This window comes from Gastrolobium bilobum, unplaced genomic scaffold (assembly GCF_033153095.1).
Source record: "Gastrolobium bilobum isolate Gb01-03AN ecotype WA unplaced genomic scaffold, APGP_CSIRO_Gbil_v1 utg122427, whole genome shotgun sequence".
NCBI classification, from domain to species: domain Eukaryota; kingdom Viridiplantae; phylum Streptophyta; class Magnoliopsida; order Fabales; family Fabaceae; genus Gastrolobium; species Gastrolobium bilobum.
In genome coordinates, this window is record NW_026899109.1 from 128 (window position 1) to 72216 (window position 72089).

Here is a 72089-nt window from a genome sequence, read left to right on the forward strand (position 1 = left end):
ATTTTGTTGTGGAGTGTGGGGACAAGTAGTCTGGTGTATCGTCCCATGTGTATCCAAAAATTTAGAAAATTCAAGAGACACATACTCTTTTGCATTATTACTGCGCAAGATTTGAATAGAAGCACCAAATTGAGTTTTTATTTCTGCACAAAACTTTTGATAAATTGAAAATAACTCAGAACGATTTTTCATTAAATAAACCCAAGTGCAACGGGAGAAATCATCAATAAAGGTTACAAAATACTGAAAACCCAAAACTGACATAGTCCGACTCGGACCCCAAATATCAGAATGAACAATAGAAAAGGGAGCAGCAGCTCTTTTATTGACTCTACTAGCAAAGGAAGAACGAGTATGCTTTCCCTGCTGACAAGACTGACAAGACTGACAATTCAAAGACTTAAGACCTGACAAAAAAGGAACCATATGCTGAAGCTTCGAGAGACTTGGATGACCCAGACGGCTATGGAGAAGCTCAGGAGACTCTGTGAGAGAGCATGCAACTGGAGCAGAGGGTGCATGCAGATAGTAGAGACCTCGTGACTCACCGCCCGCTCCAATCGTCTTCCCCGTACTCGGATCCTGCATAGAAAAAGACTGTTTAGAAAAGGTGATAGAGCAAGAAAGAGAATGGGTCAATTGACTAACAGAAATTAAATTAAAAGGAATGCCAGGGATGTAATAAACAGAGGTTAAAGTCAATAAGGGAGTTGGTTTGGCTTGCCCAATGCCACGAGCAGGAGCCTTGGTGCCATCAGCAAGAGTAACAGAGGGAAGATTATTAGAAAAGGTAAGGGAAGTAAAAAGATCCTTATTACCACAAAGATGATCAGTAGCACCTGAGTCTATTATCCAGGGTCCAAGAGACGATTGAGAAAAACAAGCAACAAGATTACCAGTATCTGGAGCAGGTGGCTGAGAAGAACTCTTCTGGAGAAGGGCCTTATAGTCTGCAGCGGAAATAGTCACTGATCCGGTAGAGGGCGGCACAACATCTGTTTGAGCAAAGTTCATATGTGGTGGCTTCAAGTGAGGGTACTTTCTATAACAACGTTCTTCGATGTGGCCCAGATATTGGCAATAATTACACCGAGGCCTTTGTCCTCGGCCACCCTGTCCATACGACATCGTCTGTCCGCGCCCGCCTGGGCCATATGAAGTCATGGGCCCGCGACCGCCTTGTCCGCGGCCACGACCACGACCGCGTCCACCATTGTTCCAATTACCACGAGAGACTAAAGCAGCAGAATCAGACAAGAGCGCAGTAGAGTCAGTAGCTGTGACGTGTGCGGGAGCCACCTTATCTTGAAGATTCAGAAGGCGCTGAAAGGTCTGGGATATGCTGGGAATCGCAGTACTGGTTAGAATGTTCTCACGAACACTTTCTAATCCGTCAGGGAGACCAGAGAGAGTCACAACCGTAAAGAGACGCTCCACTTGCGTCCTGTACACTGTAGCATCCGCAGCATGAGGTAACATAGCCAAAAATTCCTGCATCAAAGAACGAATCTTACCAACATAAACTTCCATACGAGCTTCGGGTGATTTGCGCAAATCCATCATCTGGGAGACAATGGAATAAAGTTGTTGAATATCATTGGTGTAGAGGTTTTTGGCTTCCGTCCACACATCATAGCAGGTCTCAAAAGGAATGAAAATATTGAGAAGAGATGAATCAATGGATTGCCAAAGAATACTGAGGAGCTGAGCATCAACTTTCTCCCATTCAGTCTCTGATCTTGGGAAATATCAGTCTTCTTAGTGGTGAGATGTTTGTCATGGCCTTGACCGGTAAACCAGATCTTAACGGAGGTAGACCAGGTCTTGTAAGTGGCAGATCCGGTCAATTTCAGAGTTGTGATAGATGGAATAGCACTTGAAATGATGCCGGAAGAATGTTTACTGGTTCCTTCCATCAGGAACAGCGATCAGACAACCAAAAAACTGTAAAAATTACGCGAAAAAGGAACAAAGTAGCGACTTTTGCACTAGAAACCCTCGAACGGAAGAGACCCACAACGATCGGTCACTGGATCTGGAAGGAGGAGGCAGAGGCGAGCCTGTCTGCCTTGGTTTGGTCGGAAAAGGTGGCCGGAACAGTGCACACGCGCCGGAGAGAGGTGGCGCGTGAGGCCCACGCGCAGACAGCTGTGGTGGCGCGTGGAGGCGCGTGCGGCGGCCGTTTGGGACGGGTCTTGGACAGAAATGGTCGCCGGCGTGAGGGGATCCTGATCGCGTGGTTTCTCGCCGGAAAGGTGGCCGGAACAGTGATGAACAGTGACGGAACAGTGTTTCTTGCGATGTGAGCAGTGTTTTCTGGTCAAATAATGAAGGAGGATGACGATCTGAGATCGAAAAAGGGTCTAACAATGTTCGGAGGGTTGAAAAAGGTTGCCGGTATGATGCACGGCGGTAAAAAGGTTTGCCGGTATGATGCACGGCAGTACAACGAAAGGAAAAAAATATATATGCGGAAGCAGAGCCCTCAGATCGAGAGCTCTGATACCAAATTGAATCTGAAATATATTGTATATTCAAGTGTGTAAGTCTGTACAAGGAGGCTCTCTATTTATAGAGACTAAAAAGACCTAATGGGATGACCGAATGGGCCAAACCCACAATCTAGACTATTCTAGACTATTCTAATAATAATAAAATAATATTATTTCTAACAATCATCAACTTTCTTTGTTGCACCTACAAGAACTTCTCCACCTAAGCAATTCACCCCATTGGGTTACTATTATAAAAATTGGGTAATTGCCACATCAAGGATTCATCAGAAATGGACTCAGAATTACCATCATGTTGTGTCTCAGTTTTCTCCTTTGTCAGTCATGAACTTGACATATCGTGAAAGGTTTGGTCATCATCTTCCTCCTCAAGAATAATGCCCTATCTCTTCATCCACCTATCCAGCAAATTTCAAATGTCCTCTACACCGTATATTCTTCCAAATCTCAGTGACATGAGCATCCAAAGAGCATAATATCACCCCATGCTTGTTGGTCCTCTTCTTCAAGAACTCCACCAAATTCTCCAGCACTTATATTCTCAATTCCATGTCATCCCCAGAAAACGAGACCCAGCAGGTCAAACCAATTTGTTAAGAACCCACAAGCAAGAGAACTAAGAAATAGAGAGAACAAATCTGCAGAGGTTTATTCAATCTCAATAGAAAGTGGAGAGAATTCTCCTTCCAACGGTTTCCCCTTCAACAAAGGGTTTCCACTTTTACATCAGAACTAATGCTATGTTTTCCAATGCTAACAATTTAGAATGAATCTTCTTCTACTCCCTCCAACTATTTAAGCAAAACACCTAACCAGTTCTGTAACTATCTACTCTTAACAAACACTTACTAAATCTATAACTACTATGACTACATTGTCTTATTTTCTTTCATTCTGTCCTGGGTCCTATCAAAGCCCAAACCTCGGCCCCATCAAATAATGGCCAAATCTTTTATAAAGTGGCAGAGATAGAATCGGATCTCCAAGTATCATGAAATAACAGGATCATAACTACACAATATATTTACAAGCACTACAGAGGCTTCAAGATTACAAAGTTGAAAGCAATTCTTGGATTCTATCCTATATTTCTCAACTAGTATTAGTTGGATTCAACATTAAAAAAAAGGTATGCATATTACACTAAAGGCAAACACATGCATAAACACCAAGACACAAGAAAACATCAGAGCTGCATATGGGTACTTGCGCAAAGAGAGAAACGAACATGAAGGAAGGGTGGTAATATCCTCTTTTTGCAGGTTAGAACAACTTGTAATTTAATAATTCTAATAACAAAAAATAAGATGATTCCATCCCATATCCCCCAAATTGGAGGGAAACAAAAATGGATGTAATGGATGGGTGGGACGGAATATATACCAATTCCATTCCACCCTATTTCCAAAAAACCTAAGCAATAGCAACTAATGTCATTTCATTCCATTCTTATCCATCTCATTGCTTACTATGAATCCAAATCCAAGCAAATAGAATTTCCACCTCCATGGCTACCACTTGAGCAAGCATCCCCCACTATATAAATAACGCCAAGACCTCAAGTAAGGGATCTCCTCCCTCACAAACTTGTATGGTAGTAATAGTACCACCTCTAACTTGAGTGTTGAATTTCCTTTTGCGTGTACACCCCCAACCTATGAAGCACCGACACTTTAAAAATTTGACATGTCGTGTCCGATACTTTTCGACATTCTCCGACACTCCGATACTCCTCGACACTCCAGCATTCATTGTAGAGACTCAAAAAAAGGTTTAAAGGTTGCGTTGCGTTGTATTTTTAGTTCCAATTATTAGATTCGTTGGATTACGATTACTATTTTATTGAGTTTAATATAAATATTTGAGATATCTTATGTTTCTTTGCAAAATTAATGGGTATTATAAGTTTAATCTCATTTTTTTGTTAAATTATTGAGTATTAAATATAATATACATTACATAAATTAAAAATAATATTTAATATCAAAACGTGTCCTAACGTGTCGAAATCTAACATTTTTTAGGATTAACGTGTCGGAGTATCGTGTCGTATCGTGTCTCGTGTCCCGTGTCGGTATCGGTGCTACATAGCCCCCAACACTCTAAATACAGGATCACAAGCACCTCCGGACTTTCTTCCTAGAGTTAGGTATGCATCTATCTCTGATTCTTGGACAAGACATTGGTGTTGTTAGTGGGAAGTCAAAAATCTTCAATTCCCTATACCACTACCACGACCATGGCTCAAATACAGAGGCGATCCTAGACATGACAAGAGAATTGAAGGTCTTCACTTCATTTCAAGGCTATATATCTAAAACAGACTAGGCAGGAGAAATACTCCAATACCTGAAAAACCAATCTCTTTCCTGTTCACTCTCTCCCTTAAACACATTCTTTAATTAGGATTGCTAACCTGCATCACTCAAAATGAATATTAAGGAGAACCTCCATCTTCTTTTTCTTAAAGAAGAAAGAAATTGCACGCATGGTTGAAAAGATGAAGTGGGTAACTATAAAGTAAATTGTTATGATTCAACTCCAATGTTTAATATCTCAATTGAAGAGAGAAAAGAAAAGAAAAATATTCAAAGCCCGAGTTTGTGTGAGTAGAACTTGCAATAGAATCCAATCTACATACCATTAGAAGAAGAATTGCCATTGAAGACAGTAATAGGCCTAGATAAGGTCAACTCCTTAATCTCTTGTGCTAGCTGCCGAATCTGAAGTTAAATACACACATTTTTTGTTATGCATTAGATAATAAGTTTTGTGTGAATAAATAGCTTTACCATCAACATCAAGTACTATACAATCAATGAATTGGACCCAAAATAGCTGAATAATATAGTATTAGTACTGAAATGCCACTGCTGATATCAGTATGAAATCAATAAGAGTGGTAGGTTTGTACAAAAAAAGTAGAGATCTCGGTGTACTGCACATAATAGATTAGCTCAAGCAAATTTGAGAGGCCTGGTTATCTCCCACATTGTCGCAACTTCCTCTCCGCTCCTTTTTTTCTCTGTCCTTCCACTAACTAACCAAATCCTTTCCTTCCCTGCCACACTAACAGGAGGTTATTTTCTCATTCCACTAAATATCTGAATCCTTTCCTGCCCTCCCACATTATCATAACTACTGTGGGTCAAATTCTCGACATTCCTCTCTTTCCTCCTTCGATACACTGTAGCAATTATGTATGTAGCAGTGGGCTTACAAACATACAATTTCACAATTTTCAAATTAATACTTCATGAATGAATGATAGACTCCCTAAAACATTTTACCTTTCCACAAATCATTTCTTATCTCAGCTCTGTCTTTCTGTATTCGGGTTCCTAGTTGTATCCCCACTCATATCCACTCGAAAACATTCAATGTCATACTGATACAAACCCTCTAAAGATGCTAGTGTACCATAGAAAGCATTTTAGAGGATCTCAACTGACGGTTGACTCAGCAAATGGAAGTGAGTGTGTTATGGAAAACGGTGAGGAGGAGCATGGGGTGTGTGGTATTTTGGGAGAGAACCAGAGCTCTCTAATCCTCCGGGTTGTTTCCTTGTATCTTGAAGTTTCTAGGTTTTCCTTGTAATTTTCCCAATTAGTGTACTGAAGTTCAGCAGATTTCGTTTAATCAATACAATTCAGTGTTTCTTTTCCAATTATTGTGTGAATTTACATTGAGTTGTTACAAATACACCACTGCCTCAAAATCACACAAAAAGAAATACCTGAGCAGAAATAACCGAGGCATCATATCCACCTGGCAAAATCTCAACTTGATCAACACCCTTCAGCACTTCCTGAAGCTTTGCAATAACATCAGCCAATTGCCCGCTCCTCAAAACAACAGAACCAGTCAAACCTAAAATAAAATGCACCAAAACAACACAATAACTTAATAGTTGATCACATGATAAACATCATTACAACAACTACAAGGATACACTTTCCAATCACAGTGATAAAAAACCAAAAAAAAATTAATTAAAAAAATGCCCTTAGTGTGTCAAATCAGCTATGCCAAACAATATGGAGCAGTAAATAATTTGGATTCAAAACGGATAAAGTTGTAAGCTCTTTCTCAAATCTGTTAAAGATTAAAAACAAGAAAAAAAGAGGTCTTGGTCTATCAAAACCTAATACAAAATTTACAGAGTTGTTTTATTATTAAAAAAATTCAACAATATAAATCAAAGAGAAAATTCTTGAGAATAGGAACAAAACGATATCGTTTATATACCAGCTCCAACAAGGATGAGAACCTTGGAGGTGTTCACGCCAGTTTGTAATGCCATGGCTCTTCTCTAATCTCCTCGTCGTAACAGGACTGAACAAAAGTGATAGATAGAATTACCTTCTTGGTACCCACACGTAGGGGTGGGTGGTAAACGAAAATTCCAGGCTTATAAAAATCCCCCGGGAACGGCGCAGTTGACGTGAGCTGTTGAATTTACAGGTATAAATAGGTTACTGCTTTATAGCACAGTCCTGAGTAAAAAAAACTTGGATCTCCTGGTCAGATAGCATCTGTAGAACTCAATTATAAATCAAATCTGAGATATATCTAAAATATAATAATTTTGGTAAAAAATAATTAAAATAATATTATTTTATGCGAAAGGTTATACTTACAATTTTTTTTTTACAATCATATCTTAACACCGTTTTTCCGTCAATCAACGGTTATCATTTATTGTGAATTAATAATCAATTAATGAGTTTAATTTGCGAAAATCATAACCGTTGATTGGCGAAAATCAACGGTGCTAAGATATGGTTGAAAGAGGTTGTAAAGAAAAAAGATTATAAGTATAACCTTCCTCTTATTATATTATTCAAAATTATTAAAATAATAATTTTATTTATTTTATTTAAAATAAATAATATAATATAAGTCGACTTATAGATTTATTGATTCGACATGTAAAAAAAAACGTATAGTCTACTTTTTAAATAATTTTTTTTTTAAAGTCTAAGCAAGTTTTATTTGATTATTTACAATAGGCTAAGTCTTAGGTTCATGTAGTGCCGGTTTAGTCTATTTACATCCCTAATCTAACTTGAACAAATTAAAATACCAAATTTTTAAAAAATTTGTAATATAATGTCAACCTAGATCGTTTCTCAAAGAAATAACATGGGTTTAAAGATCAATTGTAAGAAAATAAAACGGGTATTTTATTTGATTTAATTAAAATAAAGCATGTCGTAAAAATTGGGATTAAAATCAAGAGTAAAAACAATCAGCCCAGAATTAGGATTATATGAATATCCGTTATTGGACAATTGTTGGCCAATTTCATGATTACAAAATATATATTATTTAACCCCTTGTGCTTTTAAAGTATCATGATTATAAAAATATATCATTTAAACTCTTTATGATCTTTCACACACACATATATATATAGGGATAGGATATTGTGACACCTAAGTTATGTTACACCCATGTGACATCTAGTCAATCTCACCGTTAGATCGCTTATGTTGATCCAACGGTTATATTTATTTCCATCTTTGTATGGTCATGATTTCCCAAATTTAATATTTTATATTTATTTCTACCTTTGTATGGTTATGATTTCCCATATTTAATGTTTTCACTTTAAATTTGGAAAATCATTACCATACAAAGATGGAAATAAATATAACCGTTGGATCAACATAAGCGATCTAACAGTGAGATTGACTGGGTGTCATATGGGTGTAACATAACTTGGGTGTCACAATATCCTATCCCATATATATAATACATTTATTTAAATGTATCATGTAGGCGTTTGATTCATGATAAAACTAGATAATTTATTTTATTTATTTGAATTAAATTCATTAGATGATACACATTTAAATCTTGTGGTTTTATATTTTTATCGTAAAAATAAATTTAAGTCAAATATTATTTTATTTTATTTGATACTGTTATAATATTTTAAAAACTTAAAATAAATAATTCATTTAAGTAATACGTCTTTAATTTATCTTGAATGATATTCTTAATTTCAAATATAATTTTTTACGTAAATAAAAAAATTTCAGATGATTTTTAAAATAATTTCAAACTAAATAAATTTAAATATCTTTTATATTTAATCATTAATAATCAATTTTATTAAAATTTTATTTGATAATATCATAATTATATAAAATAAAAGTTAGAAAAAATAAAGAATTTTATATTTATATGACCACCGGGGTGTGAGTGATATATTTTTGTTACCATGGGCGTAAGTGAATGTTTGAAATCAAAGGCGATTAAATGATAAACTTATTTAACCATAATGTTTATGAATGATAACTTTGAAACCATAAGGAATTAAGTGATAATCATTAAACCACAAGGGATAAAAATGAAGTTTTCCCTTATTTTAATGGTGCTTTGGATAGAGTTATTTTATTTTTAAGGAAAAAGTTAAAAAAAATTCATACTTTTGCTTTGAATTACTTATACTCTTATATATTTTTTTAATTACTTATCCTTTATGGTATTTATATTCAAATTTATCCTTAACACCATTAGAAATTAAGGGGGATGTATTGGATTAGAATTTTAAAAGACTTTTTTGAGATAAAAAATGTTATAGATTTTAAAAGACTATTTAGAATTGGAGGAACTTTAAAGACTTTTTTTACAATCAAGATTTCATAAGATTGAATTTTAAAGAATTTTAAAAGAATTTATAAGATTTGAAACGACAACATGGATTTATAAGATTTTAAAAAATCATATGAATTTTTAATAAATATTCAAAATTACAAGAGTCAATAAAAAAACAAAGAAATGCAAAGAAATTAATAAAAAAATAAAACCTAATATAATTTTCTCAATCAGTAACGCATAATATAATTTTTAACAAACATTCAAAATTATTAGGCAACAACTTTCTACATATCTAAAGTTGTTGTAGTCCTCCACACATTAGCATTTTCTCGTTCTTTCATGTTCTTGGATTTTATCAATGGGTTGAAAATATCTTCTTCATTTGGTATTAGAGCTATGCATATATGATTATAAGACCCAAGTTTTTTAATTACTAAAATAATTCTAAATTTGCATATAGAACCTAAAGTTCATGATAAAATTTCGTTTAGAATTTTTTTAATTGATCTTGAAAACCTTGGAGTTTTTGTTTTACGTGATGAGAGTTTTCTAACCATATATCATATCCGTGTTTTCGTTGAATATTCTACGAAAATTTTGAATCTAAATTTCTGAATTTTATTACATGAAAGTTTAAAAAAAAAATTCAAATTTTTTTCAATCGATATATTGAAACCTTCAATTGCTTTGGAGTTTTTGAAAAACAAGTTTTTAGTTATCTATTGAAACAAAAATTATTTGAATTGTTTTTCTATAGTGAATTAATTTCGTTCATGAACGTATTGTTACGAAATGTAGGGTACATATTATGATTTTTTTTTTTTTTGGAAAACATATTATGAAAATTTCAATATTTCTTTAAATGGATATTGTTTCATTAATTTAAAACAAAAATTGGTTTGAGGGTTTTAGTTCCCCTGTTATTTTTTTTTACTGTTTTATGTTCTTTTTAATACAAAAACAATACCTTTTATTGCCAATAGATGTAAGATAAAAAAAGAAAAAAATAGAAGAAAAAATAAAATCAAATACATTGGAAATCTACAATAGTGATTTCTTTTTCTTTTATTTCTTTTTTGATTTATTGTCTTAGTTTTCCTTTTTCTTTTTTTGTCTTCATTCTATTTTTCTTTTTTTGATTTAGACTATTTTAATTTTTTAAATTTCCATCTTTTCTGTCAATATTGTAAATTTTCAACATATTTGCACTCTTTTTTACTTCTATTTATTTTTGACCTCTCTCTATTTTCTTTATTTAGACATATTTCATCTTATTTGTTTTTCTATTTTTTTTGTCTTCAGCTTATTTTTTCTTTTGATTGGGACTTTTTTTTAATTTTAGTCTTTTCTATTACTGTTGTATATTTTTAACATATTTGGTCTTATTTTTCTTCTAATTTTGGACTTTTGGTCGTTGATATGTTTTCTTCATTTTGATTTAGATATATTTGATATTTTTTATTTTTAGTCTTTTCCATAAGTATTATAAGTTTCTAACATATTTGGTCTTATTTCATTTTTTTTAATTTTTATTTTTGTCCTCAATCTGTTCTCTTCTTCTTATAAGGGTGAAATATGCAGATTAATATAGTTTCTAAGATTTTAAGGATGGGTTTGGATGGAAAAAATCATAGAGGTAAGTGACAAAAAAAAATTATGAGTGTATGATTCAAAGCAAAACCAAAGGGTATTTTTGAACTTTTTTTCTATTTTTAAATATACTTAAATATCCAACAAAATGTTTCCAAAAGATAGTAATGGTAGTAGCTCAAATCACCTTTGGTCACTATTGTGATAATAACTCAAAATACTTTGAGTTTAGACTTCAAAACTTTATTCATATTGAAATAAACTTAATGATATTTCGAACTAGTGATATTTGTTTTGTTTTGTTTTTTAACTCAAAATAGTTTTGCTTAAAATGGATAAGGAATATGTGATCATTTCTCCCTCAGATATCTCATAAGCTTCAACTCCTTGAGATGGCTATGAGATTAATATCGAGTTAGGCCTTAGTCATAGTTAAAGCTCTTTGCCCCATCCCAAAGATGTATTTGGTGAGAATTGAACTCAAGTTCTCTCCCCACTCTACTTAGCTTGTATTGCCAACTGAGTTATACGCATTTGGTAAGTTAGTTGTTTAAAAATAGTGTAATATCCATTATTTTGATAAATAAATTATTATTTATTTCAAATAGAAATTAAGTTTCAAAATGATTTATTATTAATTAAGAAAAGAAATAATTTCTTTTATTCCTCACAGAACCAAAATAAAAAATAAAATAAAATTATTAAGGAAAAAGTCCAAAAATCCCCTGTGATTTACTCTTTTATCACTTATCCCCTATATTTTTTTTTATCACTTAACACTGTTAGTAATCAAACTAACTTGCCCATGTTACCTACATAGGGCTCGTTTGGATGGCTTTTAAAAAAATGAGCTTTTTATGAGTTACTTTTTTTAAAAGAACTTTTTTTAAAAGTTAAAATTATTTTATGTTTGGATATAATATTTAAAAAGTGCTTTCAAATAAAATTATTGTTTGGATATTAAAATAAAAAAGCACTTTTCTAATAATAAAATTACCGGCTACCTATCACCAAGAACACTGCTCTGAAACTTATCATCAAAAAACACTGCTCTGAAACTTATCACCGAAGAACACTGCTTCCCTGTGAAGATCTCCGTCTTGAAATCCTGCGCAAACTCTCTCACTGACGCTGAAATGGAAGCTTTCGTATCAACAACTCCATGCTCTTCTGGTATTTCCTTATCTCCCTCAAAGCCACCGTCCCTGGCCTGAAACCGATGTGGCTTTTTCACACCTCTGGTCGTCGGAGCTGATTCTCTGGCAGCTTTTCACTAACAGCTTCCTCGGCGCTTTCCCTCCGGTGGACTTGCGTACAGTTTGCTTGGTACATGCTATTGTAATCGAAGGAAGGTGATAGGTTAGAGTGACTTTTGCTTCTCCTTTTCTCAGAAGCAAGAAATTTTAACTTTTAGAAAAAGGAGAATTTTAGTTTTTTCTTGACTTCTACTTATTTTTTAGAGTAAACACCATTTTTAGTCCCTGACAATATCTACGAAGTCCTTTTCAGTCCCTAGCAATAAAAAAGGACCAAATTGGTCCCTGAAAGTACAAGAAAATGGCCACTCTACATATTTGGGAGTTGACATAAGGACTAACATGGCCCTTTTTTTGTAATTTCAGGGACCAATTTGGTCCTTTTTTATTGTCAGGGACTAAAAAGGACTTCGTAGATATTGACATGGACTAAAAAGGGTGTTTACTCTATTTTTTAAGTTAACATTCAAACATTAAAAAAGATTTTAGAAGCACTTTTATTTAAAAAAAGCAGCTTTTGGGAGGGCAAAAGCGCATCCAAACATCCTCATAAAAGATTATTAATTAATTTGATATAAAAATTTTGGTCACCAATAATAAATTGCCTTTTATTAATTATTAGTTATTTAATTACGTAGATATCTTTGAATCTTTTAATTATTTAGTTCACCGATAGAAACGTAATTAAAAACTAAAAATTAGAAAGATTTAGAGCTAGCTTGAGCTATACAAATCCTCCGAGCATGAAATAAGTAACAAATACTTCCTAGCATCAGCCCCTCATACTAGGGGTGGCAATATGGGTTGAGTCCGGCGGGTCAACCCGCCAAAACGGGGTGGGTTGGGTTGAGATTTTCAACCCACCAACCCACCTCAATCCGCCCCGCCTAGTAGTAGGTCAAAACGGGTTCAACCCGTCGGGTTATAATTTATTTTATTTTTTTTACAATTAGGTAGTATTTCATTAGACCTTAAAATTTTTGTGATATCTAATTTTTTTTATCTTAGTACTTCCTAGAAAAAATAAAGAATAACACTTTTATTTATGACAAATGTTATCTATATATAAGTTCTTCAAGAATGTTTGACAAATATTAGTATGCATTTAAGATTGAGACTAAAAAAATATAGAGAAGTGTGAAATAAAATAAAATAATATTAGAAAAATTCATAAAATATAATTTAGTTTTGAATTTTAATTAATTTTTTTAATTGGCGGGTTGGTGGGTTGACCCGTCAACCCACCATAAAACGGGGTGGATTCATTTTTCCAACCCATATTTTTTTGCGGGTCAACCTGTCCCGCCCCGTTTTTGGCAGGTTGGTGGCGGGGCGGAACGGGTCAACCCAAATTGCCACCCATACCTCATACATCATCATGCATACTCTTCCCAACAAGCATACAACATGAAATAAAGCATACTCATCAAGCAACTAAAAATAACAATGACATAACATAGTTTAGGCATCAAAACTTAATTACAGCATGGGTACTCTATCACTAACCCACAAAACATCTAGCTCATGCAAGTTAAAAATAGTAAAAAGAACTACAAGAGATGAAGAAATCATAAGGGAAACACTAGAAGAACTATAAAATAGTGCTGCTTTGCAAAAGCCGTGCGCCAATTATGCTTTCTGCCCTATTTAGAAAAATGAGATGTTTCCTTCATTCTTCACACCTGAGTGAAATCTTCTCCAACTTCCTTTGTCTTGCTTGCACCTTCACGCACTCTTTGTTGTGAGAAAGCATATTTCTGAAGCAGGCTTGGGTGTTCTTATATAGGCCTTGCTTGAGTTTAAATCCAAGTAGGAATTGTTACTTGAATCATAGAGTTTAAAATTGAATTTTTGTTTTCATAGCTTTATATACTATTTTGCGCCTTCCCTCTCTTTAATTTGTGTTTGAATTGCTTTTAGAAGTTATCTTGATTGGCACCCTTGAATTTTGGATTTGGTTGAGATATTTTTCCTCTTAAACAACCTTATCTTCGACTAAGAAGACATATCTTATGATCCTGCATCTTTTGAATTTGAATTCCAAGCTTGATCCTTATTTTCAAGTTAGTTATCCTCGCTGCACACTGTTTCACGTAAGTTCCTTATGCTACAACATTGACATGGTATTGTTCAGACTTTTCTACGACATAATCATGCAAAATAGCAACTCAACAAGTTACCTGTTCTAACCAAAAAATTCAACCAAAATCATCTAATTAACACTTAAACCTCTCAAAACACTTAGAAATATATATTAAGCAATATCACATCAATACAATCATGCTTTAAGGTATTTATAACCAATTTAGGCTATATTTTCACTCATTTAGACCCAAAACTAACTCTCACTTGGAGAGTTAACATGTGTTCATATTTGAGTTCCTAACTTGACTTAATATGTCTTACACAATCATTGCATCTAGATCACATATAATGACTATAACTAACTAGTTTTTGATGAAATCTCTATATATACCCTTATAACAACTCTTAAACATGTGGGGCATCATTGGTACACATTCTAAGAGTATTTTGAGAGTAGAAAAAGCTTCATGAACATCCATTGAAAACATATACACAAATCCATCAATCTTGAACTCATTTTTGCAAATTCATCATACCGACTTAGAGCTTCAACTTGTTTGCTTTCTCTTTGAGAGAGTTTTCATTTGATCATGATTCTCCTACTATAAAATCATATTGTACGGTAGTCAAGCACCCAATAACCTTGGTAGTTGAAAGGTTTCTAAACACCTGTGAATCTTAGAGATTATAAGGTTGCTAAGCATCTTTGAAGCTTAGTAGATTGTAAGGTTTCCAAGCACCCAGAAGTTTGGAAGTTGTAGAGGTTTGTCAAGTACTCGTGAAACTTGACCTATAGTGGAAGAATTCTTAAACTACTTGCAATTTGGACGTAGGTTGCAAGTAGTGTGACCGAACTGGGATAAATCTTAGTTTGCAATCTTTATATCTCTTAACTCTTTTATTTCTAGCACTTTAACAACTTATTTAAATATAGGGTTTGGTGTTTGTCATTTTAAATGACATAAGTTATGTCATTTTAAGAGAGAGATAGACACAGAAAAACGGAAATCATGGGAGAGAGAAAGTGGGTGGTTTTTTTTAATTTAATGTAAAAAACTAATTCAACCCAAAAGCTTAAGCTTTCGGGTGAGGCTACATTAATGGTTTATATATCTCACAACACGCCCCCTCACACGAGAGCCCACTGGGCTTGAAGGGTGGACAATGCACAGGCCTACCTACCTGTGCGAAGAAAGAAATTCCACTAGAAATAAAGTGGGGGACGGCGAGGTTCGAACCCGGGACACGAGGCTCTGATACCATGTAAAGAACCAATTCAACCCAAAAGCTTAAGCTTTCGGGTGAGGCTACATTAATGGTTTCATATATCTCAAACTTGAAAAGAGTGATCAGAAAAATATTATTAATTGTGTGTAAATAATTTGTACAAAGGTTCTCTATTTATAGAAAATACAAGACCTAGAATACTTGACCTAATGGGCTAAGCCCAATACAACAAAAAATAAATAAATAATATTAATATTTACAACACTCCCCGTCAAGCTGAGAAATAGATATTTATCATTCCCAGCTTGCTAGTAAGCTCTTGAAATCTATCTGAAGGAAGTCCCTTTATCAATGCATCAGCTAATTGACGCCTGGTGGGAATGTAGGGTGTGGTAATCAACCCGCTATCAAGTTTCTCTTTGATGAAATGGCGGTCGACCTCAATATGTTTAGTCCGATCATGTTGAACCAGATTATGAGCTATACAAGTAGCTGACTTATTATCACATAGCAGCTTCATTGGTCCCTCACATTTTATTTTGAGATCATCGAGTATAATTTTCAGCCATAGTAACTCACAAATGCCTTGAGCCATGGCTCGAAATTCAGCCTCTACACTTGATCTGGCAACCACATCTTGTTTCTTACTTTTCCATGTCACCAAGTTACCACAAAGAAACATACAATAACCAGTGGTAGAACGACGGTCCGTCACAGATCCAGCATAATCAGCATCAGTGTAGACTTCTAAAGAGAGATTACCATCTCGCAGGAATAACAGTCCTTTACCAGGAGTAGCTTTAAGATACTGAAGAATTCTCTCCACTGCCTGCATGTGTTTCTCCTTTGGATCATGCATAAACTGACTGACAATGCTAACAGCATAAGCTAAGTCTGGTCTAGTATGGGCCAGATATATCAATTTTCCAACTAGCCGTTGATATTGTCCTTTATCAACTGGAGGACTCTCCTCTTCAAAGCCTATCTTGTGATTCTGCTCAATAGGAGTATTAGAGGGTTTACACCCGAGCTTTCCTGCTTCTTTGAGAAGATCCAAAACATATTTCCTCTGACTGATAAAAATTCCTTTGCTTGAATGAGCTACTTCTATCCCTAAGAAATATCTCAATTTCCCACGGTTTTTGACTTCGAACTCAGAGGCAAGTTGTGTCTGCAGAATTTGTCTCTCCACAAAATCATCACATGTGATAATAATATCATCAACATATACAAGGAGCACAGTAAGCTTCCCATTTTGGGAGTGCTTGAAGAAAAGAGTGTGATCTCCTTGACTCTGTCTGTATCCTAAGGTCATCATAACCTTAGTAAACCTTCCAAACCAAGCACGAGGTGACTGCTTCAATCCATACAAGGCCTTTTTTAATCTACAAACTTTATTTTTCCCCTTCACAGAATCAAAACCAGGCGGGATTTCCATGTAAACTTCTTCTTCTAACTCACCATTGAGGAAAGTATTTTTCACATCAAATTGATTTATATCCCAATTGTAATGGGCAGCAAGGGATAACAAGATTCTCACCGTATTCATCTTTGCAACTGGAGCAAAGGTTTCTTCATAATCAATGTCATAGGTTTGAGTGTAACCTTTGGCGACTAATCGAGCCTTGTATCTCTCAAGAGTGCCATCAGAATTATATTTCAGGGCATAAACCCATCTGCACCCTATTGCTTTCTTTCCGTTGGGTCTATCAATAACCTCCAATGTTTTATTTTTCTCCAACGCATTCATCTCCTCTTGCATGGATTGAGCCCAATTCCCATCTTTCAAGGCTTCATGTACTGATTTTGGGATTGCAATAGAATCTAGTGTTGAAACAAAGCTTTTGTGCTGCACAGAAAGATTAGCAGAGGAAACAAAGTGGGAGATAGGGTATTGAGTACAAGAGGGACATGAGGAACAAGTTTTCTTGTGACAAGATCTTTTTCCTTTTCTAAGAGCAATGGGCAAATCATCAGAATCAACATTAATGGGTAACTCATCAGAAGTATTAACATCATGATCAGAAATATGAGATTCAGGAGAAACAGTAGACTCAGAAGAAACATGAGATTCAGGACTTACCAGTGGTTCAGACGATTGAGGTTGCTGGTGAGACAGTATGGGTTGTTTCCTCCTCTGATATACCAATTTAGGTGTCAAAATTTTCCGTATCTCAAGTGTATTTGAAGGTTCTGACACACCACGAGCAGATACACTAGGACGAGTCTTCTGAAGAACTGTTCTCCCCCTGACGATGAGGACCCAGGAAATAAGATTCAGATTCTTGAAAGGTGACATCCATGGAAACAAATTTTTTTTGACTTGGTGGATGATAACACTTGTACCCTTTTTTATAAGGGGTATAACCAAGGAAGATACACTTAAGAGCCCTAGGATCCAACTTACTCTGATGTTGTTTATGAACATGGACAAAGGCAACACATCCAAACACTCTTGGTGGAAGGCTCTGCAATATGGGAACAAAAGGAAAGAAGGAAGTCATGGAATGAATAGGACTGATATTGTTAAGGACCCGTGAAGGTAAACGGTTGATCAAAAAAGTTGCAGCTAACACTGCTTCTCCCCAATAAGAACTAGGAACAGATGTCTGGAAAAGTAGTGCTCTAGCAACTTCAAGGAGGTGACGATTTTTCCTTTTAGCAACCCCGTTTTGTTGAGGGGTATCAACACATGTGAGCTCATGAATCATACCTCTGTCTGAAATGAATTGTGACAGGCGTTGATTGACGTACTCAGTACCATTATCAGATCTGAGTCTTTTAATACCCTTACCAAACTGAGTCTCAACATGTGATGAAACCGAATAAATATCTCTGGTACTTCAGACTTGTCTTTCACCAAGTATATCCATGTTACCCGAGTACAATCGTCAATAAAAGAAACAAACCACCTTGCACCTGAAACACTGTGCACTTTAGAAGGCCCCCAAACATCAGAATGGATAAGAGAAAAAGGTTCCCTGCTTTTAATAGTGCTAGAAGGAAATGACACTCGATGGTATTTTGCAAATTCACAAACATCACAATGAAAGGTCTCAACCGACTTATTGAAAAACAGAGAGGGGAACATAGACTTCAAAAGACTAAATGATGGATGCCTCAGACGCTTGTGATGGAGCCAAATCATAGACTCTGCAGTAGAAGGATGACGTGTCATTAATAACTGATTTTTGCTAGCATTGTCTGGAAGGAGATGATACAACCCATCCTGTTCATTAGCAACTCCAATTGTCTTCTTCGTGGTAAGATCCTGAATAACACAATGAGAAGGAAAAAATGTGATAGAATAATTCAAATCAGTTGTAAGTTTTTGAGTGGAGATAAGATTAGTAGAAAGCTGAGGAACATAAATAACATTTTTAAGAAACAAGGAAGGTTGAATTTGAATGTTACCAGAACCAATAACTGATTTATAGGATCCATCAGCTATGAATATAGTATGACTACCAACAGTAGGATGATAAGAACAAAACAACTCAGTACGACAAGCCATATGTTCAGTTGCACCAGAATCCAAAATCCATGAGGTTTTAAAATCAGTGCAAGAAGCAAGAAGAGATATAGAACGTGTGCTCTTACCAGATAAGATCAAAGAACTGTCATTCTCGGCCATTCTTCAAGACAAAAGTTAACAACCAGCGATAAAATCAACCAAACAAATTATCAAATGAAGTCCGATCAGTGAAACAATCACAGATCCAGACAGAGAACAAGGAGACGAGAAGAATGGCGGTGGTCCGATCTGGAAAAATGGTCTCACGCGCCTCCACGCGCCGGTGAGACTGGCTGCGCGTGGGCTTCACTCGCGGATGAAGAGGAGGCGCGTGTGGGCGCGTGCAGTGGCCGTCCGGGCTGAGACTTCTGGAGCAACGTCGTCCGGCGAGCGCGGTGCTATCAGGGTCTGGTCGGAGTTGAAAATCCACTGGAAAAGTGTCCAAACGTGATGAACAGGAATCTGAGTTCAACGTCTGTGAGTTTGCTTGGCAGGTTCTGTACAAGACCAAGAATAAGGAAGAGGAACAGTGGATCAATGATGAGGAACAGTAAAACAGTGATCTTCTCTGTCCAAAAGGTCCCTGGAAAAATATTTCTGGTGGCGGCTGATGGCAGCGAGAGACGAAAAAAGAAAGAATAAAAGGTTTGGTAGGCGCGGAAGCAGAGCCCTCAGGATCGAGAGCTCTGATACCAACTTGAAAAGAGTGATCAGAAAAATATTATTAATTGTGTGTAAATAATTTGTACAAAGGTTCTCTATTTATAGAGAATACAAGACCTAGAATACTTGACCTAATGGGCTAAGCCCAATAAAACAAATAATAAATAAATAATATTAATATTTACAACATTTAAAATTTAAATAATTTTTTTCTGTGTCTGTCTCTGTCTTAAAAGGACAGAGTGTTATGTCATTTAAAATGACAAACACTTTTCCGTTAAATATAATATGTGCTACCATTAATTATACCATTATAGTAAATTATATAGTATGGATTATTAGAATGTATTAATAAGCTTCTCACATATCAAAATTTGTACAAAATGTTAATTTAAAAATAAAAATAGGATTTTGGCAAAAAATTTATAATATTCAATTATGAAATTAACACTCATATTAGTCTTCTCTCTTTATTTTCGCTGCTGCTTAATATGTTTCTCGGATAACCTTTTGCTTTTTCTTTTTCTTTATTTATTCCCACAAACCTTTGTCGTGTCGTTTTTAAAATAGCTCCATAAATCAAATGGTTGAGAGTTCTTTAATTTTTCCATCTATTTATTTTTCAACCCCTTTATATTTTTTTAAAAAATTTATCCAATACGATAATTGAACTATACATGAACATGCAAAATCAATTGGGAAACAAATGTGATGAAAAACAAAATGACAACTTAAAAATAATGGAATTACCAATTTAATTTTTATATAATGATTTTGGTATTATTTTGGAGGCACAAAATACGATATTCACAGATAATTTAACTAAAGAAGTACCTGTTACTAGAATATCTAAATTCTTATCCTATATTGGCCAACCCATCTATTTAAACGAATGGGCTGCAAATTTCAGTTGTGAATGAAATCATTCATAATTGAAATTTCTTCACTAAATATTTTCCATTGTTGAATTTTATATGATAAACAGGGGGCCTTAATGAAAGTTAACAATTTAACAGGACGCATTTTCCACAACTTATTTTTTTATTTTTAATTTGGTACAAGACACATTCAACATTTTTTACAAGATAGACAAAGTTTGGCCATTTCCCCTAATAACTATTTAAAGCTAACAGTTTCGGCATCATTTGCAACATATATAACTAAAAGCATGCATAAAGTTAGACTAAAACATAAGAGATGGAAATCTCAAGCAGAATCATGGGCCTTGCAAACAGGTAAATCATCTTTGAAATTTGGAGGCACTCTTAGGATTGGATTTCTCTCAAAGAAATTGACAGGCTTCAGATCGAAACTTGATGATACAGTAGGCATGATAGGGTAGTCCTCTTGACATGGTATGTGATGGAACCCTAATGTGTACCACAACACAATGTCCTTATTCTCAATTGGACGATCCCTGCAAATTAAAATATCACAAATTTGAGAAATTTATCAATATAATTGGTGTCATGACTAGTCAAATCAGACACCAAATTCCAATTCACATTTACACTAAATAATAACAATGCCTTAATGAAATGATAAAATCAAGATTAAAAGTTGGAAAGATAATGTACAAATTGTAGAGTGTAGTAGACTATGTTTTATACATGTTTAGTTAACTAAATTATGGAATGCCAACTCGCTGTGTTGGATTTAAGTTTTGTTGAAAAAGTTTGTTTCTAATTCTCTGTCAGTGTGTTGGTGATTGATTTCATCTAGGCAATTTTATTTGAAGTGAAAAAAAAGAAGCATTAGCTGAGTTAGTAGTTTCACTTTCACCAACTTGTGTTTATTGTGACACTTTCAAGCATGTTGGGCACAGTTTCTTTTTCATCCTGAACCGAATTGGTATAGTGATTTAGTTCGTTCAAATCCAACGAATTTAGCAAAATAATTTCATTAATAAATTAATTAAAAAATATTCATTTTAAAATCAGTTTAGGAAAAAAAAAATATTTATAAGGTAGTTCAATTTGGTTTTATGATTTTTTCAAACTGGTTCAATTCAATTCGATAATTATCCTAAACCAAACTAAATTTATAAAATGGTTTGGGTCGAAGAACCAAACCAATTTTGTAATAACCCAAAAATCTTGTACTCGAAATTAGCCTAATGAAATGAAATGAAAAGGGATCAAGTCCATATTCAGTGAACGAGTAGCTTTGAATAAGCAACATTAGTCCTAAACTAGAACCCACTTTAAATAAGATAATTAATAACTTAGCCAATGTGAGTTAAAGCCCAAATAAAGTTAAAGCCCAACCTACTAAGAATATGATTAAGTTAAAGGATTTAAGCCCAAAGCAATGCAAGGCCATTTTATAAGAAATGGCTCAATTAGTATCTAGACCAAGATCCAAGCCCACACCACCTAGTCTTGACCCAATTACAAATGGTCCAACACTTATTAACTTAATGGGCCAAGACACTCACCAAGCCCAACTCAATTCAAAGGAACAACCCTAGATGAGGTGTCATCACATGATTGGAGGAATTTGAATGAGCTCCACCACCCCTACAATAGCAAACTCGGCCATGACAAGAAGAAAAGGGAGTGGTGTTGCTTTCCACACTCCCTAGGCGCCATTTAAGGAAGGAATGGACAAGTAAGAGCTTGAGTAAGACACACTCCAAGCCTTAACCATGCATGTGATTTCCTTTCTCCAAAAGCAACTCTACTTTCCATACCCACCTTGGATGACGCAAAATGATGGAGAAAGGAAGATTGCTTCTTCCACACTCCAAGCCTTAACCATGCATGTGATCTTCTCCAAAAAGCAACTCACCTTTTCTCCTTACACACCTTGGAGGGCGCACTCATGACAAGGAAAAGGGAAACTTTCTTCTTACACACTCAAGCCATGCATGCCATCTTACAAGGTCAAATCTTCCTCCTCCCTAGGCATACACGGTCACCAAGGGAAGTCACATGAACAAATCCCTCTCACTCCTCACTCCTCACGGCCACATCACTCAAGGAGCCAAGAAACCCTAGTGCAAATTCACACTCAAACCCTTCTTGAATCAAGTGCCAAGTGGAACACATGCATCACCTCTCCTCCTTACACATTCGGCCATCAACAAAGAACAAGGAAAGATTGTTCACACTCCACACCCAAACACCATTCACCACCAATGCATGTAGATAACTTCCCCCACATTCACAAGTTACACTCAAGTACCCTTCACCCAATGCATGTAGATAGCTTTCTATACACTCACAAGTCATAACCTAATATCTCAAGGAAATGATTGCAAGACTTGAATAAAAGATCAAGCAAGGAGCTTCCTCCTCCCCCCTAAGGCCGTGAAGCACCAAGCAACAAGATAAAGGACTTCTTCCTTCTCCTTATTCCCTTAGCTTCGACCATCTCTCTCCTCATCAAGCCAAGCAAGTAAACACTCAAACACTTCATCTCCTTTACTCCTAAGCTCGGCCATAACAAGTAATAGGACCTAAGATCACCTTAAAAATTTTATAAGCTCTTCAAACTCTCTTTCCATCACCCACATATGTAAGGTAAAAGCTTCATCTCATTTTCGTTTGGAAGAAACTAGAGATCTCTAAGTTCCCACTCTCTTCGTGTAGAGAGAAACCAAGAGGTTGTTGGAAGCCACTCCCAACCCTAGAGGACTCCTTGAAGATCAAGTTGGAGTTATATTTTAGACATCATCTTTGAGGTAAGATTTCATGAGCCCTTCATCCCTTCAAGTGAGTAGAATGAACTCTAACTAATTTATATGACTAGATCTTGGACTAATAAAGCCATGCATGCATCTTTCATCTTTAAAATCACCTCTTAAGTATATCATCTCTAAGTGGCCGAACCTCAATGGTATGCATGCACCCTCTAAATATTCACAATATTTACTAAGCAACCTAACCCTAAATGGCCAAATCTATATGTACCCTACTAGATATTGAATATGTTCTTTAAGGTAATATGAAAAGTGTTGAAGTAAATGTTTTTAAACAACATGTAGAAAAGCATTACTTGAAGAATCACCACCTAAATGGCATTAACCCTAAATGGCCGAACTTGATGAGTATTAAACCCATGAACATGTTATCAAAATTATCCCTAGGTATGCACCCTCTAAATGGCCGAACCCTAATAAGCCTAAAAGGGAAATATGTGAATGTTTTCTTAATACCATGATGTATGGCCGAAATGTATGCCATAGAATATGACTTATGCATGAAAACAATTAGTAAAAATTATCTCCTAGGCATTTTCATCCTTAGAGAGCCGAACCTATGACATGAAGGATATTAAAGTTTAGATCTTTTAATTTTAGAACCATGTACTAAGGTTGAATATGTGACTAGGACAAACCAAAGCTTGAAAAGAGATCCAAGATACTAGGACCTTCATTTGGCCGAATCCATCACCTTCGGGAAGAATTTACAAAGCGAAAAAGTGTAAGTGATTTATGGTTGTTGAAGCTTTGCCACCCCTTTATGTTAAAGTGAGGTTTGACTGCAATATGTTATATGATGCATTACATGATATGTTTGGTTGTTTGGAACTAATGTTTATTCATGCAAGTTTTGTAAGATGGCCTGTGCACTAATACCACAGAGGCAACCTGACGAGGACCCTGGGTATTCGTCGATAAGACCATGGAGAGTAATTGCCATGGCATGATTGGTATGATGATATGAAAGCATGATTATTTTTCAAACTATGTTTCCAATGTTTTGCCATTCTATTATTGTACATGTTATTATGTGACTATTGCAGGAGTAAGCATCATGGTTTGGAGATTGCTCCAACTGTGAGTCCTTACTGAGACTCTCAATCTCACCCCTCTTTGGGAAAACCCACTTTCAGGAAAAAATGACAAAATGGGTAAGGCAGGGAAAGAGGTTGATACGAGTTGAAGAGGAACCTGCTCAGCCACGTGCAGTTCATGTTGACTCCAAGCTATTGGAGAAATTTATGAACTTACTATCGGAAGGAAAGCTTTTGGAGGCAGACTATATTATATCTGCTCTAGTTGGGCCCATGTGGCTTGAAGATGCACCTTACTAAGGGTGTACCTAAATTCTAATTTGGGATGACTGTAATAGACTATGCCACTTAGACTATTTTGAACATTTTATATGCGTTTGAAGTACGATATTTTGGGATGTTTATGTTTTATGGACTATGAATTTAGTAGGAAAGATTAAGTAACATAAGTCACTATCCGCATAAGACACTTAAGTAACTACCTACTGGGTAGTAGTCAACACTAAAATTATGATCATGTAAGTGAGCCCCTAAAATAGCGCATAAGTATAAGCAAGGTAACCAAGTAGAGATTAACTTGTAAGTAGACCGTAGACAAAGAAAAAGAGAGACTCATGACTAGAGGAATAGATAAGTTAGGGAAAAGAACGAAATTAATTCCCATTAGTAAATTTTAAGTTAACCACGCTTAAGTACATGGATTCCGCGCATTGAATATCAAGCAATGTTACACCTTTGATGACCTTATTAAGAGTGTTACAAATTTTTAAAAATAACTCCATTCTTCAACCGATTAAAAAAATAATTTAATTCTTAAATCTATTAAGAAATATATTATTCAATTGTACAGTTTGATTCACATGTGATTCCGTTCGGTTTATATGATTTTTTTTCACAACATTTGTATACGGAAATTATTTTCCTAAATTCAACCATGAGTAAGACTTCTAAAATAAAATAATAAAATATAATGTTCCTAAATTGTCCCGCACCTTTTTTTTTTTAGATATTTCAATCGGTTCATCGCTTCATGACTAATTTGATTTGGGGTCCTAATATTAAGACTTTAAATCTCTCTCAAAAATGGTACTGGGGAGCATCAAATACATGTTCTCACTCTCACCTATTCAGTTTCCTACTGAGTTACAATCATTTGATTTTTTCACTCATTTTCTCTCTCTTGATAGTAATGTCCCTTCCTAGCTATTATGTAACACAATTTCCTTTTAGCAAATATGATAGACGTGATTATAGAATTGCCATTGAACCAAATCATGAGAAAGGTAAAAAAATCATGAAAATAATGTCTAACCTGTTGGACCACACTTGAAGAGTATCATCACCTCTACTCTGGTAAACAAATAAGCCACCAGCCAATTGCTCACTCTTGTTGTAAGGAGTGACCCATATTTGGTTATTGGTAAAAGCTGCTCTTTTCTGTGGTGCATCTTCAGGATCCAAAAGACTAGCTGCTGTGGGACCAGGAACCAACTTGTACCCAACAGGGTTCCCTACCCTTGTTTTCTTTGAAGGGTTCACCACATGAAATTCAGATGGGTCATAGAGTTTAAGCCTTATTTGTGCTTCTTTCTCTGTTTTTGCCACATTTTTCACAGCTTTTAGGTAACTCTTTCTTGGTGATTCTCCTGGTGAGGTCTCTTGCTTCTTGATATTTACCTTGACAAATGAATTGTCAGAGCCATCAACGTCCATGTCTAGGTAATATGTGATAAAATGGTCATGGATTACACCAATAATGTTTTCACTTAAAAGGGTTCCGTAGATATTATCTTGGTTGGTAACTTGATTCATGTTCTCATAGGTTGTTCCTTTTACCATCAAGATACCACTTAGTCCAACCTGCATAATAATAATAATAATAATAAAATTTCCTGCATATTAGCGTAAATTATTGAATACAATACGACAAAACATAAACATCAATCTAGAAAAATTCATCCCAATCTTGAGTACAAGTTGACCATTTTTCTATTACACGACAATTTATTGTACAAAATGCACAGATAAGGAGGAATTCTTGAGTAAATTTTGTGGTGTGTGGGAGTATAAATCAGCAAACAGGCCAACATAGGCTTACGGTTCGACTTACATTAAGTCAGACTCAACTTATTACATATAATCAAATAGAACAGATTCAAGTTTAAAAAAAAATTATTTAGAAAATAGACAATATATTTTCTTTTACATACTGGGTCTATAAACTTATAGACTGACTTATATCATATTATATTATTTATTTTAAATAAAATAAATAAATTATTATTTTAATAATTTTGAATAGTAAATTAATATTATTTTAATTATTGAATGCCTAATAAACTTAAACATACTAATAGATTTAGGCTAAATTTTTTTTTTTTAAATATACGTTATGTCAAATTTATTATTTAATCCTACACAAGCTAACAGATCAGATCAGACATAATTTTTTTTATACAAATCAGTCTATTTAAGTCAAAGCTTAAACAGCTTATTTACATGTGTGCACTAGATTAATAAATATTTTTATTATTTTTTATGTCACCAAATATTTAATATATGAAAGCAATGTATCAATTGTTAATTAATATACTGTACATATCTGTATACAAGAAGCTTCCAGCCTAACAGAACATTTTCAGTACTATCTTTATGTTCAGCGGTGGATATAATTCTTATTAAAAATAAAATTATATATTACGTATTTATGTGAATACATAAGTATAATATTAATTTTTCTTTCTTTCTTCAAAAAAATTCCATATAGATATCAAAACATGTCAATACATAACTATTACTTACAGTATTATATTAAAAATTTTCCCGGCCCTACAAAAGTGGTTGGGAATATCAATATCTCATCACCATTCCCTAAACATGAATATAAACAAAGTTGAATTTCGATAACTAACCGTTGCTCTGATTAGCCCATCTGTTTGAAATTCCCAATCCGTGATATAGTCATAGTTTGCCACAGCTGCTGCCATCCTAACCACTAATGTCACTTTTGGCCTCACTTCTGTAACCTGCCAAAATATCATAAACCCAAAGTGACCCACTCATCCAAATTAAAACGTCACTCACTATATATTCAGATAGACAAGTTAAAGCTGTTCAAAAAAAATAAAAATACACAAGTTAAAAATAGGGGAGAATTATATTTATAATTATTTTTTTACAAACTACACTATATATTCATAAAAATACACTAAGTCACATTATGTAATTTTAAGAATATATAGTATAATTTGCAAAAATTTATAAAGAGAACTTTCTCCTTAAAAGTAAAACCCATTAAACACCCAAAAAAACACACCAGATTTGAAGAATAAGTCATCATGATTCATGATTAACGAACTCACAACAAGAAAATCATCAAAATTCACAATTCTATGAATCCGTAAATAGACACTAGAGGAGATATTATGTTCTTAAGATGACTAACCCTCATATATTGGGCTAAGTAGAAAATTGGAATTGAAAAGAGAAATTATCAATTTTAATTATTATCATTATCAAAATAAAAAAAATGTTTCACAAGAATCATAAACACCTTTTTATATGGTGTATGCAATTAAAAGGAAAAGCACAAGATTACAAAAGTAATAGTTAAATAAAAAAGCTTAAAAACACAAAAGAACAAGGCAATACTAGATGCATCATTTGGCATGAGTTAGTAAATCCTTACCTTCATGCCAGTGATGGGACACTCAGCATGTCGCCAAGCAATGTCACCAGCATATCTTTCAAAAACACAAATCATGTTGGGTTGAACATATGGTGTTCCATCAGCAGAGGCAAACACACCATCCATGTAATAAGCATTTCTTGGGCAATCATTCAAAGGGTCTAGAGGCATTGCTTGCAACCCAAGTCCATACTCACCAGCATCCATATATGTCTTAAAGTACCACGCATCTGTGGGGTCCATATAAGGCACAAATAACTCAGATGTGAACCCTTTATACATAACATTTCTCATCTTTAATGTATCTGGGTCTCTCACTTTGGCTTGAGAAATTATGGTCCCAGCTCTTGGGTCAGCCTTCAAATGAAATTCCCAATTTGCCCATTTCACAACATGTCCATCAATTGTAAAGCTTGGACCTTTTGGTTGTTCTATGGATATTGGATTGACTAAGTTCAACTCTCCATTGAGCTTCTGAATTGAGTAACGGTAATCAGTGTCAATACCATTTGCCACAGGGATATTTTGGCCATTATCTGAAATTGCCACTACTTCTTTTCTATCCATGTCAACTATCACAGTTAAACCTTCAATTGGTTTCATGTAGAAGTTCACAGTGTCTTTTTTGGAATAGCATTGAACCTTAATCAACCTTCTATTCTCTTCCAATGTTGTGCCATACCACCCTGAAGAAATTGGCAAGCATGAAAGATCTGCTATGTTGACCCCACGTTTAGTTATTGTGTGGTTGAACTCAATGCTCTTCAATGGAACATTAAGTACCCCAACCATGTCCTCTATGGTCATTTGGGGGTACCCAGAAATGGAGGGTGTTTCATGGCTTGTTACTTGGCTTGTGGTGAGGTCTATTGTGAGTGTATGAGAGACACCCTTCACAATTGCAACAATGGAAGCTATCCTAGGCAAGGGTGTGTCCCCTTTTTTCCATTTGAGGACAAGGTTTTTGTCTGGTTCTTCTAGGACAATGGAGTTGAGAGTGTAGCTGGATGAGGACTTAAAGAGAGGGTGAGTGGAGAGAATGGTGCGAACCTTGTTGAGTTCTTGGATGGTTAGAGGGTCTAGAGGGTGGTGAGGAACATCAGATTCATGTTTGTGATGTGTGGAGAGTGGTGGTTTCTTTATCAGATTTGGCTTTGTGAAAGAGTGGAAACGATTCTTGGAGGTGCACCATCCAGAATAAAGGTTGCAATCTAGAGTCTCCTTGTTGGTGAGTGATGGAAAGTGAACCCAAGTCACAAGGAGAACTAGTGCTACAACAATTGAAAGAACAAGGAAACGCAACATGTTTCTAGCTTCCATGGATCTCTCTCTATCTTTCTCTATGTGTAGGATATTTGTTTTTGAAGTAGAAATTATTTAGAGAATATAAATAGTTAGAAGCCAAAGCATTTGGGAGAAGACTATGGCTATGGCTGAATTTGTAAAATGGAAATGGAGCCCCGCCACTTTAAGTATCCCTTATATATAGGGGTTTGATTATGTGAATCCTGCATATAAATATAAAAAAGTAGCATAGTTTAGTTAGCTATTACTAATATAAAAGTAACATAGGAATCTTAATTCACTTGGATGAAAATTGCTCAGTTTTTTACAGCTTGTAGTAAATTGAACTCCCTCAGATATCACGTTTAGAATAATTGAGGGTCTAAATGCATTACAGCTTGGAAAATTAACATGAAAATGAAACCAAGAATGACTTAAATGTTGTCAATTTTATTTAACAGAAGAGGAAACTAATTTTGAACTGAAATCTTCTGGCTAGAAAATCCTGCATACAAATATAGAAAGGGATTGTCTTTTCTCATGTTGCATAGGAGAAGAGCTATCTCCTACACACACATAGAGAGGAGAGAGAATAAGAAAGAGAAAAAAAATTTAAAATGGGTCCCACGTTTACTTTGTGTCTTATGCATAAGATAACAATCTTATGTAACATAAGATTATTATTTCCTATATAGAAAATGACAGCTTTCATAATGCATTGTAACTTTCAAGCTTAGCCACTTGGACTGTTTTCACTATACAATCATTTTCAAAGCCATAATTAACACTCTTCACAAATATTAGACAAAAAGAATCATACTTGAGTACTTGACCAAGAAAGAAACCCATCCAAACGAATCATACTTGATTATGATTATTTTCAAAAAAGGAACTTGCAAGATGATTGGGAAATTTGGCTCCAAATATGTACGATAATGTTACTTGCAAATCAAACTAAACTAGAATTCACCATAGCCACACCTAACACATATAGCAGCTAGTAATCTCATTATATTAGAAGTTTCTATCTTAAATCAAGTTGTGCCCCCCCCTATGCAGAGACATAAGCAGTGTAATATAGAAGCTGGTGTAGGTAAGTCAAACAATTTTCTCGTTCTCTACATAAGCAACAAACCAAACAGAGCATCTATTTAAACAGGTCTTGGTAACTTCATTGAACAAATAAAACAAGACTTTATCAAGACAAGGAAACAACTAACCATTCAAATCAAAGAACATGTGCATAAAAGCATCAAGAAAAAGAACCATATTTATTAACAATTTCCCTAGACAAATCCTTCAAAAAAGTCCCAACATCTGAAGGGGGAACCACGTGAGGAAATTAAGAGAGGTTACAGAGGACAGAAGAAAAGGAATAGAAACATAGTTAATTCATCCTTTCTTTTCTGATTTCTATTACATGGTTTATATAATATCAGCAGTTACAAGCAGTTATAACATCAGCAGTTATAACTGTAATTAAACAATACAATTTAAATTCAAACGGAAATACATAACTAACCTATTTAAATTATAAAACATACACACCATAAAACTAACATAATTAACTACTCCTAATATTTAAATTATATTAATATAATCCTTCAAATATGGTACTTCTGCTATAACATCCCTTGATTCTAAACCAAAACCCTATAACTTCAAGCATCTGCAACTTGAAGCATAAACACTGCTCAAACCGGATTAATTGAGTAATCGATTAACCAGTGAATATATCCAAATATACAAATTATCTTGTCTAACAATACTTTAAAGACGGGAATAAACAAGAACTGCTCTTACCTGCAATCAATGATTCATTTTATTTTCCCTTCATTTACATAACTGTAGCAAGAGGCCTATTTCTCAATTAGTGCACAAAAGGGTCCAAGAATCAGTGAAGAAAAAGTGGAGGGGTATCAAGTATGATATAGAGGGGTGTGAAAAAGTCAATGTTGATACGCTTCAAGGAATGTGTGGTGAGGATTGGAAATATAACCAGCATATGATATGAGATATTTTGATACTGCTAGTGCTACACGACACAATCACTGACGTGTTCAAGCACAAAAAACTGCACTGATACTTCATCATTGGGTTTTGCAATTTCAAAGCAAACATCGAACATGATTCATGACTTGGCAATTGCTCATCTAACTTGGCATTATTCACGCGTGTTTGAATATTCAAGATTCCTACCTTTGTTTTTGCTATCAGTATCTAGTGACTGCCAAAACCAAATGGCTATTATCTTTACGTGTTAGTGGATATTTTTTTGATTCCACTCACCTAAACTCTAAACTCAACTGCTTGTCTTATAGCCAATTTTTTTTTAATATCAACTGCTTTCTGAAATTTTAATGTACATGACGAATTGATTTCAGTTTGTGTTTCTCTACCCTTTTAGGAATTACGATTATAATCTCAGTAAAATTTTACGATCCAATTAGGTCTCCACTAAACCAACAACATCTTTGGGTATAATTGAATCCATTTTAACCAAATAGGACATTAGGATACGCTCAAGCCTATGACAATTATTATGCGGTTTGAAAAATTGCTATAACATAGTTGAAATAGAGGTAAAGTTTTACTATATTATAACTTGGATATGTCACAACTGTTGCTCTAAATTGTTAGTTTCTAAATGTTTTCTTTTTGAAAATGACTCATATAAAGTTAGTTTGGTATGCTTTCAAAAATGAAAATAAAAACAGACAGGGATTAGGTGAGGGAGACACAGAGAAGAAAAAAATGAAAAGGCTCCCGATAGAAAATGATTGAAACCAACACCAATCGGCAAAATAAAAAAGCAAATAAAAAACACCATCTACACTAATTTACCAAAAATTCTTAGTACTAGCTTAGTACCTATCACATCACCATTGAATTAAAGAGAGAGAATGTTAAAAAGTTTTTGAAGAGAGAGAAAATGTTAATCTAATAATGATTAGATAGATAATAAGTTGGTAATGAAAAAATTTAGTAATGAAAAATTTTGGTAGTGAGAATATCCTTCCTCTTAATTTACAATAAAGTCGGTTAAAACTATAATTTGCGGTAGTTTCCGATAAAAGTAATTTTTCTAGTCAATAAAATAGTCACTATTGTGTTTACCAAAAAAAAAAAAATAGTCACTATTGCTTTTATCAAAAATAAAAAACAAAAAAATGGTCGCTGTTGTGGGCATCACAATACTATTTTCTTGAGTAAATACCATTTTTGGTCCCTAACAAAAAATACGGTCTCCACTTTAGTCTCTTACAAAAAAAAATTAGTCAGTTGGTGCCTAACAAATTCAAAGTGGACCAATTTAGTTGAAATCGTGGTCCCTCACAATTTCAAAAAAGACCCATATTAATCCCTCAAAAGGACTAAAATGGGTTCACTTTGAATTTATTAGGGACCAACTGACTAATTTTTTTTGTAAGGGACTAAAGTGGGGACCGTATTTTTTGTTTGGGACCCAAAATGGTATTTACTCATTTTTCTTCTTGTTTTTTAGGTAGTGTTTGGTTGGGGAGTTTTCAAAATTTTCCCAAGTACATGTAGGTTTGTCATTTGTCCATGTTTGGTTGAAGGATTCAGGAGATTTACCCATCAAACACCGTTGCCTAGCAATTGAGAAATGCATGTAAAAAAGGTAATAATGCACTATTGCCTAGCAATTGAGAAATGCATGTAAAAAAGGTAATAATGCACTATTAACAAAGCCCTCTCCCAACGTGGTATTGTATGAAAACTGGATAAATGGAAAAAGGGAATGAAAATAGTGACAAGTTTACCCCTCTTCTAAACCACATGTGAGCAAAGTATCTACCCCTCTTCGTAATTTTCATTCTTTTTCCCATCAAAATTTTATTTTCAACCAAACATACATCAGGATATTTAACCAAATTTTCCCAGTAATATTTTGCGATACCAAACAATTTTTTTTCAACTTTCCTACCAAACTTACTTTCCAACATTTTTCCTTGTAATTACATTTTCCCAGTAAAAAAAATTTCTCCCGAACCAAATATTACCGTACGATTTTTGTAACCGTTAATACAACCACTATTATTTGTACTATATTATATACAATTTTTTTTTTTTTTTGGTAATCTGAAAGGCTAAAGCCAGCCCCACAGAAACTAAATTAAATTAACTTTGCCAAAAGAACAAACATGAGAAAAGTCTACTAGATACTGCAACCAGATACCATAGGGGTGAGTAGGGAAAACACAAGCAAACTTTCAGTACCACCGTCGTTGGTACTACTTTTCTTAAATTAAAAAATAATTAGGATATAAAAGGAAATAAGTAAAAAGTAAGGGATTAAAATGAAAAACAAATTTCCTGTTTTAGTAAAAAGATGCACCCAACTCAGTACAACGGTAGTATTTAAAAAATTTTCGGAACACACATAAATTATCTCTCATGTGGCTCATATGGAGCATTCCATCCATATATATAGCCTAAACCAAATGGTTATGATGAACGTGGGTAGTTATGGAAACCCAGTCTGAGATCATGGTAGGACCCTAAGATCGTACAAATACGTGGGCCTTCTACTCGGCTAAGTGGTTAATCCAGGCTCGTGACCCAAGTAAGACAAAAGTACCTATTGCAACTATACTCGGGCACAAATCCCTTTGGATATTGGAGGGAGACTTTTCAGAAATCCGGAACATTAAGTTCCGAGCTCGGAGTATAATTTCTAATTTACTCCGAGTTAATGATATAATTAGAGCCGACAAAACGGGCTCGGCTCGGCGGGCCAACCCGCCCAACTCGCTAAACGGGGCGGGGTGGGCTGAGTTTTTTAACTCATCTCAAAAGCGGGGCGGGGCGGGCTCATTTTTTGGCGGGTTGATGGCGGGCATAGGCGGGCCGATGTGGGTCAGTGTAAAATAGGCTCGGGCTGGCGGACCAACCCGCCCAACCGGCCAAACGGGGAGGGGCAGGCTAAGTTTTTGAGCCCACTTTCAAAAGCAGGACGTGACGAGCTGGCTTATTTTTTGACGGATTGATGGGGGGCGGGGTGGGCGAGCGGGCCGCCCACTTTTCCACCTCTAGATATAATGTCTGTTAGTTTGGTTTCAATCTTCTAGAAGTCATTATTTCTTTCAATGATCCCAACACGTTCATCAATGAATAGATATAATCAATACCCACCAGACCCCATTTCCGAGTCAATATGGGCGGGGCGGGGCGGGCCGCCCACTTTACCACCTCTAGATATAATGTCTGTTAGTTTGGTTTCAACCTTCTAGAAGTCCTTATTTCTTTCAAGAGTAAACACCCTTTTTAGTCCCTGTCAATATCTACGAAATCCTTTTTAGTCCCTGGCAATAAAAAAGGACCAAATTGGTCCCTGAAATTACAAAAAAAGGACCATGTTAGTCCTTATGTCAACTCCCAAATATGTAGAGTGGCCCTTTTCTTGTACTTTCAGGGACCAATTTGGTCCTTTTTCATTGGCAGGGACTGAAAAGGACTTCGTAGATATTGCCAGGGACTAAAAATGATGTTTACTCTTCTTTCAATGATCCCAGCACGTTCATCAATGAATAGATATAATCAATACCCACAAGACCCCAATCCCGAGTCAATATTTTTGCTCATTCGTGGCTTTCATTGGAATAATTAGCAACCGAATTGTTTTTTTTTTTTAGTACAATGTGAACGTGCTAAATTACGTCTGATTATTTATTGGGCCCACACTTGGCCACCATCATCATCTTTATTGTTAAAACTGCAACGTGTTTCCATCTCTGATGTAGGATGAAGGTTATAAATTTTTCAATTTATTTATTATCAAATTTAAGAGTAAACGTAGTTAAGTCCTAAAAAATACAATTGTTATCACTTTTATATTCTAAAAGAATCTTCTTCTTTTTTCGGTGTATGAATTTTTATATTGTTTTGTTTAGTACTTCAGTCATGAAAAACGACGTTAAAATCGTCATTTCATGTGCAAAGTCTAAAAGATTCTCTCAATAATTGTGTTGATCTTCCTCGCTTATTATCATGCCTTACTCTTGTTTGCGTGCCATTTTTTATGATCAAATAACTAAATTTCATTTTTTCTTTTTTCTTTTTGAAGAACCAAATAATATCACTTCTTATTGGTGATAAACTAAATTGATGTAAATTTTGTTGAAAATAACAAAACAGTAAAGGTGTTTACTCTAAATTTAAAAATATTAAATAAATAGTAGTTTAAATTATTCTAAATGAATAATTAATTTAAATTAAAAATAAGGGAAAATTAAATTAATCTCGAACCTCTTTTTTTTTTTCCCTGTGATTAAGTTGATCTTTAATTTTCGTAGGCCAAACTCATGCCATCGATTGGTATATGAATACGATGTATACAGTTGCCAAAGGTGTGGAGTGCACTGCGTTTGAGTTCTTTACCGCATTATGGCTTCAAATGACAGTGGTCACGGGCACATTTGGTATGCCCTAAGTAATTTTTTTTGTAATGAACAGATTATTAGGATGCATGATAAGTTTTTGGTACATTGGATAAGAAAGAAAAAGAGGATTACTTCAAAATTTGCATACCTGAAACTCTTCCCTCTACACTTTCTGTTTTTTCTTCTTCTTCTCAATATGCATCTCCTTCTGCCTTCTTTTTGGATCTAGATGGAGCTCCTCAGTTCCCTTTGTCTTGGAACCGAAATCATTACACGACTTCAGCAAAAACATTTTTAACTAACTCAAAGAACCTGACTAACGAGGAATTTCAAACCTACACTTGGTTTAAAGACCTAGATGCTCAACTAACCAAGCAAAATGCTTCTATTGTTCCCCGCTCCATTCTAGACTATAAAGATTATTGTGACTGGATTCGCAGAAAATTGACTAAGGGACCTAACATTATCATCTCATGCTTTTATATCTCTAATATGTCTAACTCGCTTCTCCCCCCCCCCCCCTCCCCTTTTTTAGATAAATTCATGGATCCTGCATTTTTCGCTCGGATGAAGAAGAAAGCATCTCGGACTGACACTGCTTCTATTTCTGGCGACAAGGACCCTTCTCCTACTCCTTCTTCTATTCCAGCTACTTCTGCTACGAGTTCTATTCCCGGAGATACTATTATGGCTGATGTAGAGACACAAGTGGATTCTGACGAGCACCGTCAAAGGAAACGAGTTAGGATTGATGAACCTACCCCAGATTCAAACGCTGCTGAAAGGGTTTTAACGCCTCCGACTTTTATGGTTGCTACCCCATCTTCAGGCCCCCATTTTTAAAATGAATTGCAGCCCTGTTTTATTGCCGGACTTCGTGAAAAATGGGACAAGTTTTCTTTAGATCAACTTATTTCTAAGTTCACTGCTATTTGAGATAATGATCTCCAGGAAGCACATTACTTTGAAATGGCTCTCTTAGCTTTGGTTGAACGCCAACAACTTCTCACCGACCTCAAGAACTTCCATGCTGAGAAAGAACGCCTTACTCAACGGGCTGAAGCCGCCGAGTCCACAGCTCATGGTTTCCAAGTTAAACTTAAAGAAACTGAAAAAGTAGTCGTTGTTGCTGAAGAAGCTGCCAAAAAGTCAAGTGATGAAGTATAAATTGTTAAAAAAGATTATTCAGACTTAACTAAAGAGCGTGATCGTTTGAATAAGAACTTTGAAGATTCTGACTTCCGAGTAGTCGAACTAGAACTAGAAGTGGACGGTTTGAAGAAGAACATTTCTGGTTTACAACGGGCTGCAGAGGAAATGGATTCTAAATTTGTAGCTTATGGCCATCAAATTCGTGGTTGGGTGTTAGATCAGGTTGGCTTCTTCAACCCAAAAATCTCTCTTCAGGACTTACATAAAATTGAAACTTTCAACTTCGTCCAAGACGGCCAATTGTGTACTCATGGCGAGGAAGGTCAGATTGTTGTCCTTGCAACCTGCCCATCTGAATATGTCAGCTTGAACTCGGATTCTGGTATTAATGCCTCAGAGGAAGTTCCTAAAGAAACTTGAAGGGGTGGGATGCCACTTTAAAATGTATTTCTTTTATGGGAAAAGGTAAAACTATTCCTCCGCTTTTTTCTTGTGTCATGGAAAGCAATAACCGTGACGAGCGAGCGGTGGAGAACGGAAATATTGGAGGTGGGGAGGAGGATTCTTTCCGATCCAGTGGGAGGAGTCGTTCTCTAAATACAATTGGACAAGCTTTGATCCAGTTGGCAGAAGATATAAGGAATAGACATTACCAAGAAGGAGGAGGAATGAGGCATCATTCAGAAGAGAGACAAGAGGAAGAGAATGTGCAACATTGCAGAAACAGGGGAAGAGGTTCTTTATCTCCTCTTCCTAGTTATATTCCATTATCTCATCCAACAAAAGGAGAAAATAGAAGAGCAGAGGGTCGAAGAGTACGAAGCCCTCCAGAAAGGATGAATCATCAAAGCAGAGGACATGGGATAAGTCGGAGAACTGAAGAGTGAGAACAGGTAGAGCATGCTCGAGAGATGGGAAGGAGTTGGCAATACCGTTAAGCAGAAGGCGGGCAAGCAGGTTGGGAACAACAGGAGGAAGATCAACAAGAAGCAAGCCGCCAGTATTATACTCATCAAGATGAAAGGTGGAAAAATCAAAGGCAACATGAAGAAGCTTATATGTAACGCCTGACAACTTGCAAGGATCAATGACTGTCCCCACACACTAACACGAGACTTTTCAGCTTGTTTTGTCCTCACTCGCACACTTCCCGGGAAAACTTCTCAGGAGGTCACCCATCCCAGAATTGCCCCAAGTCAAGCACACTTAACTATGGAGTTCTTCCGTTCCGGGCTACCGAAAAGTAGATGCATCTTGTTAGTATAGGTAGTACCAATTAATTCTTATAAGCCATTCCTAGCTGTACCGTCCCATACCAGCACAGTCTCCGAAATCCCTCTCTTTCGGGTGCTGATTCGATTCATTCATGAATCCCCAAGCTGCAAGATTTGGCATGAGCCGCTCATTGTCCGTGCCCTTTCACACCGGCGATCACTCTCTGCCCTTGCCAGCTCTTGGGATGTTACATGCCCACCAGCTTCCGCCTGGTTCGTCCTCGAACCACACCGTACTGGAAGAGAGGCCCTGCTCTGATACCACTTGTAACGCCTGGCAACTTGCAAGGATCAACGACTTTCCCCACACATTAACACGAGACTTTTCAGCTTGCTTTGTCCTCACTCGCACACTTCCCGGGAAAACTTCCCAGGAGGTCACCCATCCCAGAATTGCCCCAAGTCAAGCACGCTTAACTATGGAGTTCTTCCGTTCCGGGCTATCGAAAAGTAGATGCATCTTGTTAGTATAGGTAGTACCAATTAATTCTTATAAGCCATTCCTAACTTTACCGTCCCATACCAGCACAGTCTCCGAAATCCCTCTCTTTCGGGTGTTGATTCGATTCATTCATGAACCCCCAAGCTGCAAGATTTGGCATGAGCCGCTCATTGTCCGTGCCCTTTCACACCGACGATCACTCTCTGCCCTTGCCAGCTCTTGGGATGTTACATTATAGAAGAAGGAGGCCGGAAAGAGAGGGGTTTTACAACAATCATATAGGAGAGTTCCCGCCAGAGGAAACCGGGTATTATTTTGTATGGGAAAGAGAAGATCAAGGCGAGAGAGGAGGTCAACATCAGGCGGGTAATCCAAGAAGCAATCTGGGTTATCAGTATTATGGACAAGACCGCCAAGATGCATATAGGGCTCAGCATTATGAAGGACAAATGATGAATGTATGACAAGAAGGGCCCGGTTTGAACAGACAAACTTGAGGGGCACCACATTAGACACAATTTAAACAGGGAATTCCCATAAGGCCTATTAACCCAGGCCATCAGGAACCCCATTGTCTTGGAGGTTAAGAGCAGAGCCTATTCCAACTTGGTTTAGGTAGCCAAACGATATGAACGCGTATGATGGAAGCTCGGATCCCAGAGAGTTTGTAATGGTATTCCCAACAACAATGTGATTGTGTGGAGAGTCAGACTCTCTGCTATGTAGGACATTCCCCGTTTTTCTAAGAAAACAAGCATTAGAATGGTTTAGAGCCTTACCAGACAATTCAATTGATAGTTGGGCGGAACTGTCACTGCGATTTACACAACAATTTTCTCATTGTGGACCCCAGCCTAAAACTACACTCGATTTATGTGGGGCAAGGCAAAATCCCAGTGAGAAGTTGAGAGAATATTATGAGCGTTTTCAAGCGGAAGCTAGACAAGTCAGAGGGTTGGAGAATCAAACGTATTTGTTGTTATTCACTACCGGGTTACAACCAGGAGGGTTGGCGTACTCGTTGGCAAAAAAGAGTCCGGCTACGAATGAGGAGTTGTTGGAAAGAATTCGAAAGTACATTCATCTGGAGGAATTTAAAACCTCTCAAAAACAAATTGAGCAAGGTTTTCGAGAAGAAATGCAAAATAGGAGGCCGGATAGACCTGCGGGGAGAGGTCAGTTTGAAGAAAGGCAGCCTCGCTTAGTCGGAGAAAGATTCTTAGAAGCATACAGGAAGGAGTTTATGCCGTTGAATACTTCTAGAGCTCAGATATTGAAGGAGGTAATGACTACATAAATGATAAATGTTCCCAGGCCGCCACCTATTAGGTCCAGTTACGCGCAGGCTGATAAGACAAACTGGTGCGAGTTTCATAGAGGGTATGGGCATTTCACAAACGATTGCTTTAATTTACAGAATGTTATTGAACGATTAATTAAGGAGGGAAAGTTGCAAAAGTATGTGAGAAGGGGAGAAGGAGAAGCATGTAGAGAAAGAGACGATAAAGGCAGGCGACCAGATCGAAGTCGCAGCCCGCCCGGAGGAAGAGGTAGAAAAACAAATAGGGGCCAAAAGATAGAAGTACAGACATCACCCAGCCAAGTACAGGTGGGGCACATATGCACTATAGCAGGAGGGCGAGCTCGAGGTGGAGAATCAGGTAATGCTCGAAAAAAGCATTTAAAAATGTGTATGGCTATTTCTGAGAAGCCTCGTTTTAAAGAAGAAAGAAGAAAGACGGGTAAACAGATAGTGTTTGAAGATTTGGATGATGAGATTTTGGATCCGAAGCATGACGATCCTTTAGTTATTTCAGGATTATTAGCAAACTATCGAGTTGATAGGATGTTAGTATATCCTGGGATCTCGGTGGACATTATATTTTGGGATGCATTTAGGAGGATGGATTTAGATTGTGATCAGCTGGAGCCATGTGGAGCTGATTTGTTGGCCTTCACAGGAGATAAAATTAAGCCATTGGGATACATACCATTAAAATTAACACTAGGCAAGGCGCCTACACACAAGATAGTGACTTTGTCGTTTGCAGTTGTGGATTTGGGGTCTGTGTACAACATTATTTTGGGAAGATCGTTCATGAAGAAGTTCAAGATCTTCTTGTCAATAAATCAGTTGGCTATGAAATTCGTGGCCAAAGATGGAAATATAGCTACAGTAAGGGCGGATCAGGTGGTCACTCGAAGTTGTTATGACATGAGTTTAAGGATTCCACATGAAAGCAAGAAAGAAAAAGTAAAAGTAGAAGAAATAAGGCCAGAGGGAGGTAAAATGATGGAGTAAAAAGAGCAGGCGGGTAAGAAGGAAGAGAAAGAAGAGCCGCGAGTAATGATAGTAGAGATGGATCCCTGAGTTGAAATTAATAGAGAGACCAGAGCCCGCTGGAGTAATGGTGGAAGTCTAGTTAGGAGCATTGCAGGAGCAAGTTACAAAAGTAGGTTCCGAGTTAGAACTGGAGGTGGCAGTAGACTTGAAAGAATTGTTGAAAAAGAATGCTGATCCATTTGCATGGAAGCGTTCAGATATGCCCGGGATGGATTCAGCTTTGTCTTGTCACCGATTGGCAATAGTTCTTGGCTCGAAGCCAGTGGCTCAGAAGAAAAGGAGGTTCTGCGCGGAAAGGAGGAAAGTGATTGAGGAAAAAACCAAAGAGTTGTTGGAAGCCATATTTATTAGAGAGATAGAGTATGTAACATGGCTAGCCAACCCAGTGTTAATTAAGAAACCGGATGGTAGATGGAAGATGTACAGATTTGAATAAAGTCTTCCCCAAGGACCCGTTTCCACTTCCGAGTATTGATCATCTAGTGGATAGTGCATCTGGGTACAAGGTATTATCGTTTATGGATGCGTATTCTGGGTACAATCAGATACCGTCGTGGAAGGAGGATCAAGAGAAAACAGCTTTCATAACTGAGGATGCAGTGTATTGTTACAATGTAATGTCGTTTGGATTAAAGAATGCAGGAGTGATAAACCCTTGGTTTACCATATTTTTAGGCTAAATTATACAAGAATTATATGGTAGATTGCATGGAATTCAAGGTGTTATATGATAAAATCATAAAGATTTGAAAATTGAGCTAATGTTTTGATATCTTGCTAATTTTGAAGGTAAATCCACAAGATTTGGTGCTAAGAAGTGATAAAGGAATCATAACAAAGATTTGAAGCCCAATCTGTAGGATCTTAGAGGAAAAAAGGAAACAAATATGATTTGATTGAGAATAGATAGAGATCTATGGGGAAATTTGATGAGGAATTAAAAAAAGATGTGGTCTCTAAGGTTATAAATAGGGAGCTCAAGGTCAAGGGACTCATTCACAGACACACCACGGGAAATACACAAAGACCCAAAGGAGGAATCCTGTTGCGGAGCGTTGGAGCACTGGGGAACCAAGTCAACATCACACCAATGGAGGCTTGGAGAACTATTTTCTTTCTTATTGCTTTTGAATTCAGTATGCTAGGCTAAGTTTTTCTGTAGTTAGGGGTAGATAGAACCTAATTGAATCCTTATGTTTATGAATTAAATTGTCTCTTAATTCTTCTCTTTTTATATTTGAATAAATTTTTATGTCTTTAATGCTTTCAATGAGTTTGCTCCTTATACATTGATTTAGGAGAATTGTATGACAATAGGGATGTTGGTGCATGAACCCTGATTTGATAAATTTATCACAATCCTTGTGATCTAGGGATAGACATAGGGAAATTGTGCAATCTTTAAATTCTTGATCTTAATGCATGTTTTCTTAGGGAATAATCGGGGAATTAGAGTTCTTTCAAGATCACATAGCTTTAGGGTAACAAGGAATTAAGCCCTAATTAACTTAGAAAGAATTGAGTGGCATTATATTAAGAGCAGATTCTTGACAGTTTAATTCATAGCATATAGAGGAGATTGGGGGAAGTCGAAACGCTAACTATGCGTGTTTTAAATCTTTAATCAATCATCTTTTCATTTGCTTTCTAATTTTGAATTTTAATTTGCATGTTATTAATTGTTTTTAATTTCACTTCTCTTCATCTCAATCTTTGTTGTCCAACTAAATCGTTGTTAGCGAACTAGTGCTTGAAAACCAATCCTCGTGAGAACGATCTCGTACTCAGTACACTTTTATTACTTTTACGACTGGTGCACTTGTTGAAGTCGCAACAAGTTTTTGGCGCCGTTGCTGGGGATAAACACTTTTATTACTTGCTGACCGGTGCACTTTTATCAAACATTGTCGTTTATGGATGCGTATTCCGGGTACAATCAGATATCGTTGTGGAAGGAGGATCAAGAGAAAACGGCTTTCATAACTGAGGATGCAGTATTTTGTTACAATGTGATGCCGTTTGGATTAAAGAATGCAGGAGCAACTTACATGAGAGTGATGAACAAAGTATTTAAGGAGCAGATGGGTAAAATGTTGGAGGTTTACATGGATGACATGATTGTGAAGTCAGGAGATGGTAAAACACATTTGGTGGACTTGCAAGAAGTTTTTGAGCAAGTCAGGAAGCATAATATGCTATGAATCCAACTAAGTGTGCCTTCGGGGTCCCGACGGGAAAGTTTTTGGGATTTCTTTTGACAGAAAGGGGGATTGAGGCCAACCCGGATAAATGTAGAGCTGTGCTAGAAATGAAGAGCCCGAAAAAATTAGGGATGTCCAGAAGCTGAATGGGCGAGTAACGACATTATCTAGATTCGTAGCAAAGTCGGCACACGTTTCTTTGCCACTGTTTCAATTGTTAAAAAAGGGAAGTAATTTTGTTTGGACAGAAGAGTGCAAAGTCGCCTTTCAACATTTCAAGAAAATTTTAGCTTCACCTCCAATTTTAAGCAAGCCGGAACCAGGTGAGCTATTATTTTTGTATTTGTCTGTTTCGCAGGAAGCAGTCAGCTCAGTTCTCGTCCAAGAAGGAGAAGATGGTAAGCAAAAACCAGTGTACTTTATAAGCAAGGTACTGCAAGGTGCTGAGGTGAGATACCAGCATGTAGAAAAAGTGGCGTTTGCATTTTTAATTACAGCAAGAAGGCTTCGTCCTTATTTTCAGTGCCACCAAATAATAGTTAGAACCAATCAGCCAATCAAGCACATGTTGCATAAACCGGATCTTGCAGGTCGGATGGCGGCATGGGCAGTAGAGTTATCTGAATTTTGAATCTGTTATGATGCACAGACAACAATTAAAGCACAAGCTTTGGCAGATTTTGTGGTGGAAATGACGCATCCCGAAAGTACACAAGAAGATAGTTGGTGGAAGTTATTTGTGGACAGATCATCCAATAAAAGAGGCAGTGGAGTAGGGATTATAATAGAGAACCCGGAGGGGGTAACAATAGAACATTCATTGACGTTGGAGTTTCCCACAAGTAATAATCATGAAGAGTATGAAGCAATGATCGATGGGTTAATTCAAGCAAGGGAGCTCAGAGCAGAATGTTTGGAAGTGTATAGCGATTCACAATTGGTGACATCGCGGATAAGTGGGGTTTACCAGGCTAGAGGGGAAGTTATGATCAAATATTTAGCAAGAGTACAAGAATCGATGAAAGAGTTTAAAGAAGTCAGAGTGGAACATATCCAGAGAAATGACAATGTCCGAGCAGATGTTTTGTCAAAACTAACGAGTACCAAAGCCACAGGGAATTTGAGGACAATTATACAGCAGAGCATCCGGGTACCGAGGGTAGTTTGGATGGTGGAAGAAGGAGATTGGAGGAATCCGATTCAAGATTTTTTAGAAAAGGAGAAGAGCTCAAAGATAAGATGGAAGTGAGTAAGTTGAGGAGAAGATTTGCATGGTTCGTGGTGATAGAAGGACAGTTGTATAGAAGAGGGATTAACTCGCCTTTACTGAAATGCATAGCCCCGCCGAATACTGAGTATGTATTAGATGAAATCCATGAAGCTATTAATGGACATCATCTTGGAAGAAAGTCCTTGGCGAGAAAAGCTATACGAGCAGGGTATTTTTGGCTGACAATAGGGGAGGATGCCAAAAAACATGTACAAAGGTGTGAGCAATGTTAGAAACTTTCCAATATATACAAAGCTCCTCCAGAAGAGTTATTCACGATCTCGTCCCCATGGCCATTTTTTAAATGGGGAATGGAACTTTTAGGCTCATTTCCCAAAGCAGCTGGAGGAGTTAAGTATTTGATTGTTGCAGCAGACTATTTCACAAAGTGGATAGAGGCAGAACCCGTGGCAAGTATTACTGCTCGGAAAGTCCAAAAGTTCTTTATTGGGAAGATAGTTTGCAGGTTTGGTATCCCGGCTATAATCATTACGGACAATGGGACTCAGTTCATAGATAAAAAGTTGTGACAAGCGGTGGTCGACTTAGAGGTGAAGCATCACTTTGCAGCAGTGGAACATCCACGGACAAATGGGCAGGTAGAGTCTGCGAATAAAATTTTGACGAACGGGTTGAAAAGGAGAGTTGAAGGGTGTAAAGGAAATTGGGTGGAAGAGTTAGACAATGTGTTATGGGGTTACAGAACTTCAGTACAGTCTAGTATTCAAGAAACCCCATTCAGGATGACATACGGGTTTGATGCAATGTTACCAGTGGAGGTTGGAAAACCATCATGGAGAAGGAAAATGATGCAAGAAGAAAAGGAAGAAGAGAACAATGAAAAGATGAAGATTGATTTACAGTTACTGGAAGAAGAAAGAGAGAAGACAGCAATGGTGGAAATGACATCCAAACAGCGAGCAGCAACAACGTATAATCAGATGGTGGTAAAAAGGTCATTTGAAGTTGGAGATCTGGTGCTCAGGCGGCCAGATGTGGGAAATAAAAATGCAGGAGATGGTAAGTTGGCAGCAAACTGGGAAGGTCCATACCGAATAACGACTTCTACTAACACAGGAGCTTATCAAGTAGAGCATTTGGATGGGAAAACAATTCCAAGGTATTGGAATGCTGGGAAGTTAAAAAGGTATTTTAGTTAAGGAACTCGTTTTAAGTAGACATAGGATGTTGAAGTTGTAATTTTAGCAGTTTATTTTAAATAGATTGTTTTAGGAAGTTTATGGTTTTGTTTTTAGTATTTTCAGTTATAACCTTTGAATTCAATAATACAAGCGAGTTCTGACAACAATTTTTGGTATATGGAGAACATAAAGTCCCTTGTCGCCAGAATTGGCCTCTTGGGCACCCGTACAATTCCAACTCGGAAACGGAAAAACAAAGTCCCTTGCCGCCAGAATTGGCCTCTTGGGCACCCGTCTAATTCCAACTCAAAAATGGTAAAACAAAGTACCTTGCCGCCATAATTGGCCTCTTGGGCACCGGTCTAATTCCAACTCGGAAACAAGAAATGATAAAGTATTTTGCCACCAGAATTGGCCTCTTAGGCATGTGTACATTTCTAAATCAGAAACGGGTATAACATTAAAATCCTTAATGGCCAGAATTAAATTATAGGATAGCCGTCCAAATTGTATGAGAAAGAAGGTATAATCGCCTACCATAGATAAGTTGGTAAAGAATTGTAAAGCCCATGTCTACTCGAAGATGGTATTCGGCAGATGTTAGAGCATGTACTTGCCATTTACCAAGGTGAGTAAGAAGTATTCTCAAGCTAAGCGTGCTGAGAAAAATGAGTATTTTTTACACGCCAATTAAAGGTAATACTAAGTGACGTTTTTCAGTTAAAAAATATTTGAGAATAGTTATAAAGTACACTCGACAGATCAGAGAATGAGATATTTCTAAGCTATAGGATAAAAGCAAAATGCTTGTAGTAATAAAGACAACCATAAGGGTATCACAGTTGACAATAGTTAAAAGAGCACAAAACAAACAGGTCAAAATGACATATAGCATAAAAGAAATATATTTTAAAGTGGCATCCCACTCATTCAAGTTTCTTTAGGAACGTCCTCAGAGGCTTTAATACCAGAATCCGAGTTCAAGATGACATATTCAGATGGGCAGGTTGCAAGGACAACAGTCTGACCTTCCTCGCCATTAGTACACAATTGGCCGTCTTGGACGAAGTTGAAAGTTTCAATTTTATGTAAGTCCTGAAGAGAGATTTCCGAGTTGAAGAAGCCAACCTGATCTAACACCCAACCACGAATTTGATGGCCATAAGCTGCAAATTTAGAATCCATTTCCTCCGCAGCCCGTTGTAAACCAAAAATATTCTTCTTCAAACCATCCACTTCTAGTTCTAGTTCGGCCACTCGGAAGTCAGAATCTTCAAAGTTCTTATTCAAACGATCATGCTCTTTAGTTAAGTCTGAGTAATCTTTTTTAACAATTTCTAATTCATAACTTGACTTTTTGGCGGCTTCTTCAGCAACAACGACTGCTTTTTCAGTTTCTTTAAGTTTAACTTGGAAACCATGAGCTGCGGACTCGGTGGCTTCAGCCCATTAGGTAAGGCGTTCTTTCTTAGCATGGAAGTTCTTGAGGTCGGTGCCAAAGCTAAGAGAGCCATTTCAAAGTAATGTGCTTCCCGGAGATCATTATCTCGAATAGTAGTGAACTTAGAAATAAGTTGATCTAAAGAAAAATTATCCCATTTTTCACGAAGTCCATAAGTAAAATAGGGCTACAATTTATTTTTAAAAGAGGGCCTGAAGACGGGGTAGCAACCATAGAAGTCGGAGGCGTTAAAGCCCTATCAACAGCGTTTGAATCTGGGGTAGGTTCATCAATCCTAACTTGTTTCCTTTGACGGAGCTTGCCAGAATCCACTTATGTCTCTACTTCAGCCATAATAGTATCTCCAGGAATAGAATCCGTAGCAGAAGTAGCCGGAATAGAAGAAAGAGTAGGAGAAGGGTCCTTGTCGCCAAAAATAGGAGCAGTTCCAGTCTGAGTTGCTTCCTTCTTCATCCGAGCAAAAAATGCAGGATCCATGAATTTATCTAAAAAAGGGGGGGGGGGGGGGGAGAAGGGAGTTAGACATATTGAAGATATAAAAGCATGAGATGATAATGTTAGGTCACTTACTCAATTTTCTTCGAATCCAGTCAGAAGAATCTTTATAGTCTAGAATGGAACGGGAACAATAGAAGCATTTTTCTTGGTTAGTTAAGCAGCTAGATCTTTAAACCAAGTGTAGGTTTGAAATTCCTCGTTAGTCAGGTTCTTTGAGTTAGTTAAAAATGCTTTTGTTGAAGTCGTATAATGATTTTGGTTCCAAGGTAGAGGGAACATATGAGCTCCATCTAGATCCAAAAAGAAGGCAGAAGGAGGTGCAGATTGAGAAGAAGAAGAAGAAACATAAGGTGTAGAGGGAAGAGCTTCAGGTATGCAAATTTTGAAGTAATCCTCTTTGAAGTTTTTCCAATTATCTTCATATATACTACGCCATCGAAATCGTGAGCAGGCTTTCAAAGAAACCCAACTATATCGCGTACTTCCTTTTTCGATGGCATTTTGGAACACGGCAAAAAGACAGAAGAAGACTCGAGAAGTGTAAGTAAATCCATAAACTTGACAAATTATTTCGAAGGTGTGTAAAAATCACCAGCTGTTTGGATGAAGTTGAGAGGGGGCGACTTAAGATGATTCAAGACGTCCATTTGAAACTCGATGAAAGGTAAGCTGATTTTGAGCTCATAAAATAAATATTTATAAACAAAAAGAAGTAGTTCTCACCTTGCCCAGAGGGAGAACAAACTCACTCGTCTTCTCCGGGTACAGCAATCCGGAAAGAATAATAATAGAATCAAGAAACATGGGTACTGATTATAAGGCGGCATGGAGAGTACTCAGATTTGTTTCATAAGTTGAACAAAGACCTAAAGCTTCTTTGTCAACCCAATCTAAGCCCGCCACAGTAGAAGGGAGCGCAAAGCGAGAAGCAGGAAGCGAACGATAGGGACGATTCCTCGGCATGTGCCTGGATGGAAATGAACCATTAAAATCTAATTCAGTAAAAGAATTAATATTTAAAATGTTAATGGGGGATGGTTGGGGGCGTAAAATTACCCTAATCCGTCCGGAACCCGGGAAAGGGGGTGTAGGAGCCCTAGAAGGAGAAAAGTTACGGTTATAAAGGAAATAATTTTCAGGCAAAGAAGATAGAGGTGAGTCTAAATGGTTAATTTTTGAGGGGATAGTAGAGAAACTATCAAAAGGATTCACAGTAACAAGAAAGGAAATAGTAGTAATAAGGGCATATACAAAGAATAACAACAAATAAAGATGATAAAAAACAAGAGCAATAACAAAGAAAGAGAACAAGAAAACAGTAAACTTACTTATGGAAGAGTTCGGCGAAGATAGCAAGCAAGAACAACAGTCTGATAGCGAAAGCCAACAGGAGAGCAAAGAAAATGTAGAATGGTAAAAAAGGAAGAAAGAGTGATATGGTACCAGAAGAAAGATTTAGACAAATGGAAGAGGATAAAAGGGTGACAAGAGAGGTTATGTAGAAGATGAGGAGAAACCCAAAGGACAACTGCCGTTTTGAATTTTGAGAGACAACTAACGTTTTGAATTTCGAAGTTAAATGATTGATAGTTGTCAAATCGCGCTGTTTAGGAAATCGAAACCAGTAAGAGGAGGACAGTTGGCAGGCGTAAGATGAATAGGCAGGAAGCATTTAATAAGGGTATAGATAAAGTAAAAAGAGGTAAGACATATTGTAGATAAGATAATTTATATCATTAACTCGGAGTAGATTAGAAATCATACTCCGAGCTTGGGGGCTTAATGTTCCGGGTTCCTGATTAGTCTCCCTCCAATACCCAAAGGGATTTGTGCCTGAGTATAGTTGCAATGGGTACTTGTCTTACTTGGGTCATGAGCCCGGATTAACCACTTAGCCGAGTAGGAGGGCCACGTATTAGTACCATCTTAGGGTCCTACCACGATCTCAGACTGGGTTATCCATAACTACCCACGTTCATCATAATCGCTTGGTTTAGGCTATATATATGGATGGAATGCTCCATATAGGCCACACGAGAGATATAGAATACCCATTAATGTTCGCCAGAACAATAACCAATCTGCACAACCGTTGCTCTCTCTGTAGTATGAGTAAGATAATCGTCTCAATCTTTTGTTAACCATGCTCGAATACGAGTCACTAATCGCAGCTCTTGAGCTGTTCCTCCATCTTTGATGAGCAAAGTGATAACAGATTTTGAATCACTTTCTAAAATAATATTTCTCCAACCCCCTCCCCAGGCCAGTTCTAACCCTTTAAGAACGCCCCAAAGTTCAACTGTAAATGCTGAACTGTGACCAATATGGTATGCAAATCCATGAAGCCAATTACCTTAGGCATCCCTAAGCACTCCAGCACAAGCAGCTCCATCATATGGTCTCCTAGATGCCCCATCCATGTTGATTTTTATCCAACCCACATCTGGCGGATTCCAACTAACCGAAATGAATGTTGAAGCCCACCAGTCTTGAAACCTTGTTTCATTTTCCATCAATCAGAGGATTCTCAAACCTTAAGTTTGATTGTATGGGCTTTGTAGGCATTTTCATACGTTTCATCACCGTGGACAATTGAGTTTCTCCAAGTCCAAGCCATCCACACCGCCACTGCAAAAATTAAGGCCCATGGAGCATTGAATCTCACATAGGACTCCTTTTTCAAATTTTCCAGCAACCATCTATCAAGATCATGGTTAAAAAAATCAGCAATCAGATCTGAGCACACCAGTTCCAACCATACCTTCTTCATGTTGCTGCAATCTCTGACCATGTAAAGGATAGTTTCATCTTCCAAATTGCATAATGGGCACGTAGCAGGGGCTAACCTCAATCTCGCTAACTAGCTTCTAGTTGGTAAACGATGATGAGCCACTTTCCAAAGAAACAAACTAATCCTATTAGGTCCCTTAATTTTCCAAATGTGATGTCATATCTCTCGTTCCTCCAAAGTGATCTCACTCTGTTCCCTTAAAGCAAAATATATTTGTTTGACTATGCTCCCATTTGATCCATCAAGATTCCAACAGATTTTATCAATCCCATTAGATACACGAGGAGGGAGAAAACTTCTGATAACCTGAATAACCTCCTCTGGTAGAAATTGACGCATGGCATCCGTATTCAACTCTCCGTTTAGATTCACATAATCCATAACATTTTTATGGATTTTTAGCTGTGGGATAGGAGTAATAGCTTTGCTGGCCAGATTTTGATACGATTTTTACCTACGAAGCATGGAGACGTGCTTTTTTTTTTTTTGAAAAATGCGTATCCGACATGTTTCGGATACGGACACGCGCACACGGTCAACATTTTGGGACACATGATCAATATAACACCCCGTTCTACAACCGGTTTGTTACCATTGCATATGATATTAAGCATAGTTATAATCAAATAATTGAATTAATATTACATATAAATTTTTCTTTTACTTCTTTTCTATTTTCTGCTAAATAAATAATTTTGTACTCAAATAATTCAAGAACTTAATCATAATTCATACATTGTGCAGAACATCATAAATTAGCTTAACGCCATCATCCATGTAGCCCCTATAAGCCAATATAGTGTAAAGCTCATTATTTTCCTAAGCCATGAACATATGACATTCCCAATACATGAGGCATTTCCAATACTGGTGATGTTCTCGTTCCCTGAACAGAAGTCGTTCCCGTTCCCTGAACATAAGTTGTTCCCGTTCCCTTAACAGACTGTTAAATTCTTGACAGCCAGTGAAACGAAGTTTCTCGCAGCTTCGGTTCCACGCTAAATAGGGGACTTTACGCTGCCCAGAAAATTCTGAAATTTGGTTACAAGAATCTAGACTTTTGAGGCTTTAAAATGATATACAACATGCCCTGTTTGGTTAAGAATTGAATAAGATATAGACGTTCTTAGTCAATCATACTTAACGAAATTCAAATGGACAACACTTGGTTGTTCCATGGGGGTTAGGGACAATTTCCTAATCTCATATGACACCTGATTAACAATTTAATATATATCATGTTATTCTTAGCCATTTCAAAGCTTTACATCTAAGATCCATCTGTGTACCATCTCATTATATATATTATTGTCTTTGAATATCAAATTCAAATGTTCTTCATACATAATCATATTGCAATGTCCAAATTGCATAATTCATATGCATCGTTCTCTTAACCAAAATACAACATCAGAATTATGTAAAATACATTTAGCCATCCTCTAGGCCTCAAAGTATATGTGGTCTCATATGAATACTCAAAATAATCCGTTTACATGATATCTACATCAAAAGATAAACAAAATTCCACATGTCATGCTATCAGGCTTATCCCCGGCCTCTAGCCAAGTGATGTTCCATCATCATCTGTGGAACTACCTGAAATGATATCTCTAAAAATGGGATGAGATAAAAATCTCAGTAAACTAAAGGTCCTTGGAGAATCACTCCACCCTATAGTTCACTTACTATGCAATAGCAGCAAAATAAGCATGACATCATACATCATAAACTGTCATATACTATAATATATTGTCATATGGAACTTCCAAGAGAGGTTCACAAGGGCTGTGTCTCTTAGGTATCTGTACCCCAAGGAGGTCCCGAAGGTTATGTCCAAGGGAAGTTCGTACTGATAAGTTACTTTCATGAGATGTCTCGAAGGCTATGTCTCATAGGCATCTGTACCCCACGGAGGTCCCGAAGGCTGTGTCCTAGGGTAGTAACTATATATATCCAATTCTACTGGCCATAGAATTAACTGAATACATTACATACATATCATTCAACTGTTCACAGTTAAATTGTAAATGCATTATGCCATGTTCTAAAGTTACTATGCATAACACATTACTGGAACCATTACTCCTAATAGAGCATGGTGGAACACACAAGGGGATTAATCCCAAGGTTTAGAAGTTTACCTGTTATAGACTTCTGAAACTAGCTCTTTTTTGCTGTAAGAGTTGCAATCACAAGACATCACACAAGGTAACCTATGGCACAATGTGAAAATATGATCATCATCCATATAACACATAAATAATCATGTTAATTGGCTAGAACTAATCATGGGATCTACTCTTTAACACTTACCCTCTGGTAAAATTTTAAGAATCTTGGTCTTGAGTAAATGTTGATTCAAATGGGTGTTCCTAACTATAATGGCACTAGGATCAACATTATAACATGAAACTGAAAGTCGCCTCTTGTAGGTCATGAACATAAAGAAGGGAAAAAACAAAAAAATTTGTGCGGAAGAGGCAACCTTTGCCCACCCTCAAACATGTTCAACCCATGATTCATGCAATAGACATGTTAGGGTTAAAGAAGATACCTTCATTCGGATTAAAACTCTAGATCAAATGCGTTCTTGATCACCACTTGAGACTTGAAGAACACAAGTCCTCCGATGGAAGTCCGCACCACCTTGTTGTCTTGTAAGAGAATAACGATTCTTCAAATACACAATATCCTTCAATGGAAGTCGCTAGACTCAAGAGAAAAAAGGAGAGTGAGTGGCGCCTATGGTGATTCCAAGAAAGGGAGAGATAGCTACCACACTAGTGTCTGTGTTGGCTAAGATTTTGGTGAAGAAAATAAGAGAAGAAGAGTTTCAAAAATTAGGAAGAATGAGACTATATATGTGGCACCTAGTCAACCTAAAAACTAGGTCAAATTAGCACCCTAATCAACTCACTATCTCATTGGGTAATTTCCTTAATTTTATCCAATCATTACAATTAATTGATTTCCCCAATTTTAGTCAATTAATTAGTTTACTTAATTTTGGTCAATCAATCTAATTGATTGGCTTCCTTAATTTGGCCAATCAATCTAATTGATTTGTTTCCTTAATTTATATACTTTCTTAATTTTCTCCATTTTCATTAAATTAGAATTCAAATTAATTTTATTAATTTAACATTTAAATTAATTAGGTTGCACCATGGATTAAGTCAAACTTAGCCCATGGTGCCACCTTCCCTATCTTGTCCCAACATGTGAGCTTTACCAACTTAGGCCCATTAACCTTTATTGGGTCCAAACCACATATACTAGAATTCAAGACAACTTAAGATGTAAGTGTGTAACCCATCAGGCCCAACATAGATACTTACATAAATTGGCTTGGGCTTGTTGGGCCCAACCATCTAATGACAACACAAAGCACTAACAATGCTTTGATGTCCCAAGGCTAGTCGAGTTCATAGAATGATCAATCCTGTTATACCTATTTGGTTACCGTGTAAATTGTCTTTTCGTCTCGATTCTTTGTCCCATTGACCTAGGGCAAGGAAATGTATCAACCCTTGCAGTCTAGGGTTAGCTTTTGCCGAAACAGAGAATCTTCATTTACGGACTCTAAAGAGTGGGCGATCTCATGACTCTTTTACTATGCGTAGATTTTCGAGTCCCGTAAATGTCATCCCAGTTCCACTTGTCTACGAATAACCTAACTCTCACAGATATTAACGAATTCCTTTAGCTTGTCACACTAGCCCCGAGTCCTTAGGGCTGCCAAAGAGTATACCTACTATAAAACCTCACATTTATAAATTACATATTAATATATTAAATAAGGATTAATGGGAAGAATTAGTGAAAATCTTGAAGATTAGGTCAAAATACAAAGGAAGGGTAAAACGGTAATTACCCAAACACGTAACCCTAGGAGGGTAAAATTGAGTAGGAGGTCTCAAATGATAAAAATAACCCTGGAAATGGATTTAGAACGAAAAATTGAGTGGTTAGGCAAGTTTCTGAAAATTCGGTGAATAGTATTTTTACCGGGTAAAAATATCGCGGTACAGTTGCACCGTAAAGTGTGCCGATTGAATTTTGAGCTCTAGGTTTTGAATACAAGTTATAAATGGTATATAAGACTAGGAAATATGATTTCTGATGAAAATTGACGAAAATTAGTAAGTTTGGGGAAGCGTGCCCACGGCGAGCATAACAGCTTAAAATTACAATTTCTCCGAACGACTGGAAAACTCTGAATTCATCTGATCAAGGACAATTAAAGGACAATGGTTAATGTTAAAAATTAGAGTTTCAAAATAGGTTATGAAATTACGGACGTTTAGTGAAATCAGAGAGAGTTTTGAATTAGTTTGAAATCGCTTGAGGTGGCGGTGGGGCTCACCTCACTTAAGTGACTTAAGCCACTTGGCACCTATCACGATTCACCATCTTCTTCTCTCCTCTTCTATCAAGAACCCGTGGCCCTTCCCTGTCCCACACCCATTTTCCTTCAATTTTCTTTCTCTTCTAACTTCATCAAAACACCACAAAATCAAGTAAAGTTTGTCATGAAATTTGTTGGAAATCACCATCCAAACACAACCATAGTAGTCTTGAGCCATGAAACTCTCTAGATTTTGAGAAAATCCCCCCCAAATCCGCGGCCCTTTGGTGTAGATTCGCACTCATGGAGTTGTTTGGTTCTCCAATGTTTGGGTATGTTGTGGAGGAGTCCTAGGCCAAGCTTTTGAGTAAGTTTTAACATTTTCCATTGGTTGATTCATAAGATTGATAATTTATGCCCTAGAGTTAAATTGTGTGATTGGTGTTGTTAGAGAGCTCAAATTAAAATTGTGTATTAGATGAAAGTGACTTAGAATGATGTGTTAGAATGATAAATGCAATAAAAATTATTGGTGAATTTGGGTTTTTAACTTAGTGAAAATTGAGCTTGGTTTCATGAAATGGTGAAATTGATGTGTCTGGGAATTGTGAAATGGAATTGTGGAATAATTATATGAGTTGATTATAGGATTGTATAGTGTGTGAAAGTATTGAAATGAATCAAAAATTATTTGGTGTCATGGCATGAAGAATTCAGCCATATAGGGTATTTAGGGTCCAATGATGCAAAAATTGTGTATTTGATATTGTGTAGTGTTAAATGGTATTTTGAGGTGTTGGGAGGTGAGAGTATGCATGGAAAATAAATAGAAAAATATTTGGATTGTGTTAGAATACACATTGAACCTAGAAGGAAATAAATGGGAAAGATGGTGTTTTGGTGGTGGTAGGTTGAAAGTGGGACCTAAAATGGTGTTGTAGTAACCAAAGGATAATAAAGAAAAATGAAAAGAAAATAAAGAAAACAAAGAAAAATAAATTGTAATTTTGCACTATGTTGGCCGAACCTCACCTTGGTGAGGGGAGGATTTTGACATTTTGTGACTTTGGTGAATTCACCGTATATTGATGATCCGTGTATGATCAATATAGGTTGCCTCCCGCGAATTTGAACACTGAACCGTGAACTAGGTGGGTTGCCCTTTGTCCCAGATCGAAAGGATTGTGGTAAGCACTCTTGAACCATGCTTGGATTATTTATAACTTGCATGTGTTTGGTGAATGGAAATTAATTGGGAATGTCCTATGTGTAGGCATTTTTGTTTGTGTACCTAGCTCGGGAAGCATTGCATTGGAGCTGTGTAGAGGAGATTGGTAATGTAATCTCTTTGTACTGGGGTTTGATCCCCGTATCTGTTCCACCATGCCCATTGAGGGTAATGGTATGAAATGTATGTGAATAATATAGGATAACATGATCATGCATATTGTATGCGTTGTGGTACATAAGATGTACTGTGTCTCTGGCTAGTAGACTGTTTGCCTTCGGGCGTTACAGACTTCCACTGGATAGGTCTCCGAGAGGGAGTTCTAGTTGACCTGGGGTCGTGGTGTGTGATCTGCAGAGGAGCACACTAGGAAGTCTCGGGTTGTTATGGATGGAGGGTGCCTTGGTTGATGTTCTGGGAACATGCCTTGGTTTGAAACCCGTAGGCTATATGCCGAGGCCAATAGGCTGGACGTTGCGTGGTTTTGGCATTGACCATTCCAGCTTCGTCGTATTTTGTTTCCCTATGCTTCCCTACTTCACTAAATCCCTTGCTTTATCCCTTTTTCAGATGTTATGTTATATTGTTTATATGCATCGAAGTGAGCCATGGGGTGGAGTATTCTCCAGAACCTCTGGGTTACTGAGATATATCCGTATATCTCACCCCGCTTTGGGGACTTTATTTCAGGTGGTAGCAGTGGTGTTGGGGCGGCGGGCAAGAAGCCCGTAGGTTGAGCATGAAGACTTTTGCTGATTTTGCATTTTGGTGGCCATTGGGCCTAGGTTAGACTTAGGATATGAACACTATGTTTTGATAGAACCATTCATATTATCATTTTGTTCATGTCTCTTTTGGCTAAGTTTAGTGGTTGATTATTATGTTCATTTGAAAGTTATGGCAATGTAAATTGTAATATGTCTATTTGAGAAGTTGTAAATTGTAATATGGAGAATTGATGTAACATTGAAGTATGTAATATGATGAAAGAGCAATAGGCCTATTCTAGGATATGAATGATGTTTTATGATTCAAAGAATGCATGCAATTGGACCTTGTGATTGAAATTAGTTAAATTGAAAAAGTAAGCATTGATTATGTATTTTGAGCAAATTGAATATAAATTGTGAAGGGCTGTAAGAGCACCAAGGCATTGCTGGTCCTTGTGTGCCACCCATGATTATTAGGTACAAAATTGAGGTTAGAAAACACATTTGCAAAGTTGAGATTTATTGGAAAAACAAAGGAAACTCTGGCGAAATTTCTAGAAATTGGCAGAATTTAGGTGAACTTTGGGAGAGCATATCTCCCTTCAAAAGAGTCTGATAGGGACGTTCCATATGCCGTTTTAAAGCTTGAGATTTCCTCTACATGGTGTTAAAATTTGAGAATTTTCTGGGTTGTACGTCGGCCTGTAGAAGGCAGAGAGCACATACTGCTCATTTGGCCACTGCACTTGTGGCTGTTCTGGTGCGAGTTTGGGAAACTTATTCCCGCTTCGTTTCTTGGTAAAATTAGGTGTATGATATGCCAAATTGAATATTGAGATATCTAATTTACTGTATAAACATTTGAGAGCAATTGGTTGAGTGGATGTTTCAGAATAATTGATTGAGTGAATGCTGTTTGGAGCTGTTTGAGGTTGGTTGGCAGATTTGCTTGTCCAACTTCAAACGGCGATATCCGGAGAAAACGAGAACTTTATGACTCGAGCGATAGCTTCCTAGAAAGGTAATTAAGTCTAGAATAACATACTATGAGATGAGAAGCTTGTAGAATGCGGTTTGTCCGCAGAAATTCAAAGATCGAACCATGTTCGGATAGGTAGAAAACGTAAGAGTGAGATTTTAGCTAAGTGGGTTTATGGGAACCCCTTAGTGACTTGAGAGAAGTATTTTATGATATATAGATAGTTTAAACAATTATTTCGCAAAGAGTTTACAGTTACGGTCACAACTTTTATTTATTACGCTTTATTATTGTTTTAAATACTCGCGTAATAAATGGAAAAAGTTTACTCGCATTTTTATAAATGAATTGCTGTGATTGTAACTGCACTTAATATCATAATTAATGTTAACAATACCGGTGTACAACGGGCTATTACACTTACCAGTTTCCATGTTTCAGGTAGACAAGGTATACAATAAAAGCAAGTCTTCCACAACACAGGTCTATGTGACAATGTTAGGTCTAAGGATAGACACACCCAAATAATAAGAGACATTACCTATTGATACTATCTGTGAGATTTTCTTGTAGTGTCTCTTGGTGGGTTAGTTCAGTGCGAGCTATTCTTCAATAGGTCCACTAATAATTCAGCTAAGACATCTCCATGTCTGCAGCTCACGAGGACTATACCTTGCATCTCTATGCAAGTAGCTGAGTCATGCTAGTCTTATCCGATATCACTAATGCCCATTCTCGGTGTCTCTAGTCGAGGAACATATTTATGGCAATGGACGTGTGGTCATTGAGCCCTTATGATCGTGATCCCTATCACAGATCCTCAATGTGACACTCGTTCCATTCCAAGAGCTTTATTCAGTTACTCATATTCAATATAAACATATAATATTTGAGACATGCAATATGAAACAAGATAAAGAATACTTTTATTCATAAGCTTATTCATAACAATAAAGGAGTACATGGGTCAATCTGACTCTCAGAGTGTCTCTAGGATACCTATATACTAACAATCTCTCACTTTTCCTTGAGCCAATTGGACTGAAGTCTAGATCATAAAGTCTCATAATGACTATCATATTTTCTCTAAGAAACTCCTTTCGTCAGAGAATCGACTAGGTTATCATCTGTGGAAACATAGTCCATCTTTACATCCATCCTATCAATGATTTCTCTAATCAGGTGATATCTGTGGATAACGTGCTTCAATTTTTGATGAACCTAGGTTCCTTTGCCTGTGCAATGGTACCATTGTTGTCACAATACAACTGTATGGGCTCACTAATGTTGGGAACCACCCTAAGTTCAGTGATGAACTTCTTGATCCACACTACCTCGTTAGCTGCTTCTGAAGCCACTATATATTCAACTTTTTTCGTTGCTGTTGTAGTCTCCTGTTTGAAACTGTTCAAGTCCCTGCTCCACTATTTAAGATGAATACGAACCCTGATTGTGATTTGCAGTCATTTTTTTCAGTTTGGAGACTAGCATCAGTAAAATATTTCATTGTAGCTCGTCAACTCCACCACAGACTAGAAACATATCCTTAGTCCTTCTAAAGTTCTTGAGAATTATTTTGACTGCTGTCCAGTGACACTCTCCAGGGTCTGCCTATTACCTGCTCATTATGCTTAAAACATAAGAGACATTTGGTCTCGTACAGATCTTGGAATACATGATGGATCCGATTGTCGAAGTGTATGATATCGCATTCATGCGATCCTTCTCTTACTGTGCTTTGGGACACATAGCCTTAGAAAGATGCATGCCATGATTAACGGGAAGAAAACCCATTTTCGACCTTTCCATGCTAAACCTCCTTAGCATCTTGTCCATGTACGTAGATTGGGACAATTCTAATAACCTCTTAGATCTATCTCTATAGATATTTGTACCCATTATATAGGTCGCCTCTCCCAAATCATTCATGGTAAAGTTTTCACAAAGCCACTCCTTAACTGTTTGAAGTGTGGGGATGTCATTCTCTATCAGCAGTATGTCATCCACATATAGCACCAAGAAAACAACATTGCTCCCACTAACCTTCTTGTAAACACAAGGCCCATCCTCTTTCTTGATGAAACCATTACTTCTAACGGCCTCATCAAAATGAATGTTCCAACTCTGTGATGCTTGCTTTAGCCCTTATAATTTACCTTTGAAGTTTGCATACCATATGCTCCTGGCCTTTGGACTCAAAACCTATAGGCTGTGTAATATACACCTCCTCCTTCAAGAACCCATTCAAGAAGGCAGTCTTGACATCTATTTGCCAAATTTCATAGTCATTATATGTTATTATAGCTAGCATGACCAGAATAGACTTGATCATGGCAACAAGTGAGAAAGTCTCGTCATAATCAACTCCTTGTCTTTGGCGATACCTTTTCAGAACCAAGCTAGCCTTATAGGTTTGAACGTTGCTGCATCAGTCTTTCTCTTAAAGACCCACTTGCATCCAATAAGAATCATTCTTTCTGGATCTGGAACCAAGGTCCATACTTGGTTTTGATGCATCGAGTCTCTTTCAGACCTAATAGATTCAAGCCATTTAGAGAACGTTGGTTGACTAACCCTAGTAAACCTACAAAGTTGTGTGTTTACTTCTCCGTTACAGAACATTGCCTGCGGAGCAGACTCGGGTTCCTTTGTATGTTCTTGAGGACTTTGAACTTCCTCAGGTTCAACCTTACTCACCCTAGCTCCTTAAGAAAAAAGATCTTTCTCTAAGAACTTAGTGTTCTTGGACACAAACACTTTATAATCATCAAGTGAGTAAATGTAGTATCCCTTAGTACCTTTAGGATACCCAACAAATAGACATTTAGTACTCTTAGCACTAAGCTTGTCTGATGTCAACGCCTTGACATATGACGGATATCCCCAAATCTTGAGGTAGCTTAAGTTGGGTCTCCTACCAATCCATATCTCATACAGAGTGTTCTGAACAGATTTAGAAGGTACCCTATTCAAAAGGTATGCTGCAATGCTTAAGGCATACCACAAAATGATTTTAGGAATTCTGTCCCACTCATCATGGACCTAACCATGTCCAACAAGGTTTGGTTCCTCTTTTCGGATACACCATTCTACTGTGGCATGTAGGGCACAGTAAGTTGTGAGAGAATCTCATTCTTCTTTAAATAATCCAGAAACTCGCTGCTAAGATATTCGACATCATAATCTGATCGTGGTGTCTTAATCATCTTGCATTGCTGTTTATTTACCTCACTCTTATACTCCTTAAACTTTTCAAACGCCTCGGATTTATGTCTCATCGGGTATATATACCCAAATCTTGACTTATTATCAGTAAAGTTAATAAAGTAGAAATATCCACCTCTAGCTTCGATAGACATTGGGCCACATGCATCAGAGTGAATGAGTCCTAACAACTCACTAGCCCTACGACTCTCAAGCTTTTTGGGCTTGGTCTGAGTAATTTTCCCAGCTAGACAAGACTCGTAAGGTCCATAGGATTCTAAATCCATGGAATTTAAGTATCCATTCGCATGTAGCCTATATAGCCTTGTTTTGTTTGTGTCTTAGTCTACAATGCCAAAGATAGTCATTTTACATTCACATAGAGGACTTCATTTCCCATTTCTAGAACATATAAGCCATTTACCAAAGAAGCAGTAGCAAAAACAATATCATTCATAATGATAGAAAATTCTCCATTCTTAATAGTAAATTTAAAACCATCTCGTTCTAAACAAGAAATAGAAATAATGTTTCTAGAAATGTTAGGAACATAAAGACAATTCTTCAAATGCAACACAAGGCTCGTAGGCAAACCAAGGTCAGCATCTCCAATAGCCAATACAGCAACTCTTGCTCCATTCCCAACTCGAAGATCAACCTTGTTCATGTCAAGCTTCCTCGAATTCATAAGCACCTGCAACTTATTGCAGATGTGAGAACCACAATCGGTATCCAATACCCACGAAGCCGAGTTAGCACAAGATAAATTAACCTCAATCATGTAAATACCTGAGGTAGAAGCATTACTAAGCTTCTTGCCCGGCACTCCCTTGATTTAGTCAGGAAAACTCCTCCTCCAATGGCCTTTCTTGCCACAATGGAAGCACTCAACATCACTTTTATCCTTGCCCTTACCTCTGACCTTGCCCTTATTATTATTTGATTTTCCTTTAGGCTTAAAAGGATTGGGCTTCGTAAGATCTTTCTTCTTACCCTTATCCCTGGTCTTGGAAGATCCACCAATAAGAAGAGCTTGTGTCTTATTTTTTTGTTAGACACCTCAATAGTTGTTAACATGCTTAACAACTCAGGCAGTGTAACAATCATCGAATGCATATTGTAACAGCTCATTACGTACTGGTATTGTTAACATTGATTATAATATTAAGCACAGTTACAATCACAACGGTTTATTTAAAAATACGAGTAAACTTTTTCATTTTCATTAAGTTAATATTTGAAAATAATATAAAACGTAATGATATAAACTATGATCATATCTGAAATCTATACGCGGAATTAACATTACACATGCTTAACTATCATACAATAATTATTTTAAGTTTCTAAGAGGTTCCCATAAACCAACTTAGCATAAATCTTGCTTTTCCACTTTTCCTAACACTGAATATGATTCTGTCCTTTCACTATTAGGCATGATACACACAATATTAGTTTCCCATCTTTTAATATATTAAAATAGATTCAATTACCTTTCCAACAAGGTATCACACGTCTCATTTGAAGTTCTGTAACTCTGGATACGCTCACCATAAGTTGATCCTCAAAATTGTAAACAGACTCTAAACAAAGCAGGGTAGAAACTTATAAATTAAACTGGTAATGATACATATACTTAGTGGTCCTAAATATTTACCAGGTTATAACCCTATGTGTTAGCTTCATATATGTCCAAATCTCACTCGATTTGGAGCCTTATAGCTCAAGTTATATCCATTTTACTAAATCATGTATGAGCTGGGAACATGTGGCGTTCCCCCATAAACGGGACATTCCCTATATATATAAGTCGTTCCCTAGGATCGTTCACAAGAGTTGTTCCCTTTCTGGGTCGTTCCCACCATCTGAACATAAGGCATTGTCGTCCCGTAAACAACAGTCGTTACCGTTCCTGCTATCGGAACATCACTGCCATTTTAACATTTTAAGGTTTAGCAGCGTTAGTTCTAATCCAAACAGGGAGATATGAATTTTGGATACAAGAAACTAGATTCTCGGGCCTTTAATTTGACATATCATAAGCCTAATTTGAGTAAGAAATAAGGGAGATATGAATTTTTGAAAACCGCTTACAGAAGCTATATTCTACAGCGCGAAACAGAGTAGTCCGCATTCATTTGAATACTGAGAAAGTTCTACAACTCCGAATGATACCAAATTTTGACCCAACATAGCTAACATCTCAAGCTTCAAAATGATGTATGAGACATCCCTATTGGACCTTTGTGGAAGAAGATATGATCTCCCTAAGTTAGCCTAAAAACTTCCATTTTAGTATAAATTTCGGCAGCACCTCCTTTGTTTATTCAACCTATCCCACTTTATCTAAAGTGTGTTATTATGCCTCAAGAAAACCTAATAGACAAGGGTGGCACTCAAAGACCAACAATGCCTTGGTGCTCTTACAACCCACAATAATTTAACATATTCTCATCCATTTATGATTCGTTATATACTTTATCAAAACTTAGAATTATTACAATGATATTGTCCCATTTGCTTGCATTCTTACAATAGATACATAATCCTAACTTAAAATAGGCATATTGTCCTTTCATCATATACATGCTTTACATATTACACAAGGTCCATGAGTTCACAATTACAATTTTCCAAATGATAATTAATACAATTAAATCCTCCAAAGTACAACGTGATAGATCAACAACTAGACTTAGGCAAAATATAGCATGAACAAATATAACAAGATGCATAATCCTAAAGCAATATGCAATGTTTATGCCCTAAGTCTAGCCTATGCCAAAGTGACCTCAAAATGCAAAAAGGTCCTCTAATCTCCAAGTGCTCATCATGTGGGCATCTTGCCCACAGCTCCAGCCCACTGCAACTACCTGAAATAATGCCCCAAACACGGGGTGAGATATACAAATATATCTAAGTAACTCAGAGCTTCTGGAGATCATTCTGCCCAATGGCTCACTCAGATGTAATGTACAATAACGAATCATAACAACCAAAACGGGATAAAGCAAGAGATTTAGTGATGTAGGGGTGCATAGAGATAAAACATACGATGAAGCTGGAATGGTCATAGCCAAAATCACGCAACATCCGGCCTATTGGCCTCGGCATATAGCCTACGGGCTCTCATCCAAGAATGTGTTCCCAGAACATCATTCAAGGCACCCTTTATCCGATACACCCGAGGCATTCCTAGTGTGCTCCGCAACAGATAACAGCTCTATGGCCCCAGGCCAACTGGAACTCCCTCACGGAGACCTATCCAGTGGAAGTCTGTAATGCCCGAAGGCAACTATCTACTGGCCAGAGATACGGTACATCCTATATACCCAATATATATACATATGCATGAGCATGTTATAATCACATCATTGAACGTACAACCTCCAACCACCACCCCAATGGGCATGGGAGAGCACACACGAAGATTAACCCCAGTACCAAGCGATTACCTGTTAGAAGCTCCCAAGCTAGGTAGCTTCAAGATTTAGTCCTCTACAATCGTGTCCGAGGGAGGTCACCTACAACGATCACATACACATGATCATCAATTAACTTGAGCAACAAGCACAAACAAATAATGTACTGCAATCCCTCCATCATACTATAGGTTCGGCAACAAGGCCCAAAATGTTACCCACTGTGTTTCAATTACACCCAATCAAATCTATGGTTACACAACCTTTCTCAACACCAATACAATCCTTATTTACCTTACATTATCACTTAGCACCACGTTCCCTTAATCGTTCCCTCTAGGCCGAAAATATATATCAATGGGGACAAAGGTTTGCCACTCAATTCATATGCATTACACACTCATTTTACCTTATTATTAATGATTCAAGGCATCCATAACTCATTTACACAACTCCTCACTAACTTGTTTTACAAGAACTCCTAGTTCATCCATCAAAATATGTCTAAGTTACCAAACTTTATCACAATAATTTTTATTGGTTCAATGATCATCATTCATCATTGTGAGCATAAACTTCGAAAGGGACACTACCATTACATGCCTCCAACTACTTTAATCAACTCACATATATTCAAGAGTTATACCCATTTTCAATCCATCGTCAAATGAAGTCAAGGGTTGGAACACTTACCACAAATGATCTCCAAGCACTCCTAGGATGTGTTTTCAAGCATCAAAGCAAGTCAAGCCTCCTCCAATGGCCCACCAAAGCTTCAAAACTGTCACTTTTTTAGGGGAGGATCTCTTCACACAGTTCTCCCCACTTGAAAATAAGTGTAGCAATGTGTTCCTCTCAAAATTTTACACAAGTTTGGCTTTGGAATCGTTCGATTTCATTGAGTGTAGCTTGAGTTACGAATTTCTCAAGTTTTAACTCCTTTCTTCAATGGTGGAAAGGGGCTGCAGGTTTTTGAAGAGGAAATAGAGGAAGATGATGCATTCTCATCATTGGACATGTGCCCTAATATCCCACTTAAGTGAGGTAGACCCCACAAGTGCCACTTCATTTAAAATCACTCAAACACACCACTAATCTTCAATTAACTCTCAAATCATCCAATTAATTTATGTTCTAATCATCAAATCGTCATTTTAACAGTCACCAAAGTGATTTAATAATGTCTCTCAACATTATTTTTGGATTTCCGATAACTTTTTCCAAACTACATTTTTCTCCCAAAAATAACTATATGACGTTTCCAACCTAGGAACGTTGTTCCCTCCATGAGAACTTTGTTCCCCCCTTTGGGGACAACTTACTGAATATTATTCCCACCATGGGAATGTCATTCCCCCTTTGACAACAACTTACTGAATATCGTTCCCATCATGAGAACAACCTGCTGAATGTCGTTCCCACTCTGGGAACAACCACTATTCATCAATTTTTTTTTCCAAAAAGTGTCTATCCACTCCAATTTCATTCTGAATCCATTTCCATCATTAGTTTCTTCAAATTAAATATAATTTTATCATCTCACAGGTTAGGTTATGTATTTTCCAATTTACCATTTTACGCTTCGTGTGTATTTTCACCCAGATTTCAGGATTTTTACTAAATAAACCCTCTAACCAACAATTGAACCTTTAATATTGGATTTCAAGTATGTGAGGTGTTATATTCACCCTATCTTTTAGAAATTTTGTCTGCAAAATTAAAATCGTACCTATCTGCTAACTCAGGATATAGCTGGAGAATCTCATCCCCCCGCTCCCAAGTAGCGTCCTCAGGTGTGCATATTTTCCATAGTACTTTCATCACAAGCATAACCTTGTTTCGCGGTATCCATCATTCCCAAATCCATCATGAACACTTATCAATTTAAGTGATAGGCCTTTTTAGCTCACTACATTTTAAATACTCATACGGCCAACGTCATACCTTCGACCGCACTTTCACTATTTTATAGGTAATAATCTTGCCATATTACGAGTTCATCTACATAATCTTACTGCATTTTTCCTTTTTATTTATTCATCAGACACAAGGTCGTTCACAACCAACCTCAAACAGCTTTCAAGTGTATTTATTATTCCTTCCCCTAACATTTTCACTTACACGTTCTTTAGTACGCCAGTCCTTTTGCTGCTAACACTATATCACAATACACCAGGATACCCGTCCTTTCCACTGATAATACCAATCTTATAATGTCATTGATGCCTTAGCTTTTCCACTAAGCATACACTTTCTAATTTCAACGATATCCTACAGTATCTTATAACTCAACTCGCAGTGAGATCCATATTCATTTACTTTACTTTACTGTGTCACATGTCTCCACATTTTTTAAGATAATCACCACTAGATTTTTCTCTTTGTGATACAGGGACTAACAACCCTCATAATAGTTTATACCTCAGGTCAGCCATTTAAGGTCTTGAACTATAAATCCATTCATGAAACTTTCCATCTACAACGTCATATCTATAATTTACATCGACTATTTATTTGTCTATCAACTTAGTCATCTCAAATTTAAACATACCACCATCGACGATTTCTACATCAAAGGCTCCCCGCCTAAAAATTTTGTCAACTAACCATTTTTACTATTATAGAATACCTGTGCTATAATTCCCACAATTATTTCATTCTTTAGACCTCTATTTCACAATCAAGGGTAATTAAAGGACAACGGTTAATGTTAAAAATTAGAGTATCTAAACAGGTTATGAATTTACGGACGTTTAGTGGATTACGCGGGTGTTTTAAATTAATTTTAAACGCGTGAGGTGGCGGTGGGACCCACCCCACTTAAGTGATAAGATGACAACTTGGCAAAGGAAACTATTCATCATCTTCTCTCTCCCTCCCTTGGTGAAACCCGCGACCTCCTCCCTCTCCCACCCTATTTCATTTGAATTTTTCTTTACCTCATAACTTAATCATCCAAGCACCAAATCAAGTAATTTTTGTCATGAAATCTATGGGAAATCACCTTCCAAACCCATTGGTAGTGGTCTTAAGCCCTGAAACCAACTAGTTTTTGAGAAATTCCCTCCCCAAAGCCGTGGCCCTTTTGCTAGATTTGTGTTCATGGTGTTGATTGATGCTCCAATGGTTTAGTATGTCTTGGAGGAGCCTTGTGCCAAACTATTGAGTAAGTTTCCTCACAGTTTTGATGGTTTGATTTGTGGATTGGTTTCATGAACCTTAAAGGGATTTTTGATGATTTGTGTTGTTAGAGAGCTCAAATGGAAAATGTGTATTAGATGATTATGTCTTAGAATGATATGTTTGACCTGTAAATGCAATAAAAATTATTGGTGAAAAATGAGTTTTAACTTAAGAAATTTTGGATGATGCCATGACTTTGTGTTTTGGAATTGTGTTAGGATTGTGTAATTGGATTGTTGTATAGTTGTATGGTGTTATAATGGGATTGTATGATGTGTGGAATAGTTGAATTGAGTTGAACCACCCTTGGTGATGGCCTATCTACACTTCGGCCTTAATGGAACAAATGAGGAATTGATGCTGTTAAAATTGTTTGGATGATGTGTTATGTGTTAAATGGTAATTAGATGGGTTGTGTGATGGATGGAAGGTTGGAGAATCAATGGAAAAATATTGGATAGTGTGAAATTGTGCAATTCGACCTAGAGCAAATTATTAGGCAAAATTATGTTTGAATGATGTAGGGTGCATATTGGCACCTAAAATGGCCTTTTGGTAACCTTGGGGTGCCTAAGAAAAATGAAAAGAAAATTTAGAAAAATAATTTGTAAAAATACACTATAATGGCCGAACCTACCTAGGTGTGGGGAGGATTTTGGCGTTTTTGTATTTTGATAGAATTGTCGTGTTCTGACGATCCGTATATGGTCGTTGTAGGTTGTCGTACGTGGATTTGAACCCCGAACCGTGACCTCGGTTGGTTGCCCTTGGTCCTAGATCAAAGGGATTGTGGTGAGTATTTTAAATCATGCATTTATGCTTGCGAATTGGCATGAAATTGTTGAATGGGAGTTGATTGGGAATGTCCTCTGTGTAGGCATTTCTGTTGTGTAACGAGCTCGGAATATATATTGCATTGGAGCTATGTGGAGAGGATTATACAGGTAACCTCTTGGTACTGGGGCTTGATCCCCTTATGTGTTCCACCATGCCCGTTGAGGGTGATGGTAGGAAGTGTATGAAAGTAATGTAGGATAACATGTTCATGCATATAATATGTGTGTTGGTACATAAGATGTACCGTGTCTCTGGCCAGTAGACGTGTTGCCTTCGGGCGTTACAGACTTTCACTGGATAGGTCTCCGTGAAGGAGTTCCAGTTGACCTGGGGTCGTGGTGTGTGATCCGGATAGGTGCACACTAGGAAGTCTCGGGTGATATTGGATGGAGGGTGCCTTGGTTTGATGTTCTGGGAACACGCCTTGGTTGAGACCCGTAGGCTTATATGCCGAGTCCAATAAGCTGCACGTTGCGTGGTTTTGGCATTGACCATTCCAGCTTCGTCGTATTTTTGTATCCCTATGCTTCCCTATTTCACTAAATCCCTTGCTTTATCCTGTTTTAAGATGTTTTTATATTATTTATATCAATCGAAGTGAGCCATTGAGCGGAGTATTCTCTAGAGCCTCTGGGTTACTGAGATATATTCGTATATCTCACCCCGTCTTGGGGGCTTTATTTCAGGAGGTAGCAGTGGTGTAGGAGCGGTGGACATGAAGCCCATAGGATGATTGAGACACGTGATTCTTTACTTAGCATTTTGGTGGCCATTGGGCCTAGGCTAGATTTAGGGCATGAACATTGCATATGTATTTAGGAGGAGATTTATTTTCATATTTGTTCATGTCATTTTGCCTAAGTCTATTTACATTTGGATTATGTCATATTGAGGTTTCTTTATCATGTTTATTTTGGAGTATTTATTATGTATTATTTGAAGGTTAATGTTTGTAATTGTTGTAACAGCCCGTTACGTACCGGTATTGTTAACATTAATTATGATATTAAGCGCAGTTACAATCACAGCAGTTCATTTATAAATGCGAATAAATTTTTTTCGATTATTACGCGAGCATTTAAAACATAAAAAGGCGTAATAATTAAAAGCTGTGACCGTAACCGTAAACTCTTGCGGAAGACTTATTTAAACTATTTTTTATAACTTACGTTACTTATTATAAGTTACTAAGGAGTTCCCATAAACTCACTTAGCCAATTTCCAACTTTACGTTTTATACCAATTCAAACATGTTACCCTCTAAGTTTTTCTGCAACCAAACCGATCGCAACCAACCCTTCTTCTTAGATTATATCTTTGTGTTACTTAATTCCCTTTTTAACAAGCTAACATACGCTCAATTCGGAGCTCATTTTCTCCGGTTATCGTCGTTTGAAGTTGGATAAGCGATTAGCCCAAACAACCCCAAAAACAGCTCCAAACCACTCACATTGCTCGAATTACTGCACTCAATCCACTCAACCATTTGCTCTCAAATTTTTATCCTACAAACTAGACATCTCAAACTTCATTTTGATATATCACACGCTCAATTTGACTGAGAAACGAAGCGGAAATTAATTTCCCAAATCCGGTCCAGAATCTGCCTCAGGTGCAGGGGCACATGGGCAGTCCGTGTTTCTCTATTTTTTTCAGGCCGAAGATCAACCCAGATTTTCCTCACATTTTGACACAAGGTAGAGGACATCTCAACCTTCAAAATGGCGTATGGCACGTCCCTAGTGGACTTCTATGGAGGGAGATATGCTCTCCCGAAGTTCGCCTAAAATCTGCCAATTCTACAGAAAACTCGCCAGAGTTTCCTTTGTTTTTCCAATAATCCCAAATTTGTAAAAGATCATTTAAACCTCAAATGTACCTAATAAACACATGATAATACAGTAATAATCCAATGGGTGGCACACACAAGGACCAACAACGCCTTGGGGCACTTACAACCCAATCCAGTTTATAGTTATTAAACATAGAGTCCATATTAATCATTCTTAAGTAGTTGCAATCACTAACACCTTTTTCATGCATATTTCCATCATACATATTATCATAACCTAAAATAGGCCTAAGGCCCTTCCATCATAATTAGACATGCATCAATACTATTACAATATGGCTTTACAAATTACAACTTGAAACTAAAACTTCAAATTACATTCTTCTAAAATTTCGACTTAATTAAAAGACAACATAACCAAATACATCACTACTAGACTTAGGCAAAATGACATGAACAAGATGCTAATGAAGCTACTAAGAAATACAAATGACATGTTCATGCCCTAAGTCTAGCCTAGGCCACACGGCCAACAAAATGCAAAATAAGAAGCGCTCCACCGCTCACTCTGCGGGCCTCTTGCCCGAGGCTCCTGCTCCACTGCTACCTCCTGAAATAAATGCCCCGAGACGGGGTGAGATATACGAATATATCTCAGTAACCAAGAGGTTCTGGAGAAAACTCCACCCAATGGTTCACTTCGATGCATATCAATAGAATACAACAACCACTTTGAAAACGGGATATAGCAAGGGATTTAGAGAATGGGGAATATAAAGAAAACAAAATACGACGATACGGGATGGTAACCCCAATTCCACGTACGCCCTCGGCATATATAAGCCTATGGGTATCATCCAAGGTGTGTTCACAGAAACCACAACCATGATGCCCAAACCAACCAAAACGCCAAAGACATTCCTAGTGTGCTCCTACCCGGATCACACACCATGACCGCAGTCAACTGGAACTCCCTCCTGGAGACCTATCCAGCGGAAGTCCGAAAATGCCCGAAGGCTAATAAAACTGTCTACTGGCCAGAGACTCGGTACCGCAGTACCCATAGCAATAATGCATGCATGCTCATGTGTTCTATACTATTCATACACACTTCCTACCGTTGCCATCAACTGGCAAGGTGGAACAGAAAAGGGGAACAAGCCCCTGTACCAAGAGGTTACCTTAATTCGTGTTTCCACAAGCTCCGCAGCAGCTTATCCCTCAACTCGGTACACAGCGGAATGCCTACACAGAGGACATTCCCAATCACTCTCAGTTCAACCCATACATGTTAATTTATAATTACACATGCAATGAACCAATTTCTTACCTCAATCCACTTGGTCCCGGACCAAGGGCAACTCACTGATTCAAGATTCGGGATTCAGGTCGACATACGGCAACCTATACAATAACGTACATCCATCAGTACTCGTCAAATAGTATCAAAACGCAAAATCACAAAAATCCTCCCCATCCTCCCTTGATGGTTCGGCCATTGTAGTGTAAATGTGAGATTTATTTTTCTAAATTTTCTTTCTCATTTTGTTACGTCTCATTAGGTTGTCAATAGGCCAGTTCAAGTGCCGGTTCGTCATTTTCGCGTCGAATTACATCAAAACGCGAAAATCGCCAAATCACCCCTTTTCCCCTTGGAGGTTCGGCCATGTAGGTGTAAATTTGAGATTTATTTTCCTAAATTTTCTTTCTCATTTTATAACACTCCCTTAGGTTGTTTAGAGGCTAGTTCAATCGTCGTTTTTCCGTTTTTCGACATTTACGCATCGTTTTGCGAAATATTTCATTCTGGGCTCATTTAGGTCTCTAACACAATTCATTTTTTTCCATTGATTCAAACACTCTCCAAGCACAACACAACCCATCTAAGCACCATATAACTACACAATTCATTATCCAAATCATTTTTCAACATCAATTCCTCAATCTTTCCTCAAAGAATCGAATTTTAACCTATGGCATTCCAAGGAATTTCCATACAACTTTAATCATTCCAACCATCATACAACCTATTATATCATCATACCATCATGCCACCATCATCAAACAAGTCTCAACACCAAAATTCACAAATTCCAAAATCATGATCATCAATTTTTTCTAAGTTAAAAATCATCACATTTCACTTAAAATTTTCATTGCATTTCTAGCATTACTACATCATTTTAAGGCATTATCATCTAATAGACATTTTCCATTTGAGCTCTCTAACACAA

General features: G+C 37.0%; 3 protein-coding genes across 3 annotated transcripts; 1 reads left to right on the top strand and 2 right to left on the bottom strand.

The window, feature by feature from the left end:
* Positions 1-411: 411 nt before the first annotated feature.
* On the bottom strand, positions 412-7025 carry LOC133287291 (uncharacterized). Its single transcript, XM_061484862.1, has 4 exons — positions 6762-7025; positions 6250-6383; positions 5155-5236; positions 412-582 (listed from the first exon to the last, which is right to left on the bottom strand). The coding sequence occupies exons 1-4, from the start codon at positions 6814-6816 to the stop codon at positions 545-547; spliced, it is 309 nt and encodes a 102-aa protein (XP_061340846.1). The 5' UTR covers positions 6817-7025; the 3' UTR covers positions 412-544.
* Positions 7026-20451: 13426 nt separating this feature from the next.
* LOC133287289 (amine oxidase [copper-containing] gamma 2-like) lies at positions 20452-31097 on the bottom strand. The gene is made up of 5 exons (XM_061484859.1): positions 30973-31097; positions 27886-29393; positions 27110-27223; positions 25510-26057; positions 20452-20874 (listed from the first exon to the last, which is right to left on the bottom strand). Exons 2-5 carry the CDS (start codon positions 29203-29205, stop codon positions 20664-20666), a joined length of 2193 nt encoding a protein of 730 aa, XP_061340843.1. The 5' UTR covers positions 29206-29393; positions 30973-31097; the 3' UTR covers positions 20452-20663.
* Positions 31098-39738: 8641 nt separating this feature from the next.
* LOC133287290 (uncharacterized) lies at positions 39739-40743 on the top strand. The gene has a single exon (XM_061484860.1). It carries the CDS (start codon positions 39739-39741, stop codon positions 40741-40743), a length of 1005 nt encoding a protein of 334 aa, XP_061340844.1.
* Positions 40744-72089: the final 31346 nt, after the last annotated feature.

Excerpts from the sequence above, each read along its gene's own strand:
- LOC133287290 (XM_061484860.1), top strand. The coding sequence starts at position 39,739 with ATGATAAATGTTCCCAGGCCGCCACCTATTAGGTCCAGTTACGCGCAG.
- LOC133287291 (XM_061484862.1), bottom strand. The coding sequence starts at position 6,816 with ATGGCATTACAAACTGGCGTGAACACCTCCAAGGTTCTCATCCTTGTT. Across the intron at positions 5,237-6,249 it reads CCTCGGTTATTTCTGCTCAG|ATTCGGCAGCTAGCACAAGA; the intron begins GTATTTCTTTTT and ends ATTTAACTTCAG. Across the intron at positions 583-5,154 it reads TGGCAATTCTTCTTCTAATG|GATCCGAGTACGGGGAAGAC; the intron begins GTATGTAGATTG and ends TTTTCTATGCAG.
- LOC133287289 (XM_061484859.1), bottom strand. The coding sequence starts at position 29,205 with ATGGAAGCTAGAAACATGTTGCGTTTCCTTGTTCTTTCAATTGTTGTA. Across the intron at positions 27,224-27,885 it reads GTCCCATCACTGGCATGAAG|GTTACAGAAGTGAGGCCAAA; the intron begins GTAAGGATTTAC and ends ATATTTTGGCAG. Across the intron at positions 20,875-25,509 it reads CTTCAAGTGTGGTCCAACAG|GGATCGTCCAATTGAGAATA; the intron begins GTTAGACATTAT and ends TTTAATTTGCAG.